The sequence below is a fragment of the Leptosomus discolor genome, chromosome 6 (genome assembly GCF_034619465.1).
Source record: "Leptosomus discolor isolate bLepDis1 chromosome 6, bLepDis1.hap2, whole genome shotgun sequence".
Classification (NCBI taxonomy): Eukaryota; Metazoa; Chordata; class Aves; order Leptosomiformes; family Leptosomidae; genus Leptosomus; species Leptosomus discolor.
In genome coordinates, this window is record NC_141396.1 from 51,286,689 (window position 1) to 51,358,777 (window position 72,089).

At 39.3% G+C, this 72,089-nt stretch overlaps 1 protein-coding gene across 1 annotated transcript; it reads right to left on the minus strand.

The window, feature by feature from the left end:
• Positions 1-3,133: 3,133 nt before the first annotated feature.
• Positions 3,134-40,645, minus strand: KIF5B (kinesin family member 5B). Its single transcript, XM_086466358.1, has 26 exons — positions 40,489-40,645; positions 31,743-31,830; positions 30,020-30,093; positions 29,449-29,553; positions 28,992-29,040; positions 28,616-28,671; positions 28,425-28,512; positions 26,804-26,928; positions 25,138-25,242; positions 24,575-24,720; positions 22,561-22,709; positions 21,017-21,210; positions 20,131-20,199; positions 18,825-19,031; positions 16,208-16,351; positions 15,368-15,556; positions 14,388-14,505; positions 14,000-14,061; positions 12,908-13,017; positions 12,608-12,709; positions 10,563-10,623; positions 10,381-10,452; positions 10,103-10,207; positions 9,401-9,617; positions 7,479-7,611; positions 3,134-5,137 (listed from the first exon to the last, which is right to left on the minus strand). Exons 1-26 carry the CDS (start codon positions 40,612-40,614, stop codon positions 5,131-5,133), a joined length of 2,901 nt encoding a protein of 966 aa, XP_086322484.1. The 5' UTR covers positions 40,615-40,645; the 3' UTR covers positions 3,134-5,130.
• Positions 40,646-72,089: the final 31,444 nt, after the last annotated feature.

Sequence of the window (72,089 nt, forward strand, 5' to 3'; positions counted from 1 at the left end):
AACTGGACCTGTTGATGAAGGTGATAAGCAGACAGGAGAACACCAACATTTGCACTTCGCTGAGCTAATTTACTTTTTAACACACTTTTAAATGCTGCTGCTGACAAAAGCCAAATCAAGCATTCACTGGAACAGCAAATGGCTTCACAGTTATCTCCAATACAGTGTTATCAGCTGCTAAGGGTATTTGTCTCCAACTGCAGGAGACAAGGACAGGGGCTCCCAGGTATCTGTTACTCACAACAGACACTCTGGAAATAGCTCTATGAAACACACACCTGGGGGCACCTCTGAGTCATTTCCACACCCAGTTTTGGGGAAACAGGAATGCAGAGAATGTGGGTTATGCTGCTCTTACTTGCTGGAGGTACTTACCAACACTTCCCTCGGTACCTTAGGTGAAGGCAGTTGATGGATTTCGCTCCATGACACAACACCGGTAGGCTTACACGGTGCAGAGCACAACGACCCGACAGGGAGCGAAACATACACCCGCAGCAAGGCAGCCGGCATGCACCTCACTGCTGTGACTGAGCCACTTTCCCCTAATAGGATACACTATTTTATAGCATCAGATTAGCTCATTATTGAGAAATTTTACAGATGCAATTTCTTCCTCCTAGGATCTTTTTCTTTTACAGAACTGTACTGACAGACTTAAATCTAGTCCTCCTTTATGCTTATATATATGTATTTATATATCAAAGCTCTATAAATTTAGCTAAATCTTGCTCTGAAAAAAATACCCAGAAGATGATTGCAGCCTCACATAACTAAATTGCTCCATAAAAAACATCAGTTCAATAGCATCCAGAAAAAGTAGAATCAACTGTTACAAATTACTGGGAAAGGAAAATGAGTCCTGACAAAGAAAAAAAAGAGAGGTCTACAAAAGTCTAGGTGGCACAGAAATGATGGAAAGAGATTAATCTCTCGCAAACAAGAATGAGAGGTCACCAAATCAGCAGAAGCCAAGTTCAAAAAAGCATGAAGCAAGTGGTAATGCATGGCAACTCCTTTCCAACCAAAATGACAAGTTTACACTGATTCCAAAGACGACTGTCCCAGCATGTGCATAAAAGAACTTTGAGCATCACCTTACAGACAGCTGACACCATACTTGGGAAGGCTCCTGAGGTGGCACACCTAGAGAAGATTATTGAGAGAAATCATCATATTTGACTGATTTTCTGGGCAACCCATAAACCTGGCACCTCTAGAGACAGATTTAGCTAGGTAAGCTCTTGGTCTGAACCGAACCATTTGCTCTGTTGGACTGGCAGAACACAAGAGCTCCATTCCACTTCCCTCCTTCACTGGCTAACTGGCAGTACATAAAGCACAAGCAGCTACAGCTCAAGCTGAAAATACAGTAGCATCAGGTGCTACAGATGAATTGGCAGTTTTCAGAATTTGTAATCTGCAGGTTGAACTGCTGCAAGCACGCACCCATTCTTCATGCATCCCAAACAGTAAGTGCATTGTCATCTTAGAAAGTCTTTAAAACTGGACTTCAAGTTGCTCAGGAACTAAATCAAATGCACATCACGTACCCAAACCCTTGATCAGCCCCTACACTGTTTCATTTTAAAGAACGATGTGGAGTATGAGCACATCTATGCTTCCTCGATTGCCAGTAGGCTTGAACTACAGCAATAGCCTCTAGTTCTTAAATTTCCTTCTGTTCCTGGAAAGAAGAAAGTACAGCTGCCTCTAACCTCACTTCAGCTCACTCTAGAATGCAACCATTTAAAAAAAAAATTAAAAAATACCTTGGTGAATAGGATGTGCCAATAACCTTACATCTCTAACTCTCAATTACAGCAAAGAAATAGCTACATCTAGACATAGCTTAAAGGAGACCATGGTTGGGTTTGAGTGAGGGGTTTGGGGTTTGCTTTTCAGGTATTTGTTTTGGTTTGGTTTTGGGTTTTGTGGGGGGGTTTTTTGTTTGGCTTTTTTTTTTTGACAAGCAGCTGAATAGTAAGACAGAGATCAGTGTTCTGGAAACAAAACAGCTGCTTTGAGCAAAAGAGAGCTTTCCTTTGAGAGCAAGAATGCCTGTGCCTACACCCTAGGCCAGGGGAGGATTCTTTCAAGGGTGTCACTTACTGTATCCAAGATAGACAGGGGTGGAAGATGATGTTTAAAAAAGAAAAACAACCCAAAACTTACACAACCAAGAGAAGCCCTTTCAAATGGCTATTAAATTGGCATATTTATGAGCTGCATAGAGCATATGCCTTTGGGAGAAGTCAGAGTAATCCCAGATTGAAGGGGTTCAAGCTCTGAGATACTGTGCTTGTAATCAATTTCTGAACATTTCCACAAGCATCAACTGTTGGGGTTTTTTTGTTTGTGTGTTTTGTTTATCATGAACGGTCTTAGACTAAGACTTAAATATTTGTGTGTGCAAAAGCTTACTTGTATTAACAAACACTGGAATAAGAGGTTAGAGACATCAAGTGATCACAATTTACATAGAGGTAACTGGTCTATTAACTGAAACTTATAAAGTGAAAAGTATCATATGTAGACAATTTAACAAACAGGTGTAGAGACTGAATAAATACACAAAGTTCAAAGATTTTTATTCTCTTTATTTAAACACAAATACATTTACAGCATGCGGGTAAGTTAAAACTATATGGCGTCTTCCCAAAACCAATTGTTTTAATGCATCTTAAGTGTACTGAAGTTAAATCATATTCCACAGGTAGACTTGTCCTCATGTCAAATTTAGAGTTACACACAGTAGTGAGTCAGCATTTATGTAAATAATTTAGTTGTTCACCAGAAATAAATATTATTTCACCAAGTTCCTATCCTAAACCATCTTTTAAAAAATATGATCTAGAGGAACATAAAAATAAGAACCATTCAAAGACTGCAAGTTGAAAGAGCAGTGTTGAACATTCCCTGTAGAGACTGAATATTTTAATTTACAAAAAACAGTAATTGTCCTGTCTGGCTGACCTGACAGCCAAACCAGAAAACAAAATAGTTGTCTTTTTTTAATACATTTTAAGAGGCAGTTCTTGGTAAACTTCATAAAAGGTTTAAAATAAAAAAAAGTTTAAATATAAAAAGGTGATGTACACTGAGCTACAAGCTAATCACCATTTAATTTCTTTTTTTTTTTTTTTTTAAACACAGCAATTTTCAGCACCAAACTCCATGATAATTGCCTACAGGAATGAAACCCCCATTCACAGGCTTGAGAAAAAAATCCTGCTTCATTTGAATGTATTTTAAAGACAGTGGGTTTTTTTGTTTTTATGATTGCATATTAACAAATGAAGGCCTGAAAACCTGTAGTTAACATTAAGAAAGATAATGGACAGTGCTGCTTCCATTATGAGAAATTTCATTCAAAATAATTGGCTGTTCCTTTGTTTTTCTTTCCTCGGCATGCTGTCTTTAATCGTGCTCTAGAAGAACTGCAAGTTTGGAGTGTTTGGCAGCCTTAATGAACAACAGTCTTAAAAGCTGAAAACTCCAAAATAGTGAGATTTCCGACTGATACACTCAACCTTTAAAAATCAAACTATTAAAAATTCAGACTACTGTAGATATAGAAAAAAGTGGTTCAAGGTCTAAAATCTGACTACGCTCCATCATAATATAAATATTTTGTCTATTATATTATAAAAAGTTGAAAGTGATTTGCTGTCTGAACAGTCAGAGTCTCAACTGTTTCCACAATCACTGATGAATACCCAGCAAAAAATTCAAGCCAGCACACAAAGTGGTACCAAGTGGGTCTGGAAAGCTCACTGAATTCTTTCAGTAATAGTAAGTTCTTTCCTTCTCAAAGACCTGGCAACTAATTTCTATCCAGAAGAAGGTTGTTCCAAAAATTATAGTGGCTAAACCCTATGAATAAGTTAGGTAAATTATACTATAAAATTTTAAAACCCAGGTTTGGCTCAGTGGGAGTACTGGAGCTCAAAAAGAAAAAACAACACCCCCATGTTTCATTTTGTTAGCTACTTTACAGGACTTTATTGCAAAGAGAAGAAGAATATTCCACAACTACTACTTTGGACATTTCATATACCTACTTACAAATGGATTACAAATACAATTCAGGGTAGCACTTTATTATTTTTTCAAACACATCTCTGGGATTTCCAGATACATCAGTTTTAAAAAATTGTATCCTTTATTAGTGTATCTGAATTCATTGGCCAGTTGGTGAAAAAAAAAATGGATTTTAGTTGAAAGTTAAAATTTTAGCCAAAAATTCCAGTACTGTATATGTAGTGAAATACCAAGTTGAATTTTAGATTGGCTCGTTTCACTATTATAAAATAGCGAGAGTGAACCGTCACAGATACAGACAAATGGACAGACAGGCTCATCAGAATGAAGCAGAATGTTTTCACTCCACCAGACTGTACTGTGTGTAGAATCAGGAACAGACAGATGGGATAATACATTGCCAAAGTCTTTTTTGTAAACTTAGGTTTACTCTTATTACTGTACAATATTTAATTTAAATTACCCGATAAATGGGCATTTAATCAGATAACAGTTAAACAGCCTTGTTCATATCGAACTCCCTAGATCTGTGGTGTAGCGATCGCAGTGCCTTATGGCAGTTGTCGTAAGCACACTTCAGTATTCTTACACTGTACAAATAAATTTAATTCCAATGCTCTATGTAGCATTCCAAAAGAAAACTGTAATGTAGAGTGCTGCTCTAATTCAGTGGGACATGTAGTGTTATGTGAAGTGATAAAAATGAAAGTATACTTAAACACTTGCACATTCCCTAAGACAGTAAGATGTACACAAATTAAGCTAGAAAATTTGAACTAAGATTTTTCTCAACGTACATTCAGCTTGGCACAGTGCAGACTAAATTTAAGACATGAAAGACAAACTGTGTAATGAGCAGAGCTACACTTTAAGTAACACATAATTTCTCAAGACGCCAAAATTGCACTCTAGTTTTTTTGGGTGGGAATCAGTTAGCAGAATTTGTAGAAGGGGGAAGAGCTGTACAGGCCAGGTATAATTTATACATTTTCAAAAAATAATCCTACAGTCCCAAAGGGAGAGATTATTGTCATGGAATGACTCCCTCTACACGTTATCCAATCCTCCTCAATCTGCATTTACTTTTCAGCAACTGTAAATGAGAAAAATAAGAGTTATGTGCTTGTACCTCATAAGCCAAAAAAGCCAAGATGTTTGCATTTACAGTAGACCATATTCACTACTCACATAGCCTTTAACAGCCCAATTCTTAGACCACTCTGATAAGTGCTAGTAAAACATCTAGAGTAAGAAATTACACAACACAAAGCATTTAAGCAATGCTGTCTGTTACCAACAAAGTTACAGCACAGTAAACAGACTGGGTAGCCAATCTTCACTGCCTTAACAGAGTAAACATTACAAACACAAACCAATGATAACCCAGCTCCGTTTCCCATGACTTGCTACTTTTCCAGGCCAGTGAGAACTCTCTGGATACCACCTACCACCAGCTGCAAAGTTCTGACTTTGCTGTTTTGGGAAGATGAAATGGGAATGAAGAGCTCATTTGGCATTAATCATCCCAAAAAAGTTTGATTTGCATAGGGAAACAAGTTTTCCATCTCTGTACTTCTTTAATGTTTCCAGAAGAGTAATTTGTTAAATGGTGGTCTCCAAATGTAAAACAGTGCATCATGTTCCTACCGTACCAAAAGTTCTCGTCTAATCAGAAGTTCAGATGCTTAGTATCTGCATTAGTCCTCAAAAAAGGTGTAACAGGCAGTACACTATAGAGAAAAAGGAAACTGGCTACCTGAGGATTCACAAGCTTAGAACCAATTTATATGTAATAGTAAAATAAAGTTCAAAAAAGTTTTGTTCCTTTACTTCCATAACAGACAGGTTCTTCCAAAATTAAGATAGGAAAGTTGGAATAAATCAAGACCACTCTCCCACCTTTAAGTGCTAAACTCTGCTTGGCTCTACAGCAATAGGCAACGTGCTGACATTAGAAGAATTACATGAAAGCTGCAGAACTGCTTAAGGGATTCTTTAGGTGTATCACGTGGGAGTTTTCTGGTTGGTTTGTTAAAAGGTGTTCTAGCCAACACTCAGCAATTTTCCACTCCTTCGTGATTTATCTACACATAGTCTAAAAGTCAAAGTGCTAAGTCTCCTATTTAAATTCCCCAAGACCAACAGCGAAAGCCCTTCTCCAAACCAAGATGCAAGCTCAAAATGTAGTTATTTATTGCTGGTTTTATCAACTATTGTAAGTCCTCTTGAAGTATGAGGCTGAACAGGCTCTCTTCAGTTAGAATTCTAGGCAACATCATAGCATGTGCTAACTCATGCTAAAGTAGGCATCGAAAATAAATTGGGTCAATCACCGCTTGAAATGTCTCTACATTGGACAGCTGAGCTAGACTGCCTTTGTAGGCAAAGTAGCTATCTGAAGATTATTTCACAATATCAATATAACTAAGAATCCATGAATTGCCAGCTCCTTAGTCATTCAAGGTAAATACTATTCAAGGTTAAAGTACATATCACTTCAACCTCTTAGTAAATAAGAGACACTACTGAACAGAACCAGGTACCCTAACTGGTGCTACAGCCTGATTTTCTCTAAATTGGAGAGAAAGCTTTGAAAAGTCAGTCAGCTAATGAAAAGGAACAAATGGAAACAAGATTAACGTAAGCTGCTCTGGAGCCCTTCAGAAGAGAAGCACCCAGGATTCAATCACCACACAATCATTTTAGGATTATTTTCAAACTGAAGATGCAGATAACCGTAACTAAGGGAATGCTTAGAAGGAATTTAGACAAATGCTCAAAAGTGAAGACGAGGACAGAGAATACAGCAAAGCGTTACTGTTAGGTGACCAAGAGATCAACTATACAGCAGGCGTTCATTAAAGAGACGTGATTCTGTGAGCAACTTAAGCGTACTAAGTACCAGACTACATGTAATTACTGAGGAGATTAGAGAGATTTTCAAATAAATGCACGAATTAATTTCAATTTCTGTGTTTTAACTGGAGTAAATTTTAAATTTACTGGATGAAGGCATGAATTTTTCTGTAAAATGCTTCCAAATTACTGACACATGAAGCAGTGTGCAAACTTAGAAGAACAGCAAATAAACAACATATAAGAATAGGGTCATTTTTTATTTCATTGCTGAATGTTTTCTGAAGAAAACCAGATTTTGAAAGATACAGTAGCTATTGGCTGTGACTGGCAACTATCTCCAATTGACTGTTTTCACATTTTGTTCTACTCCAGCAGAACAACTCCAGAAGTACCATTTTACAACAAACACCAGCCTTAAAAAAAGCAGCAGCACCTCTATACTGCTCCTCTAACTATAAAATTCTGTAAAAAAGTTAATCTGATTATCTGAGTGATTTTATACCACAAAACGAACTGTAATAAAATTAATACCAAGTTTAATCACATATGTAAAAAATCCTACGAGACAAACTTACACTTTGTCTTGCCGTCCTCCGCCTCCACGCAGTGCAACTGGCTGGCTGTTTTGAGTGAACGCACCTCCACCACGAATTGCACTTGGATGAGTTGGAGAAGCTGCTGGATGCTGGCCAGGACGGATAGGCTTAGCTGCATGAAAAGAAACATGACTTACAAATACATACATCACAATTTTACCTCTGATTATTCAAATATACTAATACTTTATTTTGCAGTATCACAAGTTTAATAATCAAAATTGAATACACTTTGAATAAGAAAACAAGTTTAGGAGATGGTATTCTGAGAACCTAGCAGATTAGCGGCAACTGTAGCAAGCCCTGAAAAACAGACAAGGTTTTGCTTTTATTGTCCCTATTAGAATTAAAGCTGGGAAGGCTTTTGATTATTATCATCTTCACATGTACTATCTGCCCCACCTAACGCATTTCCTCGTAAGAGTCCTATTTCTTGGCAATAAGAACTCAAGAGTTGAACCAGAGTTGAACACACAGCTAGACAAAGTTTCATGAGGGTTCCTGGACGGAATCATTATACCTTGCCGTATTTCCCTCATCTGCTTGATGGATAAGCCACTAGCTACTGGTTCTGCATACCAATACTTCACAGATAACACTGCTTCATCAACTTCTTACCACTGTATAAAAATAAAACTTACTATTACTGAATTCAAAACCAGTAGTTTTGACAGGCAATTCGCAAGCTGCATACACTTTGATAAACTGTATTTTCCATCAGTTTTGCACTAGCTCTTACGAGGACATGAACAGTATGGCTTTACAAAGTTCTGTAATATTAAACAGAAGCATTTAAAGTTTCAGCAGGTAAGAGTGGATATAAAGTGCCTACAGGTAGCAATTGCATCAGAGAAACACTTCTCAATTTCTGCCTTATAGGACACTGATCTCCAGTAAGACATGACTAGTTCATCTAGGCATTTAAGTACAAGAGGCTTTAGAGCCGTGGTAAGCTTACTAGAGAATCCCACTTGTCTTCCTGGAGATCACTTGAAAGACAGGAAAGCACCTGACTTCAAGCTACCTTTTGAAGTGACCACAAAAAAAATTATAACTTTATTCTGCAACAGCTCTTTGCAGACCTACAGAATACAAGCGAAGTTTAACTGTATTAAACGCTCATTTCAGTTGCATTAGCATTTAAGAGAAGCATATTGATTACTTCAGTCCTGATACAGGACAACAAAAAGACTGGAACATAGCGTTACTTCTACAACAATAACGTAATAGGCACAGTTACGTCCTCCACTGGTCACACATCCTCTTGGCCCTCAGCACTGGACAGCACAATGGCAGGCGGAGGACCAGGGCAATACAGCTGTTCCCACCACATAGCAAGAAACACTACTAGCTACTACAGATAGCTGTCTTTTCCATTCTTTTCCCCTAGGGAAGGCTATGAAGTAGTACATCTTCTGGAACAAAGAACCAAAAAGGTAATCACAGATCTCAGGATGTTAGTTGTGAGTTTCTGTCTGCCTCTCTCCCCCACAAGATCAAGAGACAGCAGGACAATTCTGGTTTTGTTGTTTAAGGTGATGGCTTAATCTCTCTCATTGCTTTGGAATAGCTACTTACTCATAGAAATTAGAATAGAATTGGAGTGATGTTGCAGACTTAAGACTCACATTCAGTCTACTGCTTTGTTCTAGGAAATGGAACACACATTCAGGCTAGAATTCCAGGTTGGCAAGTGTTTCCCAGTGTGTGCAAAAATCCAGCTAGCAGGAAGAAACCCATTTAAAATAAATAAAAAACCCCCAACCATACTCCACCACCCCCATACAGAGTCTATTAACCAAAATACATCATGTTCATGCATGCAGTTCCAACCAGGGCTGAAAGATCAAAAATATCAGGGGACAGATGAACCTTCAGGGGGCAAGGGATTCTTTACTAACCAATTTGCGCAGAATGTCCTCTTCTGGCCATATTCTTGGATCTTACAGCTTCCTTTATACGATCTACTTCTTGCTGATACCGCTTGCGATCTCGAGAAGCGTTCTCTTTGGCTTCCTTCAGTGCAGACTCCAAAGCTTTAACTCTTTCAGCTGTAGCTCTAAGTCGCTTCTCCAGTTTAGGAAGTTCACAGCGAAGATCTGCATTATCACGTACCAGCTACAGAACCAGAATAGATTATTTTCTTGGTATCTCTCATCACAGAGAAAGCTAACCAAACACCTCCCTGCCCCTAAAGAGGCAAAGCAGTAGGGCTTTTAGTAAACCTAACAGTTAATCAGTAAGATGAAAATCAGTCACTGTGGAAGAACACGCTACCCAACAAGGTACTTAAAGCCTACATTCTTCGGTCAGAGACAGGCAAGCATCACCTAGACTGATATACTAACTCTGAATACTAACTCGGACCTTCTCCTGTTTAAATGCAGCTCCTTTGTTACATACCCACATGTACCTAAAATAGGCATTAATTTACAGGAAAACATTAGTCTATTTTTTTTTTATATCAAGAGACACACCAATATGTAGAAGTACTTAATTATAAAACAGCTACTTCATGACCAATATGCATTCAGCCACTTGTATAATAACGCATCTTAAGTAGTTTGGTTTTAATTGAAACTTGAAATTAAGCCTCATTGTACCTGCTTATGAACCTTTGTAAGCTGTTCAAGATTATTCTCAAGGAAGGAAATCTTCTGTTTTTGTGCAGCACTGCCTCCTGTATCATCCGAGTCAATCTCGGCACTCTGCAGTAACAAAGGCATGGGGAGAGCGAGAGAAGGCTGAGTACCAAATCTGAACTTGCAGATTACGATCAAGCCAGAAAAAAATACACCACAAAGATCAATTCCTCATTTAGTTCTAAACTGAAATTTACGTAGCATTCTTGGAAACACCAAGTTTCACTATAGCATGTTACCTTTTTCACTCTAGTAGCCAGATCTTGAACAAACAGCTTCCGAAGATTGTGAAGAGTCTGAAGTTCTTTTGCCTACAGTTAAGGACAAGAAATAAATTAATTAAAAAAATAACTCTGAAGGAAAAAAAAAAAACCACACCAAGTATTGACACATGCTTTGGAATATATTCTGATTATCTTACCACAGTCTCTTCCAAACCCTTTAAATCTTGCCTTGCTTGTTCCCGTCTGTCCTGCATAACCCTGAAAGAGAACAAATTCATCCTGAAACACCCGAGCAAAATAGGAAATTTTAATGTTTTAGAAGACTAGAGTGATATACACTATATGGTACAAATGAAAAATGTCTTTCAGCTATGGTCCTCAATTAAAAATGTAACCAACAGATGACACCACACTCAGAAATCCATATGGGGCGGGGTGGGAGTAGGGGTGTTGCAGAAGGAAAAAAAGAAAGTACTTTTAATATTGAAGGAGTACAATATATTCAGATTCTAGAAACTTACAATTTATGCATATGTCAAGAAAGAGTCTCAGAGTCAGGTTCAAGATGAATACTTGGGGAGATCCTATCCTACAAATGTCCTGAGCTCTGACCAGCTAAGTATCACTGACAGATTCAGGATTTTTTCTTTGTTTTGTTCTACCACCTCAAGCCCCAACACATTTGCCAAAGCTAGCATCATAAACAACAATCTCAGTTTACAGGAATATAACCTCATGATTATCACTTTACAGAGCTTCTGTCTTCCTATTTAACATGAAAGCATTTACTGCACTGCTAATGTTCTTTCCCAGGATTGTTAGGCAATGCAATTACTAAGATGACAGTATACAGGAAAGGAACATGGACTTTTTTTCTTATGACTCGACATTAGAATAGGAAGGCCAGGGACTGCATGAAAATGAAGTGTTCCTATTAAGTAGCCAAAAGCTTCTTTTCCTCTTGAAATTTCTCCTTACTCTGCCAGTTCCACTACTAGTTGACAGCTAAGTGATTAAACATTTGAGGTAATAAAATATTCTAAAGAATATCTCAGCATTCTTTTCATTTTCCAGACTTCACTGGCAAAGTAGTTCCAGGCACTTTATATAACTGTGAGTAAAAAAAAATAAATTAATAAAATGTGAATGATCTGCATTGTTTCTGGCCTGTTATTTGCCGCACACATTTATAATATACAGTGGAAAATAACTGGATTCAAAGAGGCTGGGGGAGGACACAGAATACCAAACTAATTTTTAATGCTTCTTTCGAGTCTTTTGAAGCAGAAAGTTGCTAATATAGCAAGTGCCTTTAAGGGATCAATGCTATACACAGGTGCCTGCAAACAGAAATAAGAAGCAGTAACATGGTACATGTATCAACTCTCATAAGACAAGAAAAACCTCCTGCAACTAATGTAACTTTTGTAATCATTGTGGCACATAGATACATCAGGCTAAGACAGATTCACAAGACCAGAGTACTGTTACCAGTGCAGACCAATCAGGTCCCTCTGATTATTTAAAATTCTACACAGTCACTGTGTGTTTTTAAACATGGCCAAAAAGCATACACTTTTGAAAGAGTTTTAAGTACAACGTATTCTTAATTTCTGTAAAGATAAATGTGCCATAATAGGGTCGCTACCGATACTCTAGAAAAATTTCCAGGAGATTATGGTCAGATCTCTGTAAGTTGAGCACTGTTTTTCAGCGCAACCCTTGAACACTTACTTACCTGCAAACAGAACTCAATTCTCATTTTTGCATTAACTTTTCAGTCTCTAATTCACTAATACGCTGTATTTAGTTACTCAATGAAGCATGCAGCTGTTTAATCTCGAGAATAAACCTATTAGAACCACCTAACTAGTTAAATCACACAAAAACCAAAAAGAGTAAGGGAAGACGAGAAGCAAAAAAAAAAAAGGGAACTGTCACACGCCTATTCCAATCTTATAGCATGCAATACTTAGCTGCAAACTGAAAAAAGTTAATTACTCCAACCCACAGCATATTAATAAAGAAAAAGTTGTGACCTTTGTATCTTTCATCATTTTACTTCCAATTTTAAATAAAGGCATTGCAAAGGTTTTAAAAAAGTTAAGTTCAAGAAGGCTCTGAAGCCTCTCTCTTAACAGGCATATCATACAGTGAGAGCCACTTCATCATATTAGGTCACTAGTTATTAAAATGTTACGGGTTCCCACACACATTTGGTTTATGCACCATTATCACTTACGTAAGTTCATGCAGTTTTCTACTTTTTTCCTGATCAGTCGCTTTCAACTTCTCATGCTCAACTCTAAGACGTTCCTGTTCAAGCATCATCTTCTGGTTTTGGCTGAACAGAGAAAGTAGACATTGCATCAACTGAACCTGTCAGATACAACATTCAGCAAAGCAACACAAAGCAGAAAGACACTGCTGGAGGAAACCCTTGCCACTTCCTTCCCACCATACTGTGCTTCTGTACTCACACAGTCCAGAGACACTACTAACATAACGACAATTAAAGACATAAATAAAGACAATTACTTACTCTTGAAGTTCAGTGATAAGTTTCTCCTTTGCATCAACTTCATCTCTTAGGCTACTGATTTGTTTCTGATGCGTCTCACGATGGCTCTGAATTTGCTGTTCCACAGCTTGCTATTAGAAAAAACAGTATGTATTATATAGAATCATAGAATGGTTTGGGCTGGAAGGGACCTTTAAAGGCCATCTAGTCCAACCCCCCTGCAGTGAGCAGGGACATCTTTAGCCAGATCAGGGTGCTTAGAGCCCCATCCAGCCTGACCTCGAATGTTTCCAGGGATGGGGCTTCTACCACCTCTCTGGGCAGTCTGTGCCAGTGTTTCACTACCCTCATTGTAAAAATTTTCTTCCTTATACCTAGTTTAAATCTACCCTCTTTTAGTTTAAAACCATTACTCCTTGTCCTGTTGCTACAAGCCCTGCTAAGAAGTCTGTCCCCATCTTTCTTGTAGGCCCCCTTTAAGTACTGGAAGGCTGCTAGAAGGTCTCCCCAGAGCCTTCTCTTCTCCAGACTGAACCACCCCAACTCTCAGCTTGTCCTCATGGGAGAGCCGTTCCATCCCTCTGGTGATTTACATGGCCCTCCTCTGGACTGGTTCCAGCAGGTCCATGTCTTTCCTGTGCTGAGGACTCCAGAGCTGGACACAACACTCCAGGTGGGATCTCACCAGAGCAGAGGGGCAGAATCACCTCCCTTGACCTGCTGGTCACACTTCTCTTGATGCGGCCCAGGATATGGTTGTCCTTCGGGGCTGTGAGCGCACATTGCTGGCTCATGTCCAGCTTTTCATCCATCAACACCCACAAGTCCTTCTCGGCAGGGCTGCTCTCAATCCCTTCATCCCCCAGGCTTGTATTGATACCGGGGGTTCCCCCGACCCAGGTGCAGGACCTTGAACTGCACCTTGTTGAACCTCATGAGGTTCACACGGGCCCACTTCTCGGGCTTGTCCAAGTCCCTCTGGATGGCATCCTGTCCCTCAGGCGTGTCAACTGCACCACTCAGCTTGGTGTCATCTGCGAACTTGCTTTTATATGCTTTAAGAAGTTGTCATACTTCACTTTGCTTTTTAAAAAACCAATGAAATTAACTTACCTTGACTTCATTTGCAGTTTGAACCTTATTTAAGTGTTCTTTCTCCATCTCATGGACTTTTTCTAGTAGGGATAGAGAGAAAACACATTTCAGCCAAGTAACAGGCAATCACAGGGAAGATGGAGTTAACCCCTTCCCTTCCCAATACCTTAAAATTTGGAGAAAGTCACACTCCCATCAAAGATCAATTAAATCAGTAACATCTTTAATCCTATCTATAGCCATTCTTTCAAACAACAAACACACTTTCCTGTTGATTAATTCTACACGTTCAGCAGCAAAAAGCCATTCTATAGCTCTGCTCTTCAATCTAAATAGAACAGAACAATTCCCTATTTATCACTATACACTTAAAATAGTCGTGGTGGGTGGGGTTGGCAATTCCTACCCTGTGCTCGGAGTTGAACTAATTCTTCATTAAGGGAATCCACAGACTCTTCCAGTTGTCTCTTTTTCTGTTCCACATTCTGCAGATATTCAGTCAACGACTTGATCTTGGCTTCATGCTTGTAGAATGGAAAGATTCATTTACTTTGGAACTAGGTAGCACAGAATTACATCTGCATAAACAGTTTATACTTATTTTTATAAAAGTAACCTGATCTCAAGACAAAAACGGTGCCAACTAAGCTCTAAGAACATGACTACTCAAGTATATCTGTAACGTAGCCTGTAAGACTATGTCTTTATTCTGGATTGGAATAAAATACATTTTTGTCTGGAAGAAGAGATTTTTGAATGTTAAATACTACCAGAGGCAAGACAGGCCCACTGTATTTAGAAGACTGCACTGAAATATGCATCTCCTGATGTAAAAAAAAAAAAATACCATCTGTATGTAAAACAAAATATAGAAAAATTAAATTGCGCATGTAGATCACAATTTTCAGAAGTGTTAGAAGTTACATTTCTGACCTTTTCTAACAATCACATTAAAATAGCCTTTCTCAAATTAGAAGTAAATTTAACCTGCTATGGAAGCGCACTGTAATTTTCCTGTGCTACTGCTACCTCTCCCACTTCCAACTTGCTGCATTAGCAGGCAGAGTGCTCACTGGCCACTGCTTCTGTAAGACTTGTATTTGTAAAGGATCCTGTGACAGAGAACATAGGGACTCTAGTACTTCATACAAGTGCTACAAAAGCATTACCAGGCTACAGAGGTACTGTAGCAATTCTGACATCCTGTCACACAGTTACTCAGAAGCATCCCAACCAAAGACAGTATTGAGGATACAGCTGATTCCTCTGGCTGTTCAATCACAATGTACTTTGTCAGTTGTCAAACAGAAACGGCAACTTTTGCCCCCCAGGAGGTTAATGAATTCAGAAGAACATTTAGGAAATACACTGTAAAGAAACATTTACCTGTGAGATACGGAGCTGGCAGGCAGCCAGCTCCTTTTCATTTTCTTCCATTTTCTTATTGCTTTCAGCTTGTGTGCCTTCTAACTGTTTGCAACGTTTTACCATTGTTTTTACTTCTGACTTCATTTTACTAATGTACAGTCTTGCAACTGTGAATTCTTCATCTATCATGCCAGTTCCCTCAGGCTGCTGAAAAGTGTGGAACGACATATTTAGAAAGCTCAGATAACGAAACAGAATTAAAGATGAGCTGGAGCAACTTAGTGCCCAGCACACAACCCCCACAACGCATAACACAACTCAACTGATAATCAGAGCACTTAAACACCAAAATACAATTTTTTTTTTCAAGCTTCCCAACTGATTATTTAGAAGTTTACACAAAGGTAATGAGTCACTTGAAGAGGGAAATACAGTTCACTATAGATTTTTAACACTGCTCACATTCTTGTTCTTTAGTGATCTTCTAGATTTATCTTATATTTAGGTTCCTCTTACCATTTTTACTAAGTATCATCCTGATTGCCACTGTAGGTCAGCGTTAGATTTCCAAGGTGATGCTGTTGATTGTGACCATTTCATACAGCAGTTTAACAGCATGAATGAAAATGCTGCTTCAGAAAAGTCATACCTGCTCTTCCTTGTCTTTGCATAATCAAATTCTGTTTGGGACCTGATTAAGTCGCAGTATAAACAATGGATAAGAATTTGGGCATAAGATTAATATACATGAGGCTTCCTATGGTGGTTATTTTTACAACAGTAGGAAAACTGCCCCCTCCTATCCACAATGTATGTGTGCAATACATGGCATTAAAAATCACACTAACAAATCCTTACCTTAACATCATTATTTCCTACTGCAATTCCTATCTCTGCAAGATCTTTTAGTAAGGAGGCCATCATTTCTGTTGCTCGTTTCTTCTGATGGTTGGTCATTTCTTTAAGTTTCTGAAGCTCGGCATCTATACTGGCTAGAGTAACCTACAGTAAAAGAAGTTACACTTTAATAAACAAAACACATTCTTGTTTTTAGAAGTAGTTTCATACTGTTTATTTAACTACAGCAACACGTGGCTGCCTACTGAAATGTCTCACTTTTATGTCTAAAACCAGACTGGTATCAACCTATATGAATATGCAATATAGTAAAAATGTAGAAGTCCTAGAGTAACAGTATTTCTGAAAGAAAATCTGGAATACTGGGAACAGAGGCCTTCAGCTCACAAAATATAATCTTACAACTCTGCAACAAAATTCACGTCAACATTGTTAAACAGCAGAGTTATGTACTGTTGAATACTGCAGAGAATTGCATTTCTAGGAAAAAGGTACATGGACTGCAAGTCTAAAACTTTCCACTGTATTTCCGTAAAAGAAAATAATCTCAGCTTTGCCTGCAGAGCTCTTAACTCTTTCCTACTTGCAAATCAAAAAATGGCACCCAGTTCTGAGAGTTTGTAACAAATATGCTTATCCTAGAGCAGTTTTTCCACCTAGTTTGAGCTGCTGTGGTTGTAATGGCTGCAGCTCAGCAGCTTGCATGCTCAGAAGTTGCCTGCTCTTTGCCCTCCAGATTTAAAGAAATGCCAGAAGTTTTACACCACAAGAGTTTCAGCCAGTCATGTCAAAGGACAGTTACTGCACAGGTTAGCTACAACAGACCATCCTGGTTTCGGGTGGGACAGAGTTAATTTTCTTCCTAGTAGCTGGTATAGTGCTGTGTTTCAAATTTAGGATGAGAAAAATGCTGATAACACACTGATGTTTTAGTTGTTGCTAAGCAGTGTTTACACTAAGTCAAGGACTTTTTTCTGCTTCTCACACCACCCCACCAGCCAGTAGGCTTGGGGGCACAAGAAGCTGGGAGGGGACACAGCCAGGACAGTGGACCCAAACTGGCCGAAGGGATATTCCACACTATATGATGTCATGCTCAGTATATAAACTAGGGAGAAAGCTGGCCAGGGGCTGCTGCTTGGGAACTGGCTGGCATCAGTAGGCAGGTCGTGAGCAACTGCACTGTGCATCATTTGTTTTGCACATTCTAATTCTATCATTATTATCTTCCCTTCCTTTTTTGTCCTATTAAACTGTCTTTATCTCAACCCGTGAATTTTACTACTTTCCCCCCCCCGCAAATTCTCCTCCACCACACTGCAGGGGGGTGTATGAGCAAACAGCTGTGCGGTATTTAGCTGCCTGCCAGGTTAAACCACAACACAGACTAAGAACACTGAAATGTCTCAATTTTACTACATCTCAGAACAACTGTTGCTTTCTTGTGGATTGAGTTATTCATGACACTCAATAGATGTTAGTTATAATATCTAGAGTCACTTGACTATCTATAAACTAATTAAAAACAAAGTAAACAAAAAACCCAGGAAAAAAAACCTACACACTTCAGAATCATACACATACAGTTAGCCTATTGCACCAGATTTTAAATGCTGCTCATAACAGGAAGACCAGAGATCATCCATCTTTCAGTCAACCTTCACATGATGTAAGTTACCAATAAAGGTTACTCAGCTCAGAATACTTAGAACTTTAAAGAGAAGTTTCACGATCTTGTGAACATCAATTTTAATACCTGTGTTCCATGTAGTCAAATCTTACTAACCGAAAATTGAAAGCCACATCCACTGCAAGACCCAGACCCACTCAATTTTCATCTTCACAAACAGAGAAGAACGAGACTTGCACCATCCCATATTCTGTCTGTGATGCCAGCAAACATGCTGACCCTTTCCAGTACTTACAGTTTTAGGATAATGGATAGAGTATTAACTGTTTAAAACTGATTGAATGAAGCCTGCCAAATAATTGGCTGCCAAAATTGTCAGTCAATTCAGAAACTATGCAGGTGTGTCAGGAGGCATACGACATTCATCCTGTGGGACTGATGCTGCATCTGTATTTTAACCAGGGTGATCTTTTAGAATATGTCCTCAGAGTTCAGGACTACTCCTTTCAGAAAGTAAAACAAGTGGCTGTTTTGAAGGCTTCAAGAAAAGTTATTTTACATGCCATAAATACAGCATGCAAACACATGTGCCTTTCAAGAATAGCTGTATCATGCTCACTGCAATTTCAAGAATGGAAGGGGCAGATTAAGGACTACCCCAACTGCACCAGAAAGACAAACAAAATTGACTCAGATTACCAGTAATGCAGGCGGTAAATTCTGACATCTAGGATTTTTCTAAATACTCTTCGGGTAGAAAAATGCCATAGGTACTGAAAAGATGACAGCTATCAAGGTCAATATTCACTGTGCATTTTTCTGAAGCTTACTGGTTTTAGAAAATCATCCTTTGCTAAAAACTAAAGACAACTTTGGCTCCCATTTTCCCTTGTGAAAAAACTTTAAATGACTTCAAGCAAGAAATACAGGTAAGGTAAGAAAGGTTACATTGAAGAGTGTCAGTAATTTCTTATCCCTATTTCGTACCGATTTTTGATTGAGTTCATCACTGAGCAGTTCATACTCCTTTGCCTTATCTTCTACTTCCTGAGACTTCTGATCATAATTGACAGCTAATTCTTCAAGGGCTTGTAACACCTCTTTCACCTCCTCTTTGGAGGCATCATTTTCAGCCTGAAGGCGATTCAACTCTGCTTGCAGGTTGTCTTGGTCCCGTCTGGTCGATGCTAGAAGCTACAATATTGATAGAGATTTGTTTAAAATCACAACAAGAAATAACCATCAAGAAAATTCCATGCATAAGTTGAATATTGTTAATGCTTTTTAGCTACTATGATAGCTTCTATCTACATTTTTTGTGTCATGCAATAAGGAGGCCAGGAGCAGGTACAGTAAGAGTATGATGAACAATTAAATTTATTATCTAAATCCATAGTTCTTTAGCCATTAAAGTATTTTCACAAATCAAGACATACAAGGAGAGCAACTGGAAACGCACATGGAATATTGCAAGTTCTCAAAAAAGCCACTGAAGGCTAGTCATGAGTCTGAAATTGTCAGCAGGCTAGGGACTAAACTTCCAGCATTTTAACACCGTTAGCTGCTGAGGAACAACTAGACAAAGCGAACAGTTGATAAAGAGGCAGATTTATTTAAATAAGACTAAACAGTAGCTCCAACTTCCTGAGTCCTCAATCCATTTCCTTCTTGCCATGCACACAAAGATTTTTTTTTTTTAATCTTTGTGCTATATAGAAATATTTTTTCTAGTATCTTGGCTAAATGAATTTCACAATGTAATTATTAATAGGTATTTTCCCCATTTAATTAATTTACATCACTGGCAACATGTGCATACAATTCCTTTGAATATTCTAGCAAGTATGGTCTGAAGTAACACATAAATACTTCCTTTTTCATTATTGACCATTACATTCCCCTCCTTCCCCTTCTCTCTCTCTGTACACCAACTGACCAAAAGTGAACCTTAAAACAGATTTCCTACAGTAAATCAAGGTACTTTCAGTTCTGACAAACTGCTCACTTTGCATGGGGAAAACACCTGTCAATGTCATTGCATAAAATATTTCAATTTCTTCAATATTGATAGATGCTTACGGTTCAAGTAAACTGGTTTAACCACTAGCACAGTGTAAGTGGGTGGAACGAACAGGCAGATCATTTAGATAAGGAATAAAAGAGAAGTACTGTAACAGCAGTAAGCCACTATTCTACTCCCTGGTCATAAACCATGACTTATTCAGAACATCTCCCAATTTCTTTAAAGGAAAACCAAACAAAAATAGAATAAAGATGCAAGAGTGACACTCACCTCTTCCTGATCCAACATTTGTGTTTTCAGTTTTTCTACTAATTGGCTCTGCTGATTAATTTCTTCATCCTGCAGGTGAAGTAAGACTCTGTTCAGTAAACTGACAAATACCTCTCAATAAAAATAATCTAAGAAACAGTAGATGTTAGGCATCTAGCTTTTCCATATACTAAGACAATTACACAACTGGAAGCAATAAAAGTAAAAAAAAAATAAACCTTTTGATTTCACTGGCTGATCCATTAGGCTCTTAACTTGGCATGTATGTGTAAAACACCACACTTAAACAAAACTCTCATACCTGTGCTTTTGCAAGTCTTCTCCAAGTTGTTCTAACTTCCAAGAAGCCATTAAATTTTAATTAAAAGGTTTTTTCCTTTCCAAATCTAGTAGTACTGCTTAAATTTAAAATTATGTTCAAATACAATATGCATAACATGGAAGGAAAAAAAAAATCCTGTCTTCAAATTACTCCTTCCCCTACTTTCTCATTATTTTCCTTTTTCTGGTACAGCATTCCAAACAATCAGCTAGGAATGTTCTACACCCAGAAAGTAAGAATCTTGAATGGTATTTCTATTAACTTTTCCTTTCTAACTTTCATGTTTATCTTTTTTTTTTTCCTATGTACTGATACTTTATCGTTTTCAGGACATTTTTTAGTAGTTTTAACAAGGGAGGGAGAACAACTAAGAAAGGATACTCACTTAGCACCAGATAAGGCAATTTTGATTTCTCTTAATCAGAGCTTCAGAATTAGAGTAGGCACTCCCGGCAAATACTTAACCAAGCTGTACTAACAAATGAAGACTGGCAAATTAAAAATTACATAATATAGTTCAAGATATATTTCCAAGAGGTCTTACATTAAATAAGAATGGTATACCTTGTCATCCAGTTGTTTGTATAGTTTGGCAATTTCTTCCTCACATTTTCTTCTCTCAGCATCAGTGAGGTTGCCAGTTACTCCAATTGTGGTAGCTGGTTTATCATTAATAACAGTAATATCCTTGTCCACTGCAAAAGCTTCTAAGTTGGCCTTCTCCTTGTCAAACTGTTCATCAACCGGTACAGTCTCCCCTTCGAGCAAAGTATATACTTAGTTTTAGTACGGCCAGCCATGAAGTATCTTCCACAAAGTTAGCCTTGAGAAGTATTACATATTCCCTACTAACAGTACTGCTCTATGGTTAACAAGCAATCGAGCTCACATGATTACATGGTAAAAGCATGACCACTAGATCATCCAAACTATCTCCTGTTTACCACAGAAGATTGTATTTCACCCAGTTATCCTGCTATGAGCTCCAAATCTCACATCAAATCCTACCTTCTAGAAAGGCAACTAACTTGCCCTGAAGACAGAAAATCCTTTCTTTTCCCCCGGCAGTCTTTTTTTGCTAGGTAGCCATATTTACCTTTAAATTGCTTTTAAATTTTTTCAGTTACACTTTGACCATTTTATGTTCATTAAGCCTTTTCTGATAAAAAGACTTGACTAACTTCACAGAAAAAAATACCACACACTAATCAAGACTCTTCTCTCATAAACTAAACTAAATTCCTCAGCGTCTTACTACAAAGCATTTTATGCCGTCCTTGTAAGGTATGGGCTCTTTCCAACACTCCAGTATCTTATGTCAATATTCTGGAAGAACTATACTTAATGTTTCAGGTGCAGCCTCATACCATCTCTATAAAAGACTTGGGGAAAAAAAATTAAAAAAATCACACGCTACTAAGATTACTTAAGTGAGCCCATTTTTCTCAGATTTACACCAGAATGTGGTACAGTTGTCTACAAGACAGCAAAATCATCTTCTATAGCTGCCAAACTCCAGAATACATCTGTAGTTCTGAACTATGTTCCTCCTTTCCTGAATGTAAGGCTTCGTATACAACTTGCATTTTGCCAGACCCTTCAATTGATAAGAAGTTAATAACTCAGGAAGAAGGAACAGGCACACATTCTGTACTGTCAGCAGTCTGCAGTTTGGGTGGGTTTTTTGACTGTTAACACGTTTGAGTTTTAAACAAGGACAAGAACTTGTGATATTGATTTGAATTAGAAAGCCAAACCAGAGGAAATATTTCACTCAGTTTCTGCATTTACAATTAGTATAATTTTTTCCTCCCCCAAAATAAAATTTTTAGAACATAGGTAACTCTAGCTCTGCTAGTAAACCAAGTGTTGAAGAACCTAGCACCAATATACTTTCAGACATTCCTGCCATTATGTGGTTATTAGAAGTTGTTCCAGATGCAATACAGTGAAAAATATGAATTTCCAATGTCAACTTAATATCCTAGCTTTAATATTCTTACTACTGTCTTGCCTAGCGCTCTTAGTGATTTTTGGTATCCTAAAGACTAATTCAGTGTCTCTGTCTTGCCTAAATGTTGCAGAACAAAACCATAACTGCTTCTCACCATTCCGCCATCTGTTGAGTTCATTTTCCAGCCACTGTATGGTGTTACGCAGAGTCTTGTTCTTCTCTTTTTCCTTCTCATACTTTTTCTTCCATTGTTCTGCAGTAAGCTCCACGTTGACACAGACTGTGTTCTTAATGGTCTTTGCTCTACATGGAAAGAGCAAAAAATTCTGAAACTGCATTTTTAAAGAAAGAAATTAAAGGCTTTAAATAAAATTTCTACACATCACTGGTGGAGATGTGGGAATGTTTACAATTCGCAAAAGCTTATTTCTACTCTTTGTCAACTCACTGTTCTTTCAATTGGATTGATACAACTGTTAACAGACAGAGCAATACAAAAAAAACTTTGGGAAGAATGAAAAATCTCAAGCTGGTTGAGTTGGAAAATTCAGCTGCATACTTCTATCCAAAAGAACTTGAGTCAGGACAGTAGTTCACAGCTTTGAACAAAGGGGAGCATTCACCATACCTAGCAAACCTCCAATGGAGAGCATAATACTTTTAGGGTGTAAACCATCTAGCTTAAGAACTCATTTCAACCTAAAAATCCAGTTATTAGATTTCTATTAACTGAAAAGGTGTTGCAAGCTATAACATTTCAATGTGATTGTCTACATTCAGCCAGGTGAATCTCATCCAAAGACATTAGCTTTGGACATGAAACTACAGGCACTGATAACATATATTCATGAAGTTAATGTATAGTTTTTACTTTAGTGCTATACTTCACTTACCTCAGTAATTTTTCTGTATAGTCTCCTACTACCAAATACCCCTCAGTGAAGATCAAAACAGAAAAAAAGTTTAATGGTGGTTCAAAATCCCACCCCACCCCCATTACGACTCCTATAAGCTCCTTTGAGGAAAGTCTTACTGGGACCGATTACTACCAAAAGGCACACGATTTTCTACTAAGTTATGCTCTATTTATCTAGCCTTCAGTTACTACAGCTGAAGGTTTCAGCATAAATTTACCATCCCTAGAAGGCTGAATAAATGTATCGGACTAACTATGGTTGCTGTAATAGAAGCATGCTCTGTTAACTCCTGATGAAGTCAAGAGCATGAGGCAGTGAAACTACAGAGCTACAGCTGGAAGACATTTCCTGATAGCTCATTCAAGAAATACCAAGTGGAAAGGAAAACACCTCCTAGATTCTAAAAAGAGACCAAAAAACCTTCACTGTTGCAAATGCAGTCATCACTCCACACCCACTAGCTACCTATATTCTGCCAGATTTTCAAGAAGTTCTGAAGTTATCTAGTCTACTTTCCACAATAAAGAACTACTCTGAAAAGGCCAGTAGAAAACTATCTTGTTGAACAGAAGTGGAAGAGGTACGCTAACATAGAAGACCAGATGACCTAAGTAAAATGCTGACAGCTTTCGTAATGTGCTCCAGTAAATGAAGTGATTAAATCTAGTGGTCAGGAACTGGAGTATTACAATGAAGCATTAAAATAGAGCGGTAAAGAAGAGATATCTAACAAAATATCAAATTTGAAATGAGTACTTATACATTCAATTACAAATGACACAGGAATTTAGAAGTATTAACTCAAATGTTACTGGAACACTAGATACAGGAAACAAAACAGAAGATTTAATTCAACATGCTATCAAGGAAAGAGTGGCAGAGGACAGGCTCTCCCAGCAAATAAAGGATTCAACTTGAGAGGACAACTCCTTCCTCCCTCCTTCCACTCAAAAAAAAAAGAAGAAAGTATTAATTACTTTCCAAGACTATACATTAAACCATATTTTGAACCAAACTTTATGCTGTCCTCCTGGAAATACACAGTATTAACGATCCTGCCCAGTTTAAGGATCTTTATATAATTGAGATAGGAGAGATCACAACACTCAGCCACACGTGCACTGAAAAATTACAGAAAGTAAACATTTTAATTGATCTGGTTCAGGAATCTTAACAGAGTAACCTACTTATTTCTCACTCTACATTTATTTCTGAGCATAGTAAGAGCAAAATATTAAGTCATTTACTCACCTTTGGCCAAACAGAAGAGTAGATTTTGTTTCAGATTCATTGTATGAAGATGGAGAACAGCAAATAACAATAGTGGTTCTGCAATTACCCCCTAGTGAATCTTGAAGGATTCTGGTCATTTTGCTATCACGATATGGAACATAAGTCTACCAAGAAAATGGTTAAATGAATTAGTCATGGTTTTTCAGACAGATTATTTAATTTGTTGAAATAAGAGCTATGCTTTTGCTAGGTATAACTTCATTAGGCATTAAATTCCACTTTAATTCATAAATCAGAAGACTGAACAGGTATGGGATGACATAAAATCATTACTCCTACGTATGGTAACTTCTAGAGCACAAGAAAACTTTCAGTACGATGCTTAGGTGCCTCAATGTTAAATGTAACTTCAGTACAAAAGTAACAGCCATTTGCAATGCATTAATGCAACTGGATTAGTTTAGAAGACTCCATACGTATCACTGAGATCAGCAAGGATCTGCATAATTTCTGCATAATACCATGTTCAGAGATGCAAACCTTTAACCTTGAAGTACAAAAAGACAAAAGAGAACACTTACGCTGCTTTCAGCCAAAGCTGAGATGACATTTCCAAGAGCAGACAGAGACTTGTTGATGTTCTTTGCCTCATCCAGTACAGCACCTTCTGCTCCAGTTTTACTAACCTATACAATATTTCAGTAAATTACTAAACCCATCTTCAAAAAGCACCTTCCACATTTAACGTAAGACTTGAGTAGTTTTTCCGCTTTTTAGTCAGTCTCCCTGACCTTATGAGATACTCATAAGCAACACTGATTAGAATAAGCAAACTTCTCCTCAGATTTTCGCTCATCCATCATCAATTTTTCATTCAAAGCTCAGTGTTTGAAGGTGTTTCTGATTTTTTAAACTGAAGTATTTTCCCTGCAAAGTACCTTCTCATGGAAGATAAATGTATAATTAAAAAATTCTGTCAAGAACAGCTTCAAAAGTTGTTTTAAATTTGTCAAAAAGTTTGAATTCCTTAAAGTAAAAGGAAATAAACAATACGAATAATTTGTCCAAAGGTCATCCTTAAAAACCAACAACCAACCCACCCCCCCTTCAAAAACAAAACAAAACCAAAAACCCACACCCCCACTCCCCCTTCTGGAAAATATGGCTGAGTCTGTATCGGCAAGAATTTGGGAGAACAGATTTTAGAGGCTGCACGAGTGCTCTAGGAACTTAAGTAGGTATCAGCAGAAGTGTGAAAAAAGATCTACCCTTACACCACTCTACCTACATTAGGTCTTCTGCCTCGAGAGCTGAATTTGACTCATAGTTCTATCACCCTCCCTTTACTATTCTTCTCACCAAGCTGTAATCATGACTACAACTCAGCCAGACTATTTGTTATGTTTAAACCAATCCCAGACAAGGCATCAGAAAGCCTCCTGTATTTCAAAAAGACCGGGAAAAGCACAAAAGCAAAGTTTGAAACAGAGTGAAGAGAAAGCAGACCTGCAACCCAGCCCTTCTCTTTAACTTTCCTCTCACTGTAATGCTTCCAGTTTCATTAAAAGAGGAAAAAAAAGACCATTACCAAGAAACATGTCAGAATAAACACAGGATCAGAGACAACGATAAGGCCATAGAATAGTGACATGAGGAAAGACAACAGCAAGCAGAAAGGACTGAAAAAAGCTGGAGACAAAGATGAGAATAAACCCAGAAGCAAAGATGAAAAGAACATTAAAAAAATCTACCTCTTAAAAGGCTAATTACAGTCTATAAGAAGTGATATAGAATAAGCAAAATGGTACATATTTCATTCACTGCTTTAAGCCAGCAACACAGGAAAGCAAGCTGTCACTTTAAAAAATGGTAGTCAGAATTTCAAATTAAGAAACTTGGTAGCACTATGTAAGAAAATTCAGATATTCCACACCCATAAAACTCTTTATGCCAGTACCTAGCTAGCAAACACATCTGTACACTTTTTTATGCTCACAGATACCAAGACCAAACTTTAGCCTATTTCTCCACCCTAGTCCATATTTACAAACCCTCACTGCAGAAATACAGATCAGCTAAAGATATAGTATCTAATAGCCCAGACCAGGACTCAGAAACCACATTTCAAAGTCAAAACTAAACCACTTCAGAGACGACAACTGAACAATCAGTATTACATTAATGTAAAATATTTGACTGTAAAGAAAACCAGAGTTTTTCAGAGCAGAAAAAGAAATTTAGAATTACCTTTTCACTACCCGCCAAGTCCACAAGGTAAAGTTTTCCACTTAGTTTCTGTTCTGTTTGAGTGTTCTCTTGTTTTACATTAATAAGAAAAATACTATGACTTCGGGAGCTGTGTTCATTCATATCTAGAATCCAAAATATACAAATTGTCAAAAATATTTTTACAACCAAACTAACTTAACAAAACAGTATCTTCCCACAGTGAAGCGACAGATCTAAAGTTAATGAAACTGCATAGAGTAATCAAACTCTCAATGACAATAAAACTACAGACAGCAAAATCAACAGTATCGTCTAACTGAGTAACAAAGATCCAGTCTCCCTTGGGGTTCTATTAATATCATATAAGCTCACTGATGAGATTTGCTAGCCTGTCAACTATGGATTTCACACATTTAATGTACTTTATTAGAACAGAATGCACATTTACAGTCTGATACCAGACCATCTTTTTTTTTTTTCCTAGATTTACAATGTATCACTTTATCCTCTTGTGAAAATTTAAACTAGATGGCCAAAACCTTTCAGCCCTTTCCTGTTTAAATACCTACTGCCCCCTCTGCTGTGAAACATGCAGAGTAAACAAGACTTACTGAATTTAAAGAATGATCTTAATCCTTTAAAAAAATTTAAGCTGACTGCAAGCTGAATGAGAATGTCTGCCTAGTTCTTCTTCCTTTTAACCATAAATCCCTCACAGTCCTAAAAGGACCAGCTTATTGACGCCACAGAAGCAGCTCAACGTAGAATAACATTCTTCTATCCAAATTTTTTGCTATTTCTCTGTTGCTTAGTCTGACCCTCACTTCAGAACCTTACTACCTAGGAGCAATGAGGTGGAAGTGCAGGACTGAGTCATGACATAAAAAAGGAACATTGTATTTTTATTTTTGATCCTTAACCAAAAGAATGAGAAAAATCTTTTATTTTCTTAATGACTGTATATTCATTCTTTTCCTGAGTAAAGAGCTAGACACGGGAAGATAGTGAAACTCACCCTCAAATTGTCTCTCAGAGATCTGACAGTCACTTCAGTTGCTAAGAACTGAAGTACTATTCTGCACGCACCTCTTCTCTCCTTGTCTTTTTTTTTAAACCCTGTCACTTCCTAATCCTGCTTCTTGTGGGAACCCGGAGACATAAAACCTAGCTCCTTGCAACACAGTTGCATGCCACAGGCCAAAAAGCTTGGGACATTGGAATGCTGCTTAAATCTGCAGCACGTTTAAATAATATTCTGACTAGCTCTTAGAATATGCAACAGAACAGCCAAACTGTAGACAAGCCCCAGTGCCTTACTTATAGTTTCATAGGTTAATTGAAACAAATGCCACAAACTGGTATTTTGCACTATTCCTAAGGCAGAACTACACCTTTTTCTCCAAGGTTTCAGAGCTCCTCACTGATCACTTACTTCCTCCTTTCAATCCAAGTCTAAGTAACAACATCTAATAAGAAATCAATTGAAATAATTGTTTCTGAAATACAGGTTGAAACTGTTTATGCTACGCCCTTTCAAAAACCTGAATTATTTAGCTCATTATTTTTGCCTTTGTCACTTTTTAAGGCATACAAGCAGCAAATCAATAAAGCACTAAAAGGACACAAAAGCAATACTTACTTGTAACTGCTACATGTCGGTTTGATTTTCCTTCATCTATAGTATCCATAACTTCTTCTGGACTACATACAAAACGCTCTGTGCAACCCTTAAAAAAACAGAAAGGCAAAAAACCACCACACCAACAAGCCAGAAGTAAATGGTGCACACTAAAGGCATGCAAGATGAAAACATATCAGATTGATGCTCACCTTTACATAGGGAACTCTATTTTTGTCCTCATGAACAGAAAGATTGGTCTTTGAAACTGGAAGAGAAACAGTTTTAACGCTAATGTATACACAGTTTCTTTGCAAAATGAATGAGGTGTGTACAACACATGTCCAAGTCACAGATGTTATTTCTCAGCAATACTTTATAAAAACTCAATATACATGCAAGGACCACTACTGCAGCTTTAGTAATATTATCTAGATTAGCTCTGCACTTTCCCATTTTGATGTACCCTTATCATGCGTAGGTTATTAGCATACTGCATACCTATCTTAGTACCACAAGGGGGGTCGGATTTTTTATCTCTCTCCAGAACAATTTATTTCCTATGTTCAATATAAATAAAAGGCTTACCATCCAAAAGGTCCCGTATTTTATCCAAGTATATTTCAAAATATGACACCTAGAAGTAGGAAGAGGAATAAAGATACGGCATCAGAAAGCAAAAATGCTTTGCTTTTTGATCAGAAGGATCCAGCATGATTATGACCTCCCACATACTACCACATCTAGCTCAAGTCCTTAAGGCTGAACTAAATTACACCTTTAAGAAGAAACTATTTTGATCAAAAGCTTCAAACACTATCAGCACTGCCACAGGTTATCAGGACAGCTACCATCAATGTTTAATGGAAACAAGATTAAAGTGTTAACGTAATTCTTCTTTACGAAGAGTCAGTTACTTCAGAAATAACTCACATTAGATTTTCCAAGTTACAGGCATTTGAAATGGATACAGAACATCCATTTGCCCATAGACTACTTCCAGTTTTAACACAGATTAAGTAAGTAACAACAAAGAAAATTTTACCTTAATATGAAACTCAAGATTCTCATCCATAGAGTAAATGTAATTAAAAATATCTTGCACTATTCTTGGAATAATACCCATTCCATCCGGGTCATGAAGCTTCCCCTTATTAGAAGAAGATACAATAAAATGAAACATTCATACTGAACCCAACACCAAACAGTATCCAAAGGCAAAACAAACAGTTAACAAGACAAATTAGTTTTTAAATGCTGACAGGTATGATGTACTCATTTTATCTATAAAGGAAAGTCTTGACCATGCATTTAGACCCCGCGTTTGCCAGGAGTGAAAAGAACAGCCTCAGAAATCTCTCAAACTACTAAGGTGAAAATGTACTATCAACATTATTCTTGTATTTCTCATCCTGCTACTGAGGGCTGAAAAATACACAACTGCCATTCTCAGTCCTAAAAAAAAACATTTTGGGTATCAAAATGTCACAATGCAAAGGGAAAGAAAATTAGAACTGCAAGATGAAAACAAGTAGACATCTTATTTCTAGAGAGATAAGACTAGTGTGATGAAAAGAGATGACAGTGACACTGAGAATTATTTTAAGATTCCTTACTTCCATAGTGTGTGTCTTTCCAGATGATGTTTGCCCATAAGCAAATATTGTACCATTGTATCCCTCAAGTACATCTAAAGGAAAAGAGTATTTTTGTTAGTGTTAATTTCCTGCTTCTAAAGGAAAGTCAAATTAAATAGAATGCAAGCAGGCAGTTCCCAAAGTGTTCAGCAAGTTAAATCATTCAATGTTTAGGAACTCTGTGCTAGAGTTGGGAAGGAGGGAATGTTCCTCCCCACACCTTTTAATGCATTAAGTCATCATTGACTGCGTTTTAGAAGATTACTGTATTAGAAGCACCCGTTCCCTTCAACCAAAAGAGTCAGGACTTCAGAGTCAGGACCAAGGAGGAAATCAATACAACTGCCAGGCTGAACAGATAGTCTTTGATCACTCAGAAGAAACCATACATGGGAACGCTATAATGTTTTCTGCCTTCAGGAAAGTTTAATTGACTAACTGTGAAGGGAATGGGCTATCCCCTAAGTTTCAAGCATCTTACTCTTTGGCTGTAAGCTTACATCTTAAATTATGAATGAACCAACCCAAAGTTTTAGATTGAGGGGTGAGGGGCTGGTGGATTGGTTTGTTTACAGTTCAGCTACTCTAGAATCACATCCCGTAAGCAAACTTTTATTTTCCAAAGACAAGCATGAGATACTCCAAAGGGGGAAGTCTTTGCCACCCCATCATATCTGTAATCCATTTGTACCACCGCGAGAGCTCACATGATGCCACAGCCTAGAAATGCCGCACAGAGAAACAGAGACCAGGTTTTTAGATGGAGGAAGGGGGCAACATTACAATTCTGTTAACTCCAGTTTTTAAGGAGCAAACTTCTGATCTAATCTTGATTACTATTTAACTCATTAAAGGGTTAAATACTTGCAGCAGCATGGATTTTCCACAGCAATTCATTTTTCTAATGATCAAAAACCTCTACATTTACCCAATCTCCTCTTGTCACCAATAGCTGGTATTTCAGGGGTTTCTGACAAGGCTTTGTTAAAGTTGTTTTGAAAGTTCTGTCAACTAGAAGTTATTACTGATCTCCTCAAGAAATTAATCAACTTTATTTTCAGCAAACTAACTAATTGCTTACTACAACAACTTAGTGGAGTAGAACTTTCTCTGTAATAAAACTTATTTTCTGAAGTTACTACGCCAATTCTGACAGTTCGGGTTTGGAGAAACCCTGACATTCACAGCAGTAATTCACATTTAAACTTTTAAATGTGAAGCTAAAAATCATATTAAAAAAAAATATTCTCCTTAAACTGTGTTATTAAATAAAGCAGCTTAGAAAAGATCCATAGCATACACATGATTTCACAACTTTCCTTTCCTCTTACATTCCTCCAAACAATCTAATTTAGGATGCTTTTGCCAAGAAATTGGGGGATACGACATCCAACCCAAATCAATTCATAAGTTATTTTGATTAATTTCTGACAAATTGTTTTAAACAATCTTTTGCAGAGAACTGCAAAAAACTAAAATATGTCAGGTAAATGTTATCAAATGTTGCAATCAACTAAAACAGCAGGTTAAGCATTGACGTAATTTATCAACTACAGGTTGATTTTATACTGCTATGATCCATATTGGCTCTTATTAAACATTCAGAAGGTAAAAGGGAGCAATAGAAGTAGCAGTTTCCAACATTGAAATCCACACAAATATGAGACATTTCCTAATAGTTAAAGTTGCTGTTCCACCTTACCTTTGACAATCTTTTTAGCACAGTCATTGTATACTTGTTCTTGTGATGTGTTTGACTGGAATACACGGTCAAATATATATGGCTTGGACTGGAAAAAAAAAAAAAAAAGACACTCAGGAGAGCTATTAAAAAACCATGTGCTGGAAGCAGAACTGGAAGGTGTTCGTTCATATAGTTTAGAAATAGCCTATACCATCTCAGCCCAATCTTTTGTTTTATTTTAAGCACCCGAAGACCGTAGCAAGGAAATTAGCTTACATAGTGTTGCCTAAATCTTCACATGCTTGTCTACAAGTAAGGCCTTCAATTAAATATATTTGGTTTCAAAGTGCAATCTAAATAGTTCTCCAAAACTACTTTGCCACATGACCTCAATTTACTTGATTTACAAGGTAAGCCAATGCCTAGTCTGTACATCTGAGAACCCCGTATTCTTTTCTACTCTGGTAGCAGGTTTACTCTGGTAAACCCAAATTATTAAAAAACAGCTTATACCACTTCACACAGAATATCTGTCTTGGTAATATTTGCTAAAAACCTCAAACCAAAAAGAAACATTCAGATCACCTACAGTCAGCAGCACAAGAACTAGTTCCCCATACATATGTCCTACAAATAAAGCTCCATGATCAGAAGGAAAGGAAACTTTCACAGTAAGCTCATTTTGGAAGACACTATAAGAGGAAGCTCTGACATAGCTTTTTCAAAGGACTGTTGGATTTTGCTTTGTTTTAAAGAAGAGGTTCTCATAACTCAGTTCTAAGCAGCTGACAATCCATTAGGATATGAACTATGATGTTCTTACAAAGTTCAAATTTTTGTAACATTTTCAGAACTTGATTTAGCAGGCAGCCAAGCAGACAGGCAAGGTTTACAAGGGACCTAGGTCAGTCACCATTGCTAAACTCACTGCAACTGTCAAGTGCTCCATTTTGCCTGAATTTAATTCATTATCATCCTCCCCCAAGATATTCTTGAACTGCCTCCTGGCAAAGAAACAAGTATAGCTTCCATCTTTCACCCACCCACCACATTCCCTTCCCCAGCCTGACCTTCCATTTGTCTTTCTTTTAACAATGTCTAGCATAACACCAAACAAAGCCTTTTAGATTCAACACAATCTATCTGCTGAGATGGCTTAAATTCAGGTGGATGAGCTCCCTCTTGGAAAAAATAATTACAGCATTCACTGTGTAAACATGCTGGAGAAACCACAAGACTCTGAGGGCAGAAACTATCCCTAAGGTGCTGAAGTTTGTCAGAATGCTTGTTTCACAGTGGGGAAATCACAAGCCTTCTCAATTACTCATTTTAGCTTCAAATACACCTCAAATTCCTATGTTCTACAGGTAGAGGCCATCACATACACCAGAAGGCAAACAACTAACAAGGTAAAGTAACTCTAAGGCAAGAAAAGGAAGACTGAGAACCTGTTACATGAAAAGGTAAGTCACTGTACGAAAGATAACACTAGCTATACATTTTCTTTCTCACTAGCAGCTGTACTTTCCAAAAGCCTCCAAGTTCACAAATACCAATCAGCTACACTACACACTGCATGTCATCTACATCACAAAAGGTTCATCAGACCTGTTTCATGCTTGAGTGCATATTTATATGCACTAAAATACTACCATTTTGGAGGATCATATTTACCATTACACATTAGAAAAATAGTGAGAAAAGTGATAGTATCCAACGTGAACTGCAAACAACCTGTGCAGCATTAGCAATCTGCATGTTTGTACTTGTAAGATCTTGACTCTTCTTCAAATTATTGCTCCAGAAAATATATAGGTGACAATTATTCCAATTAAATTGATTTTAGGAGAATTAGGGAAAGTTCCTAGGCACAGTCTTCTGACAGTCTATGCAGCAACTGTTAACAATACTCACTATTTCTCACAGATCCAAACATATCCGATCTTTGCTGTTCCAAACAGAGCATGACAACTATGACAACAGAAAAGTCCATTAAAATGCAAACATTATTTTGCATAGTACATGTGTTTGAATGTATAAACATACATTGTCATGTATTTATATATTACTACAGAATATTTCTGATGCAAAATAACCAGTATTTTTATTTACTTCAAAGAAAAAAAGAAATGTAAAAAAAAAAAAATCAGGCCTAGTTTGCTGTATAGGAGCATACCACCTTGTTTAGAAAGGACTGTAGGCACAATGTGCACTTGTCTGCAACCATCTTACAACCTACAGGTATTTGCAGCAGGTTCTGAAAAAGCTTTCCTTCTCTAAATTTTTAAACAGCATTTAGAGGGGTTTGTGGGTTTTTTTGTTTTGTTTGGGGCTTTTTTTGGTGGGTTTTTTGTAGGGTTTTTTTTTTTTTTAATTCTTCTGCCAAGCAAAGGTTGACCAAATTGAATGATTCTTCTTTATCTGTGTTAAAGGAAAATTATCTTTACTAAGTTGAGAGCAATCCGTAGGCACAGAATACTTTTAGACTACCTACTCTCCAGTTGCCATCCAAATGCCTTCGTAAGAGAACAGAGCCAAATTACAGTATCTCATTTAATTATAGCCTCTCTTGTTTTACAAAATGCTAATATAAAGAATAGCAGTACGATGAATGCCATGGACCAGTAAGAACAGAAAATCAAGCTGCAAGGACTTCACTCAGGCAGTAATGCCTTTAATTGATCTTGTTTATTTACACAGTGAAAGCTTCTAGGCACATGACATTCCAATTTCCCCCAAGTTAACAATTACTACCAATGTATCCACAAAATATAATAATTCTGGCCAAAAGAATACCTCACAAGGGGTCCTGTTTATACCACTTGTCATTTTCTCATCCCTTGCAGCTGGAAAGCAGAATGTTTGTTTACCTGTCCTCAGTATTATACATTCCTAGATGAAGCCACAACTTCAAAGCACTCAAAAATCCAATTACGTATTTCCTTCCTCTCCCAGGTTGCACTACATTTATCACACCTATGAAAACCAGGATTAGGGGTGTGGCCATGCTCCATCACTGAATCCATATCTAATCAAGTACATTTAGCCAAGCAGGATCCAGGATAATTATGTTTTAAGAATACAAGTTGCTCCCACTCAGTATGGTTTCACATCTTTAACATCTGCAATGCTATGTCTTACCACTTCTCTTTACAGTCTACTTTCTGCTGTAAACAAAGCTAAAACAGTATTACACAGATTACCCTGCCCTAGAAAGCCTCCTCATTACCTTTAAGAGATTAATCAAGAAAGATTAAAGTGTCAGATATTTTTTTCTATACCAGATGCCTTTTCTTCCCCAAGTAGTAAACAATCAGATATTATGAACTGTAAACACAAAAGGTCCAAGCAACGTTACCACATGGTGTCCTTAACAGTGGCAGCAGCAGTGTCACTACTGGGATATGATGCTGCTTTGACATACTCTAGACATTTTCAGTAAGTGGTGCTCAAATCCTAATAAAAATCTAACATGACCTGTATGCCACACATAAAACACCAAGGCAACAAGCAGAGCTTCTGACTTCCTCTCTCCAGATAGAGAGAATTCAGTATGTACATTCATGCCTTGCCTAGCATTTGCTCTATCAATAATGAACTACAAGACAACTTCAGCTCCTGTAGTTTCTTGTACTGAAAGGACGTGGTCCCACAGCGAAGACTTCGCAAGTGCTCCCTCAGCCCTCAAAAAAGTACATCTGCCAACACGACTTAGCGACTTAGCAGTAGCTAAACTGAATCTTAATAAAGGGTTTCTGTTCAAGTACACAGTTCTGCAGCTAACTTGAAGATTAGTTGCCCACTATCCTTATATAAAAGGATGCTCATCCCATCTAAATTATACAAGATTTGGAACATGCATGAGTTTCTTTGGAAAACTTAGGGTTTTGTCAGTACCTTCAATGAGGACTACACAAAAATCTGCAATCACAACTAAACTGAAATCCTACCTCAAAAGTCTGAGAAACACTTATCTTCATAGAAATATTTTTTAAAAAACTACTTTTTACCATTGTAACTTCCCGTAAACTACAGAATTGGTTATGCATAAGATTACCTGAGTTCACCTTATTTTTTATGCATAAGTATCTGAAGCAAAGTAGCAGCAAAAGTTTACTCAAAAAAAATCAGTAGCGTATTTTTCTACCACAACACACCCAGCAGCTCTTTACTGTTTTTTGCTAGAATGGACAGTTAAAGCCATGCTATACCACCCATGGTTAGCTTATTCTTGGTGAGAGGTTGAAGTAACGGGCTCACCTTCCCTTTAAGTTCTGCATGTTTGTTAAAGAACATTCTTCCCATCAGCACAAAATACATTAAAAGAAAAATCCCACACCAAATAATTTCTGGAAGGCATGATGTCAAATACCTGACTCAGTTCTTCCTGTTACTAAGCTAAGGTATTACTGCTTTGACACACCTAACAGAGTCCAACATTGCCAATGAATGAAAACACACTGTTCCAAATTAGTATTTTATTTTTAGGATAAGGAAAAAGGATTTTCTTCTTGTCCTAGCTCTATGCATACAAAACTACAGTCGATAGAGAATGGGTAGTGGATATCAGCTCTTTCTGCTCTATTTGTCTTATTTCTCTGCAAATATTACAACTCAAGTATCAACTTTTACAGCAGTTAATTTATTGTTACAGAAACACTAAAACATGTACTTTTATTTTAAAACATTTTGACTAGAAACTCAATTTCCAGCATCAAAACAGAGAGCAATTTTGGAACAAGAGTTTCAGCCAAGCTTTGCTTTAGTAAGAAGTTTCTTCTTGAAGAAAGAGAAAAGCAAGCACTGCTGGCATAAAAATAGTCATTGAATTTCAGAACAAAAGACAAATATGAGATGAGTGAGGTGTTTCTAAGCAAGTGGTACAGCAGCCAGGAAGTATAGCTCTCCCTTTATATACTACTGTAAGCTAGAATATTTGCTTTCTGTTAAATCATAGTACCAGTGCCATCTGAAAAACATCTCTATTCTCCAGCATTTCATGGAAAAAAAGTAAAAAAAAATTAATGAGTAACACAGAAATAATACTATTGTTTCAGCTACAGATTGCAATCTCTGATTCATGTCTAAATTCATGTTTAAAGTTGTGTAGTAGACATGAAGCATTTTTATTGTTAGTGTTTCCAACTAAATAGTGCTTTCTGTCACACCAGCAAATAGTAGTAAACAAAAGTTTTAAGAATGCACCTTGCTTCTTGCATTTATACATCCCAGCACATCCTTTCTTTCAGTAACATCCTTTCTTTCAGTATCTGCAGTAACAGCGGGTGATCTTCATTAACCTGATTCCAACATAACATAAACCTCACCTTGCTCTCATTTACTATCCCACACTAGTTTAAAAGGTAATGAAAAAAGCAAGCTAAATGGCTCAAGCTCTTCCCAGGATCACAGGGGTTACATCTTACACACAAAAATAAATAGTACTCTAAACAAACACGAAAACACAAGCAGGTAGCCACAATTCGTTCTTAAAAGCCGTAGAAATAAGGACTATACTATGATCATTACTAGAAACATTTGGACAACCGAGGGATACTGCCCATGTGTGTGAATGCCCATAACACCTCACCACTTCAGTCATTTGGTAGTAATGTTTTCAGTTTATGCTTCAGTCTGAAATCCTTGAGTGTCACTTGTGTTCAGTAACCTATCTTATCTTTTGGACAGTTTTAAGATGAGCAAGACTAGGTATAAAAAAGGTTTTTTAAAAAGTAGTATAGATACGTTATGCAGAGCTATAAAGCTACTCAGTTGCAAGTAGTTTTACATTTGAAAAAATAAAGGACAATCACATATAAGCTTGCTATTCCTCATGGTTTCATCTTACTCAAAAGCCTGAAATACATGAGCAAATTGCTATCAATTTTTGTATATAGGTACATTTATGATATTTAACATAAAAGCCATATACTCATAACAAGTCACCCTATTATCTGTTTTAATAAAGCCCTTATTTAATTAACAGAAAGAGACATTAGAAAAAATACTTAAAATATTAAAATGGAAAGAAGCCACCTTTAATTAATAATTTAAAAGCTCTTTACTAGTTAAAAAAAGTTTTGTTCTGTGGAAGGACAATACTTTTTCAAAGTCTGCTCTTTAAAACAGACCAACACCATTACGTCCCCTCGAATTGCTGTTACACAGTAGCTACACAATTAAAACAAGTATTTTATCTAACAGAAATCAAAACGACTCACTTGTCCAGAAAGACAACCATACCAGTAATTACACAGGAGCTAGGAACAGAAGGGAGGATAGCTCGCTCAGAGATGACAGGGGAGTCAAGGAAGGAGGAGGGTTTGGTTATAGTCACTGATTTCCCTCCGAACCCTCCTCCACAGATGAGGCAAATCTGCAGTCTGGTATAAGCTCTGCTTCCACAGCCTCGGAGTTTTCACCTCCTATCTACCATTACAGGCAACTCCCAAGTACTATTAAAGAAGCCTTCACTGTTTCAGCACAGACCTAGGTGCACACAGAAGGTGCAAGTCCTTCAGGCAGCTGAGGAAAGCAGCTATATAAAAAAAAAAAGTGGCTCAATTACTGTTCAATAGGCAGCCTATATGACACGTAGCAATAAATACAGAAACCAAACAGCTGAAAGTAACCAAACATACAGCTTGTTGAGGGATGTTTTTAGAAACTGTTTCATGAGAAGGACTGTTTCTGTTACTATCCTGCCTTGGCAATTCTACAAACACACACTGGCTGGCTACAGTCTCAGGTGGGAAAGTCTATACTTCGTAAAAACTCAGTCAGCTTGTTAAAAAAAAAAAATTTAAAAAACAAGTTAAAGTCATTGTCTCAACAGTTTTAGACAATCGGGGTGTAACTTTGAGAACATCACTCTTGTCATACATCCAGCATTATAAAAACAAAATCACAGAATATCAATCCTTTGTTAAGATTTTGTGAAAAAGAACACAAATACTGTCACTGCTACCCAATCAAATAGTTTTTGAAGGTTGTTTTCCCAAACTTAGTCACAGCAAGGGCCACTGAAGGATATTTTTTTTGTCATTTTTCCTATGGCAGAAAAACACCAAAGTACAGTTGTAACACTAAATATCAACCCCGAGCAGGAAGCCCCACATGATCCCTCAGGAGCACAGCATCAGCTACTCTACTCGGATATAGTATCAGCTCAGCCCAATTCACATTTTAGATATTTTCAAAGCGTACTTAAAGAGTATTTAAGCAATGTAAGTTTTCTTTTAGACTAGAACTATTGAAAGAAGATGTGGAAAATTTATTTTTAGAAGTCATAAAACATCAAGGTTTCTTAACTTAATCGTGGATTTTAAAGAAAATAGGTAGTGTCACAATGAATGGGTATTCACTGATGGAAGTGAATTTGTTCTAGTTAAATTTTACATTTTCCAGGTTTGGTTCCTTACTCTGAGGAGTTTACCTGTACAACCTCAGGAAGAAGAGATATACTCCAAGACACTAACTTGCCAGCTGAAATAAGCTCAAATTACCACATTTCACTAGCATGCTATCATTCTTGTAGCTCTGGTCTCATGGAATTCCACATTTTATTGACAAATTCAGTTGAATATTAACAAACTAGAGCACTAGTATTTAGTAAGGGATATTAAAAAAGTATTTTATTAAATCACCTCCTTCAACTTCAGATACTGTGAAAAAGCTATTATTGGTAGCTTCAAGAAACAAGAATATAAAAAAAAAATTAAGACAGGTATTAACTGACTTCTAAGTTACTTTCAGCAATTCAGAACCAGCACTGTTTCCAGAGAGAAAAGTCTTTATATCAAAACACAAATTAAAAGTTCGCAAAAATAAACCATGGGGAATAAAGTGTGTTTGTACAATGTCAAACAAACCAGACAATAAGCTACTGCACTTTAATTTTATATTCCAGTTTCACTTTTCAGCTGGTGGCACACTGAACAAAAAGGAAAGGATTACCTTTTACCCTGTCGCATCCAGATTGTTTTATAACAGGCCTCATACTTTGCAAGGTGACTTCAGTTAAAACACCTTTACAAACATGCAATAAGCCAAATGGTCTGTTTACGCCGATTTTAAAAGTTACCAGCCGAAGGCGGATTTACACATCTCAAGCACCAATGAACTGGAGCCTGCACTGCTGTTGCACGTTTTCTTCCCAAAAAACTGCCTGTAGCCAGTGACTTCGATGACAGCCCAAATGCATGCATTTTGAGCATGCATTTAGCGGTCGAACTCATCACGGTTGCCAAACCCAGGGACAGCCTCGCCGGGGGACACGCCGCAGGCCTCCCCTGTTCCTCCCCACCTCGTAACTCACGCGTTCCCGTGGTCACGCCGAACCGTGCCCTGTGGCTGGGGCTCGGCGGCCAGACCTCACGCTGCGCCCCAAGCCCTCCGCCAGAGCCTTTGTCGCAGGTCTCCGGACCTGCTACCACCGGCGTGTCCCCACCGCCCGCTCCTCGGGGACCTCTGCCCCCACCAGCTCCCTGCTCAGTGCCCGACCATGCCCGCACCCACACTAGCCGGCCCCGTCCGCACCTCTGCCTGCCCTCCTCCCCTTCACCCCCACCCCCACCCCAAAAAGGCCCCACACCCCACCCCACCCCCTTCCAGAGGCGTCCCCGCCCGCGAGCGCTCCCGAGCGCCTCAGCTGCCCTCTCGCCGCACACCGCGCCCATCCCCGCGGTATCTGACCCCGCCGACCCCTGACACCCCCTTCCCCCCGGCGCTTCCCCCGCCTTCCCCGTCCGGGGCGGCCCCTCACCGCGATGACGACGGTGTCTTCGCCCTGAAACTTGGCGATATACTTGTCGCCACGGGTCACTTCGGACTCGTTGAGGGGCCTGAAGCGACACATCACTTTGATGTTACACTCCGCCGGGTCCGCCATCTTAGGCCAACGCCGCCTCCGGGACGCTCAGCTCCGCCGCCACCCGCTGCTGCCTCTACACCACCCGCTCCAGGGGGCTCGCAAGCCGCCGTTGCCGCCGCTCCCGGGAAGCCTGCGTCCGCCCGGGCAGAAGGGAAAAGGGAAGGGCTCCTTCCTGGCCGCCGCCGCCGCCTCCCGCTCTCACTTCCTCCCCAATATGGCAGCCATGGCGGCGCCTGCAGCCGGCAAGTCCCGGCCCTCCCGCGCCGGGCAGAGGCGGCGCCGCCGGCAGGACAGGGAGGATGACGTCACCCTCTGCAGCGCCCAGGCCCGCCCCCTCGGCAAGGACCTACTGCGCAGGCGCGCCGGTGTGCGGGAGGCCAGCCCGGCTCCATCAGGGGCTTTACGGCGCAGGCGCGAAGCGGTTGCTGGGGTGGAGAGGCAGCTGCCGCCCGCGGGTTCGATGCCTCCGGGCCTGCCGCTGGGTTGAGGGGGCGGGGCCGGAGAAGGGGCGGGGCGCCGCAGGTGGCGGGAGGAGGTGCGGTGGGGAGCTGTGGGGTGGCCGCTGCCCGCCTGCTCCTGCTGTCGCCCCCGCTGCCCCGCCGCATGGCGCGGAGCGGCTGTGCGGCCACACGACTGGGCTTAACCTCGGCCACGGTGCTGCAAGGGGGGGCGAGACCTCGTCCGGCCGGCTCGGCCAGGAGTGGGTACCCCCGATGGGGCGGGGTGTCCCGCCTCAGGCCGGCGGCGGCGGGCTGCGCTCACGGCCGGGGCCGGGCCCTCGCCGGCCTTGGTGGCGGTGAGGGGGTCGCGACACGGCCCTGTCACCAGCTGCAGGCCCGGGCAGGGCGGTTCTGCTTGGAGCGGAGTTTTGTAGAGCCGGGCGTGAAGTAAAGGCTTAAAGCAAGACGGCTGAGGTAGAAACCGCCGGTGTTTCTTCGTGGCGGGTTTTTTTTTTTCCTTACTCGGAGAGCTGGAAGAGGAAACAAGGCACTTCCATGAGGTGGTCCCCCCACAGATGTCGGGGAACTGTGGGTATTTTCTACAGTGCCCGTGGGCCTTGCTGCCTGCGTGTCCCCCGGAGGCAGGTAGCAGAGCGTTCCCGGGACGAGCCGGGGTCGGAGTGCCCTGCAGTGACAGATCTCTCCCCACAGTTTCATCCCAGTTCAAAAGAGTCTGCACAGTAACTTGAAAAGCTTAGTTTATGGCAAGTTTTATCTGTTTATTACAGGGGGCTCTAATTCTAGTCAATCAAAACTTACAGACTGTATCCAGACAAAAATGTTGTCGGGTAAGGGATTCCGATCAGATTCTCAAGTCTTACGGGTTTACAACTGTATGGGCTACATCCAGGTATGAACTTTCAAATCAGGACAAAGTACAAACTCACAGCTTGGCTAAGTTAAGTCTGCTTCCTGAAAGAAATCACGATTTGTGCTGCAAATTTTTCAAATAGCCTTGAAGTTAATAAAAAAGAAAAAAAAAACAAACAGAAGGAGCCTTTCTCTTAAATTAGTCAACTTTAGTAGGCCAGAATGACTCAGAATAGCAATGTCCTTCCCTTAAAAGTACTCTTTTTCGTAAAAAAGGGAAAAAGGTTGTGAGTTTTAACAGGGACCATCTGAAATCGGGATCCTCCATTTTCAAGACCCTTCTCAGTTTAGGAATTTCAATGGTGTGTTTTCACTTAGGATAGGTGCACAAGATGAAAGCTGTTTCAAAACTACTCCACATGACAGAAGAATTACCTTATAATCTAGTTTCATCTACAGCTTTTCACACAGTAATACAAGAAATAGTTTTGTGCCTAGTTTGTCTTATGAGGTAAGCTAAGCCTTTTAAATTGGTTCATGTTGTAGCAAGTTTATTTTTCCGCTGTGATTAAATGTTCTGCAGGACTCTGCTGTCTTATCCAGGGCAGCAGCAATTACACCTCCCCACCTATCAGTACATGTGGAAATAGCTGTCTGGAAAAGCCAGCTCAACCTTTAGAAGGTGCAGTGCGTCTCCACAACATCTAGCATACAATATGTATACAAATCTGTCTACAGTTCTGTTTGTGTTTTCAATAAAATGCTTTAACCATAAATGTTGTTAGTTTTTATAAGTGTCAGCCTATTTTTGTTGATTGCTATTTTAGAAATTATTAATTTGTATCGTAGTCAGCAAGATACATTCTTGCATCTAAACTATTTCTGGGATTATTCGCATGCTTATAGCTAGGAATGTTCTTAGACAGCTGCTGGATTTGGATCCTCACAGATTTCCTATGATAGGAGGTTATTACTTTTATGAAAGGTGTGTAAATAATTTACTAGTTTTTTCAATTAATTTGCTTTCATACGTGAGGAAAACCAAACGTTAGCTGCAAAATGAACAAGTTCATGATTATTACTCCTAGAAGTGCATGTTTCAGCTGCTGAGACATCTTTTACCCCAATCTATTTAAGAAACTTCTAGTTTTCATTATCCATGAGCAAAGGGGGTGTATCATTATCTACATTGGCTGACATAGAGTACCCAGTGTAAGAACACCTCAGTAAAGGAAGAAACCTCATAATGACAAGATTCTCAAGAAACAGATGCTCGGACTTGCTTACCCTTTCAATGTTTCAAACAGCAGACACTCCACAAAGACAACATAGACACATGCATAGGTAATTACTCATTTTAACTATGTGGAAACAAAAAATGTCATCATGTGTGAACTATGTAGAAGCAACTGCCCACTTTGAAGCTGTTGGTTCTGTGCAAACTCATAGGAGAACTGACTGATGGTATCTCTCATGCTGGCTGTGGGAGCCCTTACTAAATGAGCGCTGCTGAACTGAACATGCGTGCTCTTGTATCTGTTTCAGGGATTCTGTCCTGAGGTTTCTCTGATCTGCTGTTCAAAACACTCAGCAACCATTCTTTCACATGACCTACTTAAAGCCTGACACAGGGATGCAGTGTGCTCGGCGAGGGCAGTATGTTACCTCTGCTGGCACTAACACATGTCAAAACAGCAGTCTGGAGGACTTGTGTTGAAAGACGTGGTGTCTCTTTCTTGAAAACAGGGCAGAGACCAAACTTCCTGTAAGTTTCCCATTTTGTTGCAGCTACAGAATGCTTCTTCTTTGCCAACTGGAAATACATTTGCTGTCTTCTCTATTATTATGTAATGTCTGCAACATACATTTTTTGTCATTTAGTATAAAAGACTCTGTTTAAAAGTAATCTGCTGTAGTGACAAAAAATGATATGTCAGTTGTCATAAAAAGTTAATCTTTCTGTTTGGTGTTTACGCCTAGTGTGATCACATCAATCATATACGTTTTCTTTATCTGACAAAGAAGTTTGGTAAAGTTTCTCAGTAAAGACCAATGTATTTCATTAAAAGTAATTTATCTAACGAATTTGTTGTTGTTAGTTCACTAACCATGTTTCTTCCCATTTATGATCTGTGCAATAAACCTCTATAAATTCTTTCATGATTTACGGCTCCTTTACATGTCCAGTCTTTCCCAGTAATAAAAGCATGTTAAGCAAAGGCAATTGGCAAACCTGAGCTTTACAGTGAAGCTGTATCTGGGTAGTGATATGATTATCCATCAAAATTGCTCCAGCAGAGTAAAAGTGATCTTGATTTGGTCTTAAAAGAATATTACATATTTGACTAACTCTTTAAGCCAGGTGTTTGTGGAGAAGCAAATTGAAGCTGCTTCCTCCTGCCCTTTAAAGAATTAAATCCTGAGATTCATCAGTTGACAGTACTTGTTGACGTTCAGTGTTCCTAATGCAAACACAAGTGCTCTTCTCGTTTTAATTTGCAATGTGCTGAGAAAATATAGCACACATCTTCTGAGAATTTAAGGTGCATTCCAGGTCAAATTTATTCCAAATTTGCAAGTCAATTTGTAGGACAAAAGAGTGGTTAATCTGCTAGATATGGTGTACCTCAAACAAAATTCTTTGTTGCTTGTAACACACTCCGTAAATAAAGGCTATTGAGATGATTTATGAAGTCTAGCATTGTTGCCTGACACTGGAAAAGCATAGTTAAAAGTAACAAAGTTTTATGCTTCAGATAGCTTATTCAAATACATGTTGAAGTTTCTTTAGCAACAGACTGTGTTTGGTCAGCTCAGCTTGAGGAACTCAATAACTAAGTAAATTACTAAGACTGAGATCAGCAGGTTGGCGGATGAAGTTTAGTGTCCTAAGATACTGTTGGGAGTCCGACTAGACTATCTGAAGCTGTCATTCAGTTACAGAACTCTAAAGCTTCTTTTCACTCCAGCAGACAATCTGATGTGGAAAGTATCTCCTGTCACAATCAAGTTTGGGCTTTTACATGAACTAGAAGAATGAAACATACTTTGAGGATGCATCTGATGATACACATTAACTTCTTGACAAAAAACATGGGCAATTCTAAAAATCGGTTTTATTTTTACTTTTTGACTGGAAATGCATAAAACCTAGTAAAACCTCTAGTTTGTTCCAAATCACCAAGATTATATTTAATTATTTCTCATAGTGTGAAGCTAATTAAAAGCAAAAGCAAGCTCTGGGAATAGTATCACATTTTAGATGTTTATTTCAGCTAATTTGTGCAAATTCATGCAAACATATTGTCAGTTCGCTACCTAAAGCATAGGCTCTGAGTTCTCTTTGAAGAAGGAACACACTTTTGGACCTTGTTTACATTTTAATCTGGCATCTGTTTCTGAAACATCCCATCATAAATCTCTATTCTCAGATGTTTTTCATTCGTTATAACCCTTACTAAACTCACCACTGGATCATATCTTAGTTTGCTGGGTGCCTGACTGAAACGGCTTTTTTACAGTTGTGGCAAAAATGGTTTAGCTGTTTCAAAGAGTGAAATTAGACATGCATTGTTTGCCATTGTTGCCAAAGGAAAAATCTTACAATCATTTTATGTCAAAGTAGAGAACCTAAGAATCAAAATTTGGTGGGGAAACCCATGTCAGGGCTCTGCTTTTGGTTATGTAAAACTACTCAAGGCTGACCTTGGGGGAAAAAAACATCGTATGAACATATTCTTTAGAGTCCTGCTGAAGCTTTTACTAGAGGTAAAACCTCCGTCCCATCACAGCTGCTGTCTCCGACTACTGTATAGGCATGAATCACTGAACAAATGAACTTGCTCCATGTCTAGGCAACAGGGGTTTAGCAGGCTTTCCTTCGGCATTCTATCTGTTTGATCTGGGAGCTGGAGCTGAAGGCAAGGAGCGTGACTTTCTTGAATTCAAGAAAAAGGAAGGTGCTTTATTCACAGGAGTCAAGAAAAGTAGTTGGGATAGAAGAGGCGGAACAGAAGAGCCAAGTCGGGGGGTGTAAAAGAGCTAGGCAGAAAAGTCTGTGATTGCTGCAGGAGCTCACTCAGCATTAAGAGTGGGGCCTAAGATCCCTCAATTTCTACTGTCAGCATCAGATGTGGAACCCTTCAGAAAAGGAGGTGGAGCTTGGCATATGCAGAGGGACACCACCCTATAGCTACCATATGCTTTGTTAGTGAAAGGAGCAGGGGCAATGGACCTGTAGCGCAAGCATGAGAGTGTCCGTGTGGTAGCCGAGATACTGCACTAAAGAGTTGGCTCAGGTGCTGCGGACAAAATCGATGCCAGTATGGTGCAAGATAGAGAAATTTCCAGGCTTTTTAACAGACAAAGAAATTATGCAGTGGATAAGCTTTGCAAAAATTATTGTCCAAATGCTTAAAAAGGACACTGAAGAATAATCCTGGCTACTCCAGCTGTAAAGGTATAGTATTGACAGGAGTGGTGGTCTCACAATAGCCTGATTTCAAAGCAGTGATGGCTATGAACGTCGTTACTTTGCATCTCAGGTTGCCTCCAGAAATGACAAGAAATCCCACTGAAATGTTCGTTCTGCTACATACTCAGCTGGTGGTGAAAGCAACATTTCATAGGAAGCAGAGACGAGATCCTTACCTGAAGTGCAAAGTGGAAGTCAGCCTTAACTGTGTAACACCAGTATATTCATTATATATACATATATATATACATATTCAGTATAACGGTTTTCCAGTTTTCTTTGTCCTCATTTTAGAGTTGCTTTCCGCATGCCCCGCCCCCCTCCCCATTTCGTTTCAATTTTGTTTTCTCTTCCTCTTCACTGCAGGATTGCTCTTCTGAAGGAGGGTATCCCGGTAATATTGCCTGGAAGTAGCAAAAGTATGGAAAAAAAGATTTAAATTTGAAAATACGGCCCTGCTTATTTCTTCATCTGTAAATGGCAAAAAAGTTTAAGGGACACAAGTTACATTGTGAACTTTACAGTCAACAATATTGTGCATACTTTACAGTGTCAGTCACAGCTCCTTGTTGATATGATGTACAGATCACCTTACTTTATTAATCTAAGTGCTTTTATGTGCCAGAAAACACCACTCTAATACAGTCCAGGTTAGGTCATATCTAATTTGTCTTCCTTCAGGCCCAAGACTCAGAGAAAGAAGAGACCAGAAAGAAGGCTGAATGATAAGGAAATGTCAAGCTTTGTATTATGGTCATATATCTATAAGATATGTATTATCTATCAAAATACATTAGGATCATATATCTTGTGTAGTTTAAAGCACATCACAATATCTCCAGTGGCCTTATATAGCTGGCTATAAGAGTGTCAGAAATCGTATGCAATGTCCTATCTTGAGTGTGGAAGAACAAATCGCTGTGTCTTTTTTTTTTTTTTTTTTTGAGAGAGCTTCTGTCTCGAGATTGTGCAGGTGATTCAGCACTATCTTATTTTCAGTGATTCAAAAAAGTTTTGATGAAGCTTGTGGATTCTTCTCTGACACTTTTGCCTTCACTGTAATTAAGAGTACTTGATCAGGCACTTGCAAAAAAAGAAAGATCTAAATTCATGTGTTTTTCTGGTTTTAAATTTATAGGTATCACAGGAATAACACCCGCACCCCCCCTTTTAATATGTTTCTTCAAAATCTAAAGCTCAGAAGATACTAGTATTTGTGAAGGTGTAGTTGATTTCTTAGGGAAGGACGTAAAAAGCTTGCTTGGGCAGAGCTAGCATCTTGCCTTCCTCCTTTTTCGTTAATTCTTGCAGCTACTTGGCCAAGCTTGTCACGCTTCTGTCAGCCAATGAAAATTAAAGACAGAATCGGTTTAAGATGTATGGGGTTTGCCTCCCACTGATATTGTTCCAAAAAATTATACCTGGCCAGATCTTTTTGTCCAGTTCGTGCATCAAAAAATGTTGTGGTCTATGGCTGTTGAAGGAAATGATATTTTTCACGGTGGTTACACACACACACAAAGTGATTGTAAAATCCATATTTATTTTTAAAGTGTCATTCTGTTCAGAAAGATGACCATACACAGCAAATTTGCAACATGCTTATACTCAAAATCACGCCTGAAATCTATTGGCAAAAATATATTTTATGAATCTCTCCTTTATAAGCTCTGCAGAAATAATGCTGGAGGAGAGGAATCCAATGCTTTTTCTAGTTCTTTTATCAGCAGAATTATCTCAATTCTGACATTTATTGTTGGTGACAGCACATGAGATATGCAGAACAGAGCTGACTTGCAGAGTTCAATTTGAAATTGCTAGGCTGAAAGCGCTTTTTCAATTTATAAGCTGAAGAAATTTCTCTGGCAATGGTAAACAAACCATTCACAGGGGGTGAGAGGGTGGGACAACTGTGCTTCAAAACCAGCCTTTTATATTAAGTTTCTGCTGACCTCACACAGACTCACCATCCTGACTTCTAATCTTCCCATAAATGGATGTGTGCCTCGCATGCAGAAAGTTAGAGTCTTCATTAGCTGGAGAGCTGCCCTAAGTGAAATTAATTGGGGGGTGTGTGTGTGTGTGTGTGTGTGTGTGTGTGCAGGCATGCACATGTATTTGTCATAGTGCAGTTCATGGCGTTTTCTCCATCAGTCATATTTTCATGTTTACCATGATGTCCACAGGATACAGTAGAGAGGTTTCATCAGCTTTTCAAGATGTTTAGTAAAAGTTTTTCTTTTTTTTTTTCTTCAATCTGGGTATTTGCCAGATCTTACGACATGGAGTTACTATGTGGGAAAGAGCAGTTCTCGGTGGTTATTCAGAAGCTTTGGTGCGAAAGTGCTGATTTAGCACACTAAGGAGTGGCTGAGTAAAGAAAAGAAAATCAGGTAAAGGATAAGACAGGTACTAATCACTTTCTGGCAACATCCAAAGAGCTTTTGTCATCCTAAGTAAACTTCCATCACGTCCACATTTCATTCCTGTCGGTTGTCAGTTTCCAGCTTCTATATAGCCCTACCCTGTCTGTCCAGCCCTGTAATGGTTTTCCCTGATCTATTTGTTGCTTTCCCAATGTCCAGCAGGCATCCCAAGCAGTTCAAAAAAAGAATAGCTACTAATATAACCTTTCTTGCCCCTTGCTTTAATTATATTTAATTCTTTCTTCTTTAAGTACCTCCACAGCATTAAAGATTATTGGTTTTGCATTCCATGATTCGTATGACTTTGCCCCTGTTTGCGTATCTGTCCTTGCCTCTGCTCATGGCTTTCCTGTCCTCTTTTCTCTGGTAGTGATCACAGGATAAGTTTTTCTCTTTCTCCCAGAGTTGCCACAAGCACTTCTGCCTAACAAAATGGTGAATACTATGGGCAAAGACAAAAGAACAATGAGACCAATTTATGAAACCCCTTTTATTTCTGCTATTAAGAAGACATGGATCCATCTTCAAAGCTATTCATCCTTTTGACCACAGTACTTCTAAGTTCTTCTTCACTAGACATCAATGACCTTGTTGTTTTCCTAATTGTTTGGAGAACATTATAAAGCATTGCCAGAAATAAAGAGAAAAAATGGAAGAGTAAAACTGCAGTTGCCTTTGTGATTTCCATGCCTCTTTAAGTAGTTGTATTCCTATTTGTCCATATGCACCTCTTTCAGAAACAATAGTATCATCATTCCTGGCAAAGAATGCTTCCTTCCTTGGTTACAGCTGTGAAGACAGGGTTTGTACTTAGATGGAAAAATAAGGACATGGATTCCTTGGTTGGTATAGTCTCCATTTTTGGAACCCCCCAAAAGCGTTAGATTTGCCACCACCTAAACCGGAAGTAAATGTAATAAAGTTTTCAGTAAGGTTTAAGTCCTTTAAAATGGGGAACAGTGCCCCTTGCAGTAGATGGAACTTACGTAGCATATTGTGAGCAAAATCAGAATCTTCTATATGTCCTTTGTGATGGCCAAGTGTTTAACAGGCAGCACACACGGGTGATAGGTCTCTCCATCCCTCCAAATACGGTTCAATGATGTGGAATTAAAGGTTTACCTTGAAGAGTATGTGAGGGTTAGGGCAGAAGACAAGGGCTGGGAGCTGAGAGGGAGGAAGCTGAAGCACACGGTTCATTGGCCATTGCAGCTTGGCAGATCAGCCTGTAAAAGGTTGTTAAAGCCAGTGTAGAGTTGAAGCCTTGTACAGCCTTTAGTTCCTCTTATCTCATCCACCGGACCTCTACCCAGTGTGGCTCAGCAGGACAGCTAGCCTGCATGGCCCTCATGCTGTCATACCGTGATCACTAGAGGCACCCAAGTGAGCTACTGTTCACATGCTTGAGATATATATAGATGTTTACTCAAAATACACAGTGTAGCACAGGTGAGCACTGGTTTTGTAGCCTGTTCTGAAATGAAATTCTTACAGTGAGAATTTCATTTGCATAAGGAGTATCATGAGTTTTTTCCTTCCAGTACTGGTATCTTGTGTTGCTATATTAGCTCCCAAAGGGATGGAGGAGTGTCTTGATACAAGCAAATTTAAAATGCTTGAAAAAACCTTAAATGAAACTTTGATGGGAAATACTTTCACTCATCATAATCAGTGAAATACTTTTAGAATAATTTGTAAAGCAGTTTTATAGATGGACTTTAAGAATATTTTTTAAAGCTAAGATGTGTTTGAATTAATTGAGTTAATGTCAAACTTCTAGTATGAGAGAGACATCAAGAGTCCTTGTATGCTGTAGGCCCAGTTTACATTGTTCTTAATGCTGGTGAGAGTTAGCATCCCTGCAACAAATACCTGTATGGATATCAGGGCCCTTTTTCAAGTGTTTTCCCTGGAACAAACCCTTCTATGTTTCTGTTACAAAATTCCATCTTTGTTTACCTGTTAATTCTAAGCCTCATCAACATAATCTTCCTTTTTACTTCCAAGTCAATAATGTTGGTGTTTTCCATTTTCAACAGTTGAATTTCTCCTATTTTCAGATATATCATCAACAGTATTAACAACATACTGAAGTAATTTTAGTGCAGAAAAATTCCACTTCTGTTGTTACGTGCATTTGTCATTATTCAAAAGTAAATAATTTTTATTTATTTACTTTGTAAATCATAGAATCGTTTAGGTTGGAAAAGACCTTTAAGATCATAGAGTCCAACTGTAAATGCTAGAAGCCTCCCTGCCCCATCAGTATTTTATGTGTGGTATTTAAATCATATATATATTTCTCACTGTTAATAAAATTAAGTGCTGATGATCCAGTATCCAGAGCAGATATAATTCCGCAAATTCATTTAAAAATGGAAGAGGAAAAAACACTTCTTTAATCCCTTCACAATTTCTCGAAATCTTCCCTCTCTAACATTATCTTCATCTCTTGATTCACAGTGGCACAGGTGAATACCAGACCTAGCATGCTTTGGAAAAAAAAAAGCATATATGTGTTTTGCATTTAATCTACAATTTGCAAGGTTAATTGTATCAGTCTTTTATGCATGAATTGATTATCTGGAGCAGCTGTCCTTTCTGTGTAAGGATTACAGATTACGCTGATTACACATACATCAGTCCTACTTCCATTGCTGGAAGGTACAGCCTGGTCTACAGGAAGCAGCACTGGGTGCTATTATTTTAGACATACGACATTTAGCAGAATAACGTAAGGGTTAACACACAAGTTCGTGTTGTTTTAACAGAAAAAATGTGTTAGGTTCCTGTAGTATTCTCCACGGCTATATCTCCCTGGGAAAAGATAGGCAACAATGGTATATTGTTGTAAGAAACTCAAAGTATTTTAAGATGGAGGCTAATAAGTTTATGAATGGGGATCGCAAAACAAGATAAGAATGACTCTGAAGTTAGAATTAAAGCTTGAGATAACTGTTCTTTTGTATCCAATTTATTATTAGGGCTGCTACCCAAATGCATGTTAGAGAGGAGATTCTGTGTGTTTGCAGTGTTTTAGGCTCCTGTTACAGGACTTCTGTTGCTTAGTTATGGGAGTCGGTAGGGAGACGGGCTGAGTGCTTGGCCAGACACACTGCTGTTGCTTCCGCTGTTGGAAGCTCTTGGAACATCTTAGGATCTTTTGGTAAATTTACTTCCAATTCTTACTACTGTAAGGATGTTGGGAAATGATCACTCCTGCTTTCTTAGGATGCACCAGAGGTACAGCTTCTGTCCTTTTTCTCTGTGTCTCAGGTCTACAGGCAACCAAAAATGGTGTGCACTCTGAGGTATGGGATTGTTCACGGAGCGGTTGTACAGCTCTTTTGAGACTAAATACCTGCTGCAGTTGTTTTTGGATTGCCTGGGACATCATTCAGTGACCTAAGTAGTCTTTTCAGGCCTCTGTTGCTATATTCTAGACTGTGCTAAGATCTGAATCCAGGAAGTAAGAAGCAGTGCTTGTAAGCTTGGAAGGCTGGCCATTTGTAGCTCTGAATGGCTTAGGACTTTTCTTTCTTGGCCAAATAAAAGATTTCTTGAGAAATCCCAGCTGAGCATTTTGTGGACATTGAATATATAACGAGCTGGTTTTTGCTCTGAGTACAAAGTACATTTTTGCTTTCTCCGGTTTGCATGTAGATGTGGGAAGTGGCACAGCTCTTTCCCTGGAGGTAGGCATTCCCTTTCTCTCTTGTACTTCACAGCTGAACAGCATGACTTGGTCTTAAGAACGACAAGTACTAGCATGTTGGTTGCACCACTTTAGAATTAACTAAAAAATCCAATGTGGTATAAATCTTTACTAAGATCATTGAAGGCTTTATGAGATGTACAAGATTGTAGAGGAAACCTTTTCAGAAAATCTCATCTGTATTAACAAAAATATAGCAGAGTCCTCACACCAGTGTGTTCTGATGCATAGAAGTTTTTTACTTTATGTAGCATTTCTGTTCTGAGAAAAAAAATACATGAACATGACATATTTTTACTTAGCAAATCCATTTATTTGGAAGGATTTTATCTGAACACACAAGTGACAGAAGTAATTTTGATTTGTTTTTTATTCCTGTTAGACATTATGTATTTTATTAAATATAAATAAACTCATCTGATTACTTAATACATAAATATAATTAAATATAACTATAAATTGAATTATAGTTACGTATTAGGTTATAAGATGAATTCTGTTCCATTCTATACATGGTCAGCAGAATTTACTGCATTGCTAGCAAGTATATTTATGTAACTTAATGAGAACACTGAAAAAGAGGCAAAGGTTTGGTTTGCTTCAGACAGGCTTCCCACGAGATTACGAGTGTTCATGGCTTTGATCTGTCCTCAAGGTTCAACATTAAAATAAACAAGATCATATAAACCAGACTTTAAAGTTGCTGTCAGCTGGTTAATTGATTATTAATTTTCCCAGATTATTTTGCTACTACGAAATAAAAACAGCTGAAATACTAATCTTTTATCTGTGGCAATATTGTTCTTCTGCTAATAACTTCTTTTCTGATAAATATCAAGAGAAAACAAATTGTCTAAGGAAACATCATATACCATAGAATACAGAAACCTTGATATTCGTGGTCTGTAATCTGGCTGGTGTCTAGGAGAGTCTTTTCAGCATTTTGACTGGGGAAAGCTGAAGTTCGGTCTGCCAGAGAGGTGTTATGTTACTTTTTAGACCTTGCCTGGGGCAGGAGGCTTCTTAAGAGTTAAACAACCAGAACAGTTAAAACCTAGAGAGGATTTCACCCAACCTATCGTAAGCATCTAGCATCTAGTCTAGTCTTCCTAGTCTCCTCTCACAGTCTATGGACAAATTTAAATACCCCAGAAGGTGATTTATGTCATTGTAAGACTGGTCAGACAAATTGTCCTTTGGAGAGGCCCATGTACCTTCTATTGACTCTAAAAGAGCCCAAGTAAACTAACTTAGCTTTGCACAGCCAAATCCTAGATGCCTAAAGCTTAGGTAGCATGAATACTGAGTTGGACTCCTAAGTAAGGGAATTTTATTCAGATGCTTAAATTTACTCATGGAGCTCTTAAATGTAAATTTGAATCCACCTTAAGGAGATTTCCAGAAAACTGCCTATAGCAGCAACGCATCAGTCTCAGAACATCCTTTTTAATTACATGATCGTCTCAGATGTGCTGCACGTATTTAGTACACTTTTTAGAACAGTTTTTCCAAAGCAGAGGCTGTATTTGGCACTCATTTGAAGGAAAGTGTCCAAGTGACGTCAAGTCAGATCGGTTCTCTATATTTTGCAAAGATCAAATAGAATCCATTAAAATGTTATTGGTTCAAACTTTGTGTTGAAGTACTCTCTATAAGAGCCCTGTCATTAGCCCTCTGAAAGGGCTGATTAGACTTTGACATGAGTTATGGGCGTATAGAAGCTACCAAATGGTATTTGTGGACATAGTGAAAGGTGTAGGGCATTAGCAGGGGGGTAGGACTAGGTGCTCTCCAGAGCTCCCTTCCAGCCTCAGCTATTCTGTCATTCTGTGATGATTGCACTTCTGGCACTCACGTATGTACATACATCCCCTCCCCTCCTCCCCCAGTGCCATGACTTCTCAATTGCTCTGGCTGTCCTATTATTGCACTTTCTCTATTAAAACAAAGCAAAACAAAGCAAAACAAAGCCCAAAACCCCAAAACCTGAAACTGGCTTTTTAAGTGTTTTAAAGACATTTTATTTTTATGTCAAAGAGACAAATTTGGCAAATGCCTGTGGTATATTTGAAAGAAAAGTAAGGATCAATCAGCTTCGAGATGGAATCCTTTACAGATTGACTAAAGAGCCTGCCAGTAATGGACTGCTATGCCCTTTTCCCACCAGGTGGGAACAGAAACATCATTATCAATGAACGCATGTCAAATTGAATGAAAAAAAAGCCTTAAGTATAGAATTGTGTAGTGACATTATCTGCCCACACAGGGTTAATAAATTTGATCTACTGGTTTACTGTATGTACATAATTGACGCTTTGCAGTGATCGAAATCAGATGTTCCACTGGCAGAGCACAGCATACAATTTTCCTTTTAATTTATGTATTGTTTTATGTGGGTATCAGAGTGATTATCTTTTTTGGAAGGGACAATAAAGACAATCACATTGAAAATAAGCTACCATTTGTTATGTTAGGGGATATTTATCCTGGGGGGTTTTTGTCTCTAAATACATAGTTTATTTTCATAAGCTCCAGCTTATGAAAGCGTATAAAATGGTCCTTATTATCATTTAATGTATTTCAATAATTTAGAATAAAATCATAAAACTCTCAGCATGTGCAATCAAAATTAGATTTAAATAGAAGTGTCAATATTTTGAAAATTTCTGCAATCTTTTCAAGTTCATTTTTCCAAGTAAGAGAATGTTTTCACTGTTGCAATTGAGTTATAAGGGAACATAATGAATTCCACATCATTCAAGATGTAGGATTTGAAGACAGGAAATGGTTTAGTATTCTAATACCAGACTCCTGAACAAGTGCTCCCAGATTGATCCATCTATATGCAACAGTCCTCATTCAAACAAGCTCTATGAATTTTTTGGTCCAGTTTTAACTCTGAAATAATGTTTATGATTTCATAAAGAATTAGAGAAGGTTGATGAATAAGACTATGGAAGTTTTATTTGCTGAAATCAAAATATGAAAGAATTATTTTGAATGAATAGATTTCCTTTCGATTTTTTTTCTGCTTTGCCATATTGTGTTTTTAGATGAGTCAAATTGATGACTGAAGAATAAGTATCATCTCTTAACAGTACATGCGTGGGATGACACACTGCCAAAATTCAAACTCTTTGACTGCATTACGCTTGCTTATATTTTCAAATACTGTTAATGGAGCTTCAGAGCTGTCACAGAGATAATCAGTCAGATGACGGATGATTTGACTTTCAACTGTGCAAATGAATGCAACTGACTGTATTATATTATTTTCACAATATGCTGATTGCCTGCTGTCTGACAATCTACTGTGAGCATAAACTACTGCAAGTCTGTGCAGAAAACTTTTTCATTGATTTTGCAGGGTACAAACTGTTTTGTTTTTGTAGGGCATGTATTTTTGCTTCTCCATGTGAAATTATCATTGTCATCTATGATCTTGCAATTCAGGTTGGGAATGTAACCAGGTAAAATTGCAGAAAGAATCTGTAGCCACAGCCAAACTCATAATCGTTGTGTTTGCTCCGCATCCACTGTATTTTGTACCAACAGACTCCAAGTATTGGCTTTTTACAGCTAGTGGTTAGCTTGGGCTGCTTGTAAAAAAAACCCTTTCAATATCAAAATGTTCATTAATAGGGTAATTCCAGCTGCAGATCAGTCTGAGCTATTTTTCAGGTGCATTTAAATCTTACCTTGTGTGTCTGTCTAAAGTTTGTAAAGCAATATAGGGTCCTCCAGCAGTGTGGAGGCCACTTAGGTATTCACCAAATCTTTGTAAAAAAAGCATTCCCAGTGCCCATACAAGGCAAGAACACCTGTTTACATAGGCACTAATGAGCCTTTCCAGCACTTTTCTCCCTTGCATGCCATTTCTCTGCCCAGGTTACAAGTGCAAAGACAGAGTCCCAATGGCACAACTGGCAAAGAATCAAACACAGAGCCATATCCCTCATCTCTAGTTCAAGATGCAGATAATCTTATTTTAATGCGTTTATTGAGGCCTCATACTTTTGCAAATTAAGTCTTTCTTAATTTTTCCATTTCTTGGTGATTTTCTGCGTGGTGAGATAATATCCAAACCCATAAGCTTTTCAGAAACAGCTGCAAACAGTTCTGCTATTTGATCTGCAAATACAAACCATTAGGCATACAGTTGGTTGGGTTTTTTTTTTTCATTTTGTTTTACCTTGTCTTTTCTGCCTTTTACTTTGGAGAGCAAACCTCCAAAATATGTATTACCTAAACAAGTCATGAATTGAAAGATCACACACTGTCTGTATGTATTCAGAGGGCATAGCAGGTCAGCAGCTTGTGAAATACATGTGTCAGTTCTTTATTCTGATTTATTTATTTTGATTTACATTATTCCAAGTTTTTTATCAGAGGAGAGGTGCTGAACAGGAACCACTTTTGGTTTTACATTGTAAGGCCAAGATTAGGCTTCCCATTCAGTAATTAGAGCAAAAATAGGCAGAGGTTTGAGCAGTTTCCTTTCGTGCTTAAACAGTACAAAAAACCCCTGCCAAATTTCTAAAATGCCGAGGTGCTTTGCAATGGGATGCATAACGTTATGCTTCTAACAAACAGTTCAAGTCAGCTCTCCCACCATCAGCAGCATATTACGGCCAGGTATTTGCTTGGTGTTCTGCAAGGAGCAATAGGTCAGTTCCCAGCACAGAGGTGTCCTCAGCGCCCATACTGCCATTCTTGTCACACAGGTAAGTGACCTGGGCAGCAGCGAGCGAGGGATGAACAGCAGAGTAATGTAACTTTCTCATCCTATCAGTGGTCTTTTCAAGTTAGGACTGAGATACATTAGCAGTGGAAGAAAACTGCTGCTGCTGCTTTCTTCGGTCCCACAATTGCAGCTACAATTGCAGTGAGTGCTGAGGGCCCACACCGACTACTATTAAATTTCCCTTAAGTCCTAGTTTGGGCATATTGGGACTGAAAAGAATGTAATTGAACTATATGCTTCAGAGCACAGTACAGTGCCAGACTAAGGAATGGTGCTTTGCAATTGTCCTCTGAAAACAATGTTCTCCTGACCACAAGCCATGGGAAAGTGCATTACCATCTTGGATGGGATTTTTCGGCTGAGAAGCAGAATGGAACACTAGAAATTCTCGTCATATTTCGTTTTTTTACTCTACTGTCTTCATCCAGATTACATCCAGAGATTTCACTAGCACAGACAAAAAAGATTTACTATCCTGCTTTCTGAAAATAACTCAGCATTGCTATTCTGAACTAGACAGAAGTAATTTGGGGAACTAGTCAAAGCTAGAACTAATTTTTAATCAAAAGAAGAAAACAATTGCTGGTTCCTTGGTGAGACGATTGTTCCTGCCTTGTAATGCTGAAATGGATGTCAAGGAAAATGCATCTTCAGGTAGATTATGAAAGCTGCAAAGATGTTTGACTTTGCTGACAGCAGAGTCACCAAAAAAAAAAGAAGTAAAAATATCCCGAGCAGCCTGTGTGGTAATTATAAACACACACAGAGTAGGCTTCTCATTGCTATCAGCCCTCCTCTTGCCAACTGACCCATCTGGTTCACCATGAAGGTCCTCTCATGTGATTTCTGTATGAAGTGTTGAGCTGTTTTCTGAATATTGACAATGGTCTCTCTGTATGCTGAGAAAAGCAGGGTATACTCTTAGTCAGTCAGCTGATAGGGATAACCAAGAGAATTTTTTTTTTTTTTCCAGGATGAAAGTTGGAGGAAAGGTTATTGTTAGAATTTTATAAATAAATGATTTATGTTCAATGTAAAAAAGGAAAGAAAAGGAAAAATAATCATAGAATCAGTAAGTGACATTTGAAATTAAGTAGATGTATTCTAACCCCCACAAAATTTCCTGAATTATGGCTTAGTTCATTAAAAGAAAGAAAATTCTTCCAGCAGTACCATGTGTTTTTCCTCTTTTCAGAAACAGAAACTTCATTTGCTTTCTCTAGTGAGTCCAATCTAATTTTTCTCTAGGATTGCACAGGGGTTATGAATTCAAGTGGGCCAAGGAGACCAAGCAGTGCTTTGGTATCCTTCACTTCTCACAGGAGTGAAGAAATGAGTGACACAGCCAAAAAGAAAAGGGTATGAGGACTCTCACTGACCTGTACAAGTGTCTTTTCAGAGAGTCCAAAAGATCTTTAGTAATGAACTCTGGGTACTGCAATAATCCTGCATCCCCCATCGCCAAGAAGAGAGTGCAATCAGCAGGGTGAGGGTGGAGACACATGCCAGGCCCTCCTGCTGGACCTGCATCTATCCAAAGACTATTTAGCAAACAGCCAAAGTTAGCTGGGGACAAAAGCTGCTCTTGCCCACAGCGTGTCTCTTGTCCCCACCCGCTGAAAGGAATCCTGTGCTTGGCACCAGATTGCCGGGAGCACGGGATCACTGCCCTCTGCTTGTTCCTCAGCCCGTTGTAGTGCCAGCCAGAGCAGAAGTCAGCCTATGGAATTTGGATTTTGGAAACTAAGCAGCAGTAATTCCACATTTTGCCTCCACCCTCCAGCAAATAGGTCTTTCTAAAGCACAGGGTTTTTTATTTAAAATGTTGCCTTAGTGTCCGGTTAGTAGAAGATTTCATCTCTTCAGGAGCTCAGAAACTGTTTTTGACCTCAATTAATGCTTTGAGGACCTACGTTGATGAGTGTTTAAGACATTACTAAACTGTCACAGGAATATATAGGTATTATAGACATGTGCTTTGCTAAAATGGTCTTGGAACAGTTTCTGCATGCCTCTGTGTCCCCTTGGATCATTACTACCATTCTTTCTGTGCTGGCATTCCAAAGCTGCTGATTCACAGCCTACATCTGGTTCTGTAGCGTTCTTGCCAACCCAAAGCTTGATGCATGGTTTGGACACTTAACTTGCTTGAGTCATTCTCCCTCTGTCACTGACCTGTTTGTTTTAACATCCTGTGTGTTATAAATACATTTCTGCAGGGTCTTTCCTCACTATAGTTGATTAGACTATTTGATTTGTCAGAAATTAAGTGGGTTTTTTCCTTTTTTCCTTTCCTTCTTTCTTCCTTTGGCCTCAGTTTTGCAGTTGAGGCTAAGACAAACATGAAAAAACTTAAGATGTTTGTAGACTGACATATACCCCAATTGTTCTATGTTGAATTGTATCTGTGTTAATTCATTTTGTAATTGTTAATGAGTTTGAGTCCTTCAGTCATGTAATATAGGTTAGGCATCAAAGACAACACGTAAGATCAGATAGCAGCTGAGATTTCTACGTAACTTGTAGGCTATAAAGAGGCTGGGACCAGTACAACAATGACTACACATTACTACATGAATGCCAGAAAGGATGCCCTTCTTCAAATTCCTGCACTATGCCGTATGAAATGTTAAATGACTTGCCATCCTATGGGGTTCATCTCCTCTGCATCAAAAGTGGTCATCCTATTGAAAAGAATGAAAATTTGCAAGTAATTTCAGTGAATCTAGGATTACTTCCAATAAACATATATCCCTTGCCTTAACTGAGTCTGTTTTTCCCTCTCTGGCAATTTCAGTGAGAGTTCCTCATCAAAAAAGCTTCTTAGGGCACGAGTGACTTTTACAGAGTGAGGTTTCCTCCACTGAAATGTTTAATATGGGTAGCAGCTGTACAGCCCTCTTCATCAGTGCATTTCACAACTCTTATTTCCAGCTTCACTAGGCAGAAATAATTTCCAAGGGTGGGATGTGAGTCTGGTGCCTGTAGCCTTTCAGTCTTTTTCTGTCGAAACTTAGTTATACTGCCAATATGGTCGTGCATTCGGTGATAAGGGCAATATGCACTGGGATTAGGATGGGCAACCTGCTAAGCTGTTTCACTAAGAAACTGTAAAGTACTTTCGGTGAGTGTTGGCTGTCCTCCAAAAGCCAAAACCATCTGTCTTTCAAGAGACCTATCTACAAACTGACACAGAAACCCACAATTACTGACTTGTAACAGCAGTCATGTTGTATTTTGAGTGGATGGAAATGGGCTAGACATTGGCTGTAATGGCCATTGTCTGTAGCATGAAAAAGCAAAACAATCCAGGCTCAACAGGGTCCGGGGTTCCTGCAATTCGAATGTTATCAGCTGCCCCCAGTTTACAGCAAGATTTGCAAGACTAGTTTTTTTTTTTCTCCATCCTGTGATTCTTGGAGTCTGACAGGTATACGGGAATTTTCACTTTCAGGGATTTTCTTGCTAAGAAGCATGCCTCAAGTCTCTGAAAAACTGCCGAGTGTACATTTTACTGGCTCAGGGCCAATGGGCACAATCTGTGGGGTTTTTATTTGTTTTCAGTCTGTCATGATTCTTTTGGTTGCTTGAGTTCAGCCTAAGGACTGAACCAATAGAAGCATATGGTAAGATCTATTCTTCAAATGCGAGGTGTTAATTGCAAGTTAACTTAAGCAGGAAGCAGATTTAAGACCCCTGGTCTGGTTCCTGTACACTTTGCATCACTATGCTGTCCTCCTCTGTCCTCTGCTTTTCTCTCCCCTGAACACATGCCCTCAGTACCTTGAAACCACTTTGCGTCTCCCACCGCAGTGGCAGAACAGCTGGTGGGACAGGACAAGCCTACCTACTGAGACCCATGTGCCAAAGCCTGGTTTCTAGTGGGGTCCTAGCCAGCTAATGTGAAGTTAGCTGAGAAACCTGTACTGCACTGCGGACAGTAGGTGAGTTTGTCACAAAGCCGTGCACAGCCTTTCCTTACAGGCAGGAGCGAGGGAGAGCTGAGCTCAGGTTTTCATCTTCTTTCTAGACATTATCCCAGAGCAGGATGCTACAGGAAACATTATGATTTCCATTGCAGGCACCTCTTTGTGAAATTCATACTGAAGGTTTTCAGTCTAAATTATTTAAAGCAATAGTGACATTATGGCCAAAAATAATGTCTATATCAGCAGATGGAGCTGAGTGGAGGTCACATCAATCCCATTTGCCATACCCTGAATAAAAGCTTTCAAAATTAAAATAAAAAAAATTACACAAGATACTTCACCAGTGCTTAAAACAGCCTAGTTTAGTGTTGGCTATTACTATGAAGACAGCTGTGCTTTCTGAACAAATACCAAGTTACTGTGATCGATGCTGCTACCCCGTGCAATAGCTTCTCTATTGAAGTGTCACGATACCCATTGTGTCTACACAGGGAATGACAGCCCATGAAGGCCTGCTATGCACCCCTGATCATGAGCAATTCTTTTCTTTCCACGGTGTGAGAGCTGCTATCAAGCAGTGGAGCTCCATTGCCGAGAAGCGTCACATCAATTTTCTGGCAAAAAGTCAGAGTTCTAAATATTTTTTCACATAATCTTTCTACTTTTCTGAATAGAATTCACTTTCACATACTTTTACTGAAGTCTTCTCAAGCCTGAGAGCTGGCCGAATAGCCACATTCACAGTGAATGGATAGAAATTTGTACCAGGAAATGGCGTGGGAAGGATGAACAACAGCAAAACTAATCCAAAGTGACTAGCGAAGAGAGGCATAGAAGCCAAACTAAGTGAGAGAGATGCGGCTTCTGGGTGCCAAACATGTCATCACTAGAAATCTTCTAATAGTTATGGTATTGGTATTTTGAAGATATTTGAGGAAAAAAAGTATATAAATTGAGTTAGATACCACGTCACTGTAGGAATTTATAGTAAGAGCCACATGAGAAAGGCCACTAAGTCCAGTGGCATGGCTGTAATTCACACCCAGGCACTGTGCCAGCTCAAGGCCTAATCTCTGCTGAATTATTTTGGGCCTGGTCTCTATGGTTGCTGATGAGTCTGTCTTTTTCCATCTTACTGTAACAGGGTGTTTAGCTCCAGCAGCCATGCAAAACTGAACATGCAATTTATTTCAGGGAATGGGCTTAATGTTCCTGACAAGATGGAAAGTAACCAGCAAGGTTCTTTTCTGCATCTAATCCAAGTCAAATATTTTCATTCTAATGTCTGTTAGACCAAGCATAACTGAAAGATAAATTTTCCCAGTATCCACAAAACTCTGTAGCAATTGAAAAAGAGGCTGTGTGTTGTGTCATGTTTTATATTCAAACATATAAGGCAGGAAGCCTTAATACGTTCCCGTACACCAGTGAGTGCAATTTTAATGGCGTTTTTATAGCAATAATCTCATCATTGAAGGCTGTTTGTTCAGCTGATCTATCAGAGCTGGATATATTTTAGAAAGACGGATTATGGGATGTCTCCCTGAAATTTACGGGTTAAATGTAGAAGTCTTGTTAGAAAAGGCAGGGTCTGGACATTCAGCATCTCCAACCAAATTGTTCTTGCTACTGAGACACGACTGGGTGTACAGCATTTGACACAGACATCCAAGTTCTTTCAGTATAGTCTGCACTGGGATCAGCAGCAGTGTAAGGCGCCCCAGTGTTAGCAAGATTCCTCCTATCCTCATTACAAATCCAGCACGGAGTGTCATAAGCAAAGTGAGTCCTAATCCAAATTACATCTTGTTTTCTGGTACTTCAATATTAGGTAGAGGCTTTGTGCATGTTAGTTTCCTTACTGCTTAGTCTTGTTTCTTGCCTCTTTCTGTGGATCTCTGCTGAGACCACAACTTCTTCTCTATGGAGAATTCCATACAATTCTCTTGTCACTCTGATTTATAAGGAATGAAAGAAGGCGTTGTGTCCCTGAGAAATCATGTTTGTCATCACTTGACTTAACTCTGTGGGAAGGTTTTTTTGAGGCCACCAGCAAGAAGGTAATTACATAACTGGATTCCGAGTATCATCTAACCCGTCTTTTTGGTGCCTCTACTTACTTAATTTTTTTTCCTATACCTGCTTGATGCAAAGGTGTAGGATCACCTTAGTACCACTAAATCTGAGGTGGGAAATTAAAATGCAGATTCCTGTTGAAAGGGAGCTGTTACATCCTGTGTTGGCTCTGTTAAAAACCCAATCTTCAGTGCAGAGCATTGAAGCACATTTTTGTCATTTTTTTCAGGACTGAGATTGTATCAATTATCAAACCTCACATGTCTGCTTACAGAGGTCCAAATTAATTGCAGTTGTGGTGATTGGTTTCATGATAATGATGATCCATGTCTGTCAGGACCTGGCTTGAGACCAACTGTACACTCTTATGCTACTGAACAGCTGAAAGATGTCCTTTGTTAAGCTCTGGCCTGTGCAGTAAGCAGACAAATGTCCTCAAGCAAGTCTCTGTACCCCATTGAAATGCTTTTGAGACTTCAGAAGACACCTTAACCATATCAATTTTGTTTATGTCAAGAGAAACAACAAGGTAAAGCAGGAGGACAATAGGCAACCTGGAACACTGGAGAAATCTAGAGGAACTGCAGGAAAAAAGAGTCAATGACTGATGAGCAGCTTGGGAGGATAGAACTATGAACTATACACCAGGAGAGAAACAAGGACAAACAGTTCAATATACTAGATATGAAAATGCCTGAAAGTGGGTTTGGCTGATGGCAGCTGGTTGCTGTCACCACCCGCAGTCAGGCATTGCTCCAGAGCACCAAGACAAGCAGTCTGACAAAGTGCTCATCCCAGTGGCTTGCCAAAGGCTGTGCTCCAGCAAGAAGACCATTGGCGCCACGGAAACTGCAACAGAGGCTGTTAATTTTCATTCTCAATGTTTGTTCACTGTTTACCCAGACCCATCTCCTCATCCTGGGGCAATCTTCTCCTCCTACCCTCCCTCCCCAACCCACATACAGTGACACAAGCCTTCTGCTGAAAGGACGCTGCATTCTTTCCTTTGCCGGCCATGACCCTGAGGGGCAGTGGTTATCCAAGGCTATGCTAGCGCTTACCCACACAAATATGCAGAGGTATTTGCTGGTGCATTAGTCCCCTCCTGCCAGCTCATACAGATAAGGAGTGGAATATGTGATTTCGTGACGGGCACGCTTTAATGCCCTTCTTAACATATGCTTTACTTTCCAAGACACAAATTATACAGATTATCTCTAGAGCACAAGAAAAATGTTAAGTCACACAGAACTTGGGAAGTTTTTCTTCTGCAATTCTTCATTTTGATCATATTGCCAACAAAATAGTAAAACACACCACTGTTTCCAACTCTATGTGGCAATCTCCTGCACTAAAGCAAGAGCTATATCTGTGACCTTCCTCAGCCTCTTGGGTTTGAAGTTCATTTTGTTTTCAGTTTTGGTCCTCCTCCCACCTTGCTTTTTGTTGTTTGTTTCATCTCATTCTGCCTTTCTTTGCATTTATTTTTTGAAATACTATTTTAAGTGATAACTGTGTCTGTGCCTAAAATGGGCCGATCTGCATCTCTAAATAAGCAGAGAGCACAATGCTTCATCCACCTTCTAATTTACTAGTTTCAGAGGAGCGACTGTAAATGTCCAAAGGAACTGAAGAAGCATCAGAAACTCATGCAGAACACACCATGAATTCAGTAGAATTCATCATTCAGTATGCTATTATCACATAGCAATAGATGCTGATGCTTTGATTTTTTTTTTTTTTGGCACACCATCTGTTCCTGTTCTTTACCATGTTACCTTGCCTCCTTCAGGTGTATGATGGGGAGCATGTTCACAGAGGTAAAGTATGCCTCCTCTTCTTTGCTCTAGTAAAACTTATTTTCTATGAGATTGTTTTGATACAATCATAGTAGACTAATTTAGCTTTTATCTAGAGACCACTGTTTCATTCATCATTACTTAACCATTTTGCTTACAGTTCCTCCCTGTAACCCATTCACAGTGCCCAGCAGTACCATACAGACAGGAATCCGTACCATGCCTGGGCTCTCAACTCCAGTGTAATTCTACTCTTTACCCACTATAGTATTTGGTACTAAAATACTAAAAGTATTCAGCTGCACTACAGAGGCGTGTTGAAAGGCTTTTGCTAAATATGGATTAAAAGGTGAATTACCTCTGCTATATGTACCTGAAGATTAGGGTAATCCCTCATGGCGTGCAACTGAAATCCACTAAAGCCATAGACAGAGAGTCCTAGGCACTGCTGGGGAACACACGACTTCCTTGCTCATCACAGGAACACTTGGTACAACCAGCGGGTGGAAAGCTTGCCTTGCCTCCCCTTCTGCTTAAATTCCCACATGGAGGGAAGGACTATAAAACGGGGAGAAAGGAAGCCAGCTCTTAAAGATGAGAAGATGAACACAGAAAAGTTTAACAGTTCCAAGTTTGTAATTTTTGCTGGTCTCTTCAGATTACTCTGCCTATGTGGGATGTATTCCTTAGCAGTCTTGAGAGGGTAATAATAATAATGACTCTCCAGAAATGGTTGGAAATAAGGTGCAAAATAATGGGAATCCATGAAATGTGGCAATACAGGGTAGCAATGACAGGTACCTCTGAGGCTGAAAAAATGCTTCATAATGGAAATGTCACCCTCTATGTCATTCTGCCATTAGATATGCCAAAGAAGTGTTGTTAAAGTTGATGCCTGGTATTCATGGCTGGGGATTGATTTGACCTCAAGTTCTTTCATTTTGTCATTCTGCCAGCAGTACACATTGTACTACCAGAACAGTGGCTACCCATGCCTCACTTCAGGCTCTTTTCTTGCTGGCCTGACGTGCCTTGGACAACGTGAGTTAGCTTGTGGCCAGAAGCTCTTACCCCATTTAGTTTATATCATCAGTCTATTTGCTATACAGCTGGGAAAGGAAGGGATTGACAACAGATGTCAGAATTAATGTGAGTAAAGCACAGGAAGTTTTACCAAAAGGAATTCTGCACCAACAAGGGTTTTTTTATGGCTACTACTTGTGGTTTTGATAGGTAAAGATACAATTCCTGATTTTACATGAGGAAATAAATACAATATATATGTGGTTTGTCTTCTGACATTGCCAAAATCTTTCCAGATTAGAAGAAGTTGATTTGGAATGGTGACCAAACTCTCTAAAATCAGTAACAGTCCCACTAGTTACAGTGAGTAACTAATGATGTAGTTGTCCTGACTGGTTCCTATTTTGTTAAAATGCCTCTTAAATCTTGCAGACCACAGTATTCTTGGTTTTGGTTGCTATTTGTGTTTCTTATATTTATATGTTAAAAGCAGGGAATTTATTTCCTGGCAGTAACAGACTTGGGTCTTTGAATGTTTATTAGCTAGCTGGGAGATATATGTAAACATTTCTATACTGCTAACACCTCCTGCTTCCAGAGACATCACTAAATACTGGAATACCAAATTAGCAATTATAGACTTGCTAATCACTAGAGTGGTATTCATGAAGGCTTTCTTTAGCCCAGCCAGGTTAATCACCCTGTGCTGCCTGTACAGTCAAGAGGCAATTTCTATAGCGCGATTCAGAACAGAAACCTAAACTTTAAGTGCTCTAAACAATTCTGTAGAGTGGACTTGTCTATAGGGGTTCTCAAGAGACAGCTGCCCTAGGCTGCAGGTAGCCCTGTATTATACACCACCATCCTTTCTTTTTATTTAAGAAAATAAATGCTAGTAAATCAAAACAAATAGCAGTCACACCAAGCACAAAAATGCACAAAAGGAGAAAGCTGCTGATCTCATGCTTCCCTGCAGAGAAAATGAGGAAAGGGTGGAGAATCACCCAGACACTTTCTGATTATCCTGTGAGATTGGATGGGAACAATGAGGTGGTTGGGGTGAGCCTGAACAGAGCACTTTCCTTTTGGCACTTCAACAAATGTTGGCAGCGTTTTCTTTTTTAATGTCAACATTATGTGCACAGCTTCAAGGTAAGCTTTCCAAGACACTCAAGTTAATTGATACCTCAGGGATGCAGAACTGGAACATTATGTCCTTGATGCTACTTAAAAATATTGCAGAACTATACGTTGTCTTTGGAGGAGGGACTAGAAAAATCCAAATGCATTACAAAACTGCTGTACGGGAATGGAGGGATTCACTGGAGCCATTTCCTTTAATCTCTGTCTCAGGTTGATTGGAAAATTGTGAGATTATGTCTTCTGCTCTGGTTTCAATGATTAAATACCATCCTACCTCCCAAGCTTCACAAGTATCCACTTCCATCTTATCCAGAACTGTCCTTTTGCTGACCATATGTATGTTTTTACAGAGAAGTGCTTTCTGCTCTGAACTTAAGCTGTCTGCTGCAATGTAGCCTCAAGGCTTCAAAACTGAGGGTTTTGAATTTAGTGCAAGAGCTTGCTAGTGCAGAGACAGACGCCTCTGATCAGTGGAGCAAAGAAACGTGGGATGTGTCCCCTGTGTGTGTACTCAGGCTGTAGGTGAACATCCATCTGTGATGCAGATGCTGCAGACTCTCAGCCACATCCTCTTTGGCTTTACCTTGCACTTGTAGGTGCACTCAGACCCCGTCCTCCTTGTGGCCATACTGGGTGGGGTGATGCCTGAGCCATCCACTGCCTCAGCACCAGCAGGAGACCCAGTGAGGGGAGGAGAGTGGTTAGTGGGTGTTCAGACAGGCACTGCAGAAGAGATTCAAATGTGTAGAGAGTCAGGATAAATGTCTTTGGGCAGCCAGCCTGGCCAGCAGCCAGCACAGTCTCCTATAGATTGTGTGTCACGTCTGCCAGCTTGGTGTGGATTATCTTGGGAACACCTGAGGGTGTCACATGGGCCAGGATGTGCTGTTCAATCGAGCAAACCAAGCCCTCTGGCTCAAAGAATGATGATTACGAACCAATAACATCTCTGTTTCATCCTCTAAGATACTCTCTGTTAAAACTACCTGGTGTAAAAAAAGATGTTGATTGGTGGAAAATGCCCCAACTGAGAGGGGAATTCTCTGAGACTCCAAGTCCTACAAGAATCTAGAGAGGCTCATCAGAGCTCTCAGGACCCTGACTCTGCCCCTAGAAGTGACAGCTCTAGTCTGCACATACTTTGAAAAGGTATAGTCTGCTCTGCATCGCTGCAGGGGCATCGCTGCAGGTTATCTGATCCAATGAGGGCAATATGTATCCTGCTACAGTCAGGTAGGGAAGACTTGTAAGACTTGTCCTAACTGTATTCTTATAATCATGCTCTTCCTGTGCACAATGGTCACTGGGTGTAACTGTAAATAAGGATTGCTTTCATCTTGAATGACGAGGTTTCTCCATTGCTTATGCAGCGGTTGTGCGCTGAGATACAGAGGAATGACAGCTGCCAAGGCCAGCCAAGGGTTTGGTATTCTTGGGAGGGTGGCTCCGGTTAAAGCGTTTTCTATCTCACTGCTATGCCACTTTTATAGTGTAACTCACTCTTGCAAATCAAAATTGACTTCATTACCATGTACCCACACAGCAAAATCAATAAGATCTTTAGTGCATGAAACCTGGAGCACTTTTTAAGTTTCAACACCAGTTTCCAGGTTTTCACACCAGTTATTTTTCTCATGTGAGCAGTACCACTGCATTCATTTCACTGAAAGAGAAAATGTAGCAGAGGTGAGGAACTAATGCATCTCTATAAAGGGATATTTGTGATGCCTTCAACTAAAGCTCAAAAGATCCTGTCTCCCATTCATAGTATTCATTTACTTCAGTGCAGTTCTTTGTTTTATGCAAGCTATACGCTCTGCATAGGTCAGTCACAATATTAAAAAGTGAAGACAGGGTGACAGTTGCCTGTTTTGTTTGTTTATATACAACGTAACTGGGTGTAACAACCTCCACGGCTCAGAGAGAAGGACAGAGGCTGTGAGAGAGACTCATTCAGAAGGAAGAACCCCTGGAAGCCAGCCTATGTCCACACTCTTTGAAGGCAGCCATGGTTCCTCAGTCTCTGTAAGCAGAGATATTCCGACATGACGCGATTTGATTTGATTTGAAGGGTGAGCTCTGGAGTTAATGGGAGCTGTAATCTAGCAAGGTTTGTCCCTCCTTAGAAGTTATATCTTGTCTCCACGACCAGCAAGAGTTCCCAGGCCAAGGCCAGGAATCCCTGGGCCTTCCACAGGTTGGCTCTCGCCTCTGAAAGTTGCTCCTGGCTTTAAATGCAGTAAAACCCCTTCCCCAGGGACATGGGTCTGTTCCTTTGACAAGTACCTGTTCCTGTCCCTCTGTTTCTGTATGACTCTGCTCCCACTGACCATGGACCAGGATCACCTTCCTCCATCAGGGTTAAGCAAAATGGCATTTTAAATACGGGGAATCCTTAAGCTGTAAGAACTTTCTGAAATGAGACAAAATTAGGATATCAGCAAGCATATATTTATATTCTGTGCTGGCCTCAAACCATATATAACTTTTAACCAGGTTTGTTATGAGAGGGTTTGTAGCCATTATCAACCCTGCAAACACAACAGGAACCCATAAAACGATCTTAAGGCCTTTATTTCTGAGTAAATATGTGCTAAAGAAGGTAGTTTTGATAGCGTTGTTTTCAAAGTAATTAATTTTTAACCTTAATCCTTACTCAGTGTAAGACACAGTTTATTTTTCAGATGTACACATCAATTTTCAGTGAAATTTGTCATATGTGGCAAGAAAAATGCATGTATTAGGTCCATGTAGGCAACACCCTGGTATAATTTCTTTCTGCTTTTCTAGTGTATGTTACATATAATTTTTCATAGCACAAAATAATTTCATACTACATTAACTATATAAGGAAAATTTACATAAAATGAAACCACCATTTTGATTGCTAAAGCTCAGCACCAGAGGTATGTGAGATAATTGTAATTAGATAATATTAACTTGTCCACAAAGTGCCCTGGATTCACCAACAATGAATCAGAATGTGTTCAAGCCTTAACCAACAGCAGCATGTGACTGGAATAGTGATTTTTGGAAGGTAATCAGCAGCTGAGCTGGAACCTATTCAGAATGAAATCCTGCTCTCTGTTATGCATGTTAGCATGCTGGGAATCAGAACTGCTGTTGATTTCACAAAAGAAACTGAGTAGGGAATGATGACTTGCTCTGAGTTCTGTCAGTAGATCCTGAAGCCAGGAAAAGGTCACTGAATGAGTGAGGTTGGAAGTGACTTCTGGAGGTCATCTGGTCCAACCCCTAGAGCAGGTTGCCTGGGACCATGTATAACTCTGTGGATGGAGACTCCACAGCCTCCCTGGGCAACCTGTGCCAGTGAAAAAGTGCTTCCTAATGTCCAGAGGGAACCTCCTGTTTTTCAGTTTGTGCCTGTCCCCTCTTATCCTGTCACTAGGCACTGGCTCTGCTACGCTCTGTGTGCCACTAGACTGCCCTTGAATCTTCTTTAACCTAATCCGTGGCTCCTTCTGAAGAACATCCAATCCTGATTTAAACTTTACTAGGAACCACAGTCCACCAAACTTCTCGTAATTCTAAGCATAAGTGATCATACCTGGTAAATGATACGTTTTTCCATTAGCTTCAAGGTTGTTTTATTGTCCTACCATTGTTCTCCTTGTAGGCACTTGGAGATTGTGCTCAGGTCTCCGTAGCACGTTGAATGAAACGGGCTGAGTTCCATAGATGTCACTATCAGGCGTGTCTCAGTCTTTTGGCTACTCTCACAGCTCTTCTCAGAATCCTTCAGAGTGCAGCACTGTTCCCTGTAAATGGGGGCTGCGGTGCCCTGGCAGCAGCTGAACTGGTGACAAACACCATTGTCGCAGAGCCCTTACGGCTACCTGTGAGAGAAGCAGATTAGAGCTTTTGCTCACATGGACAAACTCATGGAAAACGAGTGCAGATCTTCGTTACAAGGCATGTCGCATCACTGCAAATGCAAGCCAGGACAGCCATTTTGCAGTCAGACAGGCTGCTGCCGCTCCTGACACGGTATCTGCTACCGCGGTTTGGCAGGAACCCTTGGGGGTGTGCTCGGACTGTCTGGCGCGAAATCTTTCTGAAAATCAGCTTGCTGTGAACTGTAAGCTCACAACTCTCTTTGCTGACGCCCATGTAGAAGAATTATTTTAGCCTTCCTGTTAGATCTTCTGACCCTTCTTGCCTCATTTATTTCAGCTAGCCAAGCTACAGGGTGGTACACGAGCTGCTCCCAATTACAAACGAAGCTGAAGCCGAGAGCATGATCTCTTTAAGAAACGATAGGCATTGATCAGAAAAGCGACAGGCAGGAGGGAAAACACAAAGTCCCCCATTTTCTTTGTGATGTCTCAGTGCAGTTAGGTGAGAAGGGAGAAGGGCTGGCCTGGCCAGAGCAGATGCTCTGAGGGACACCAGCAGTCAGGCCCAGCAGCAGAGCTGGGAGAGGTGCAAGCTCAGGATTTCAGGCCAAATCTGAACTTGGGACAGTTTCTGTGGGGCTGGCTCACGATGCCAACTCAGCCAAGATACAAGCAGCCCCCGAGAAACTGTAAATAGACTTCTAACGATGCATGCTGGTGCTTTGCTTGGCTCTAACTTTGTTCCGTTTTACAAGCCTACAATTCTAAGCAACTATCGCTTTATCTTAAAGCTTGATTAAAGCTGATCATGAGTAATCCGACACACGCTATGCATGTTATTCCTGAGGGGAACAAATGGATTACTGAAGGGCACACTGGGAAACTTTTGGAGAGTCTCAGTACTGAATGTGCTGTGGGCTTTTCAGGAACCTGAAGGCAGCCTGCCCACTGGCCTGGCAGGCAAGTTGGGCAGAGGAGCAAGTCGCTGAAGCAGGAT

Excerpts from the sequence above, each read along its gene's own strand:
- KIF5B (XM_086466358.1), bottom strand. The coding sequence starts at position 40,614 with ATGGCGGACCCGGCGGAGTGTAACATCAAAGTGATGTGTCGCTTCAGG. Across the intron at positions 30,094-31,742 it reads TGCTAAAAAGATTGTCAAAG|ATGTACTTGAGGGATACAAT; the intron begins GTAAGGTGGAAC and ends CTTTTCCTTTAG. Across the intron at positions 28,672-28,991 it reads AATACGGGACCTTTTGGATG|TTTCAAAGACCAATCTTTCT; the intron begins GTAAGCCTTTTA and ends TTTCTCTTCCAG.